Source organism: Cuculus canorus, chromosome 2 (assembly GCF_017976375.1).
Source record: "Cuculus canorus isolate bCucCan1 chromosome 2, bCucCan1.pri, whole genome shotgun sequence".
Taxonomy (NCBI): Eukaryota; Metazoa; Chordata; class Aves; order Cuculiformes; family Cuculidae; genus Cuculus; species Cuculus canorus.
The window spans coordinates 119119985-119191268 of NC_071402.1; the positions used below are offsets into that span (position 1 = coordinate 119119985).

Genomic DNA, 71284 nt, shown 5'->3' on the forward strand with positions numbered 1-71284 from the left:
CACGTCGCCTTCCTGCTCAGTGATGAATACCTGCCAAGGATGCAGTTTTACACTTATTGAAAGAAAACACTACTTAAGATGACCTAAGTTGCATCTTTATGATGAAAACAGTAATTGTCTTGCTCTGAAGCTCACTTGACCTGCATTTGCTTTGCTGTTTGTTGCATTTTACAAGCATAAATATAGTGAAATGTTTTGTTATGAAAAGAACCCTGCCTTAGTGAGTAGGTTCTTTCCATATAACCAGAGTAATCTCTTAACTAGTTTGACAATAAAAATACGATCTTTCCAGTCTTGCCTACTCTCAGAGGCACATACCACAAATCTCATGATACATTATGCCATCTTAGACTCATGGGCCTTGTAATTCTATAAATATACAACCAAATCTCAGCTTCTGCTTACAAAAAAAATTAAATAAATGTCCACACTTGGTGATTTCTATGGCCTAAAAAGGCAGAAGGTACATGAAGTGAACTCAAATGAACTTGCTTTAAAATATCAAATAAACACTTTCAAATCCCAACATTTTAAGAACGAGATTTTGTAGGTCTGGCCCACAATTGCTTAATACTTGGGGTTAGCAATAACAATTTGATTACTTCTAACCTTTGCGTCAAACTTAAAAGGTGGATGATGCAGCCTGGCAATTCATGGCTCCTGCCAAACCTGTTGTAATTGTTTATATGTATAAAACAGTTAGGACTACCCTCCCAATTCTTGTTTAAATTGTTTAAATTGAGCTATAAACAGGAGTTTCCACATAAATGAAAATTAGGCCCTGCCCTTTTATAAATAATAGCTAGTTCACTCCCCAAGAGAAGTTAACCCCATGTTGTCCTATCATGTTTTTAGTCTCTTTCTAAGCTGCACCATGTTTTAGACTCCACGGTGAATTTGTCAGCAGTAGCACAGAATAAGGTAATGTAGCATGAGGGGAAAACCTAAGTGAGTAACTCTGAAGAGACTTTTTTGCACAACATTGTAAGGCAATAAGCAAGTAAGGCTTCCAACAATTTCCATGTCTGAAGATTTAAAATTTTGGCTATGGCAACAAACACTATGAAAGGTCTCAGGCCCCATTAGTGCATGAGTCTAGTTCCAAAACAGCTTGATTTTATCTTATACCCAAGAAAAATCCTTAACTATAATAAAGACCAGGGTTATAACACCTATGTATTCAGCTGCATCTGCAGTTGTCTGTGGACGTTCAGCTCTGCACCAAGGCAGCGCAGGAACTGAGTCTCACCACTGACTCATGCGTCTCCAGAGGAACTAGCAAAAGGAATTTTGGCCCCTCAAAATAAAAACAAATGTAATTTGAGGATTCAGTTCTTCCTTAGAAAGTTAGAACAGCCAGTGAGGCAGCACATATGGAGATTCTTTTCCTGGAAAAACCCTGACACCTGAGAACCTCTTTACAGTGGGAGAAGCGGGCTGCTGGCAAACCGGTGAACCACAGTGCTCAGCCTTGCCTGAGCAATTAAAAAAATATCAACCTCATCATCTAAGTATGCGTTTTCCAAGCTTGCCCAGTTTTGCTCACGGTTGCTTTGTGTCACTACGAAAGCACACAGCCACTAATTTCCACCTCAGCCGTCCTAGGATTACGGCTGAATTATTCATTTCAACATCTACACACAGCATGCAGCTGAGGCAATTCATAGGTTTGCATCTGGAGGGGTTTGCTTTTCCTCACGCCTTCCGATGATGCAGTGTTGCTGGACGACAGAGGCACTTGCTGGGCCACCTTTTCCTAAACAGCCCACTTGTCAATCATGGCAGCAAAACTTATCTTTGTGTGAATAATTCGACTTGCAGAAAATGTTCAGACTCGCTGAATGATCCAAAAGATTTTACAGGAAATCAAGATGGCATATTATTTTTATTTGCTTTATCGGTTACTTTGAACACCAGCGACAGCAGAGCGAAAAAACAAATGACAGACCATAAGGAACAGCATTGCAACCCTCATCCTTATTGGTTATGGATATACAGGTCCACTTAATATTTTGAGAGCATCAGGAGCCTCAGAAGCCGAATTATACGTATTTCAGCTATCTAAAATGCTGATTCAGAGTTTTAGTGTCCAGGTGGTACTGAAAATTCTAATATACATCTAGATGGATCTTCTGCATCCGTAGCATGTTAAAAACCTAGTCCAAAGATACCTTCACAGGAAATTAAAATTATATCATTGTTGTGATCTGGAATCTCAGATTTTATACAAAATTCAGAGTTATTCTCCCCCAAAGTAAATCTTATGAACCCTTCCATGTTTTTCTTCTCCTCCCTTTTAAGTTCATCATGCTAATAATTTCCTCCTTACAAGTGAGTTATCATGGACTTTTCTGAGACCTCTTAGGTAGCTTTTAAAGTTTGATTATTGTGAGATGAAGATGTAAAGAAAGAAAAATAACAGGCATTAGATGCTTACCAAATGTGAGGCTCCTTTATGAGAGTCACAGGATGCAAAAAGTCTGTGAAGTGTGCCACTGTGAATTCTGTTTATATTTACTCACTTTCACACTCCATTGTGTTACTGGAGCCGTGCAACATGACTCAAGTGCAAACGAAAATCACTCCCATGGCTTGTATTAAGCCTCCTTAAAATAAACTTTAGCCTGTAATTGCCCATAGAAAGGAAAATTCTGGAACATCAAAAAAGAAAATGACTGAAAAAAAAAACCCAAGATAGCCAAGCTGAGAGCAGAAATGAAGCCCCATGGTGCACTAGGAGCAGAAAACACGATGCTGGTGAATCAGCTCATTAGTGATTCTTAATAGCATTAAAGAGCACCATCCACAGTTGAAGAATTAAGAATGACACCTATCTGCCTGTCTTGAAAGTATTATAACCACAAAAAGTGCCTCAAGTAATTATGCAAAAAAGAGAGAAAAAAACACTGCCTCTGGTTTTCCACTGTTTACATCCCACATTTGACAGCAGTTGGCCTTTTTGCTCAGTTTTAAGTCCTGGCAGCTTTGGGCGGAGAACCCTTCCCAGAGCAACCCTGGAATGAAGTATTTGCCAGGAAAAAAAAAAAAAAAATGAAAAAGTGGCTGCAAATCCACAAAAGTTGGCCAGTGCTGGAAGCATGGGAATAGGGTCTGAAACTGCTTAAGCTCTTTTCGTTTTTCAAGTCGACAAGATTTTGTTTTGAAAGAGTTTGCTCAATTACTGAGCAGCATATAAAGAAATAACACACATCTACAAAAAATAATGAACTTTCTTTGTAATTTCCGTTACCATTACCATCCAATCGCAGCTTTAGCCTAGTCCTGCAATGGATTCTTACGTATCCCTGCCTAAGATTCCAGCAGGCATGGCCCTCTCCAGGCGCAGGCACGTCTAGAAGGGAATGAGCCCCAGGGTTTGACAGGCTCATAGGTGCTGGGAGATGGGTGCAGAGAATCTGCATGGATTAGGATGGATCCAGACAATCCACACCTAAAGATGCTCCACTGCCACGGCTGGGACTGCAGCCGGAGGTCTCGTATATCCATGGACGGATGCATAACTAAACTCCAGAAAACTTCTTTCATAATTCAGCAGGACCATCTGCCTGAGACAATGAACAAACGTCCTGCTCACTGGGATTTGTGGTCCTGGAGAAGTCGCTTAACTGCTCTTTGTTTCCATGAACCCATCTGCCAAAGGGCTTCACACTGCACTCACCTATCGGAAAGGGAACGAATTAACATTTGCCAAGCAGGTCAAGGGATGAAAGTTGCTCTGGGAAGGGAGGACCTTCAACATTCCTACAATAACAGTTGGCGCTGGGAGCTATTTTTCTCTTTCAAATAATATAAACCCCTTTCCTGGCGGTCAACCGGAGCTTCGCGGGTTACAAACCTCACGGTGAGGTGTTGCGTTTTTGGCAACTCTTCTTGCACTTCTCTGCTCGGGACCGTGAGGGATGGAGGGGGAAGAACCCACCCCCATCCCCGAGCCAGGGGATGCTCTGCGGTACCCAAACTTGCGGTGAACTCCGCGGGGGACGGGGAGGGGACACCTGCCCGGGGGACCCCAGCCCCGGGGAGGGGACACCTCCCGTCATCCCGACTCCATTTTATTCCTGCCCATTCTCCATTTGCTGTGACAGCCCTGCCCGTCCCCCCCCCGCCCCCGGCACCCTGGGAGGATGGAGGAGACGGCGGGGGGAGCGGCAGCCGCGGGGACACGGGGGAGCGGGCGGGAGCCTCGCACTCCGCATCCCCCCCCGCAGCATCCCCGGGGCGATGGGAGGATGGGGAGTGGGGGGGGAGGACGGGGTCCCTGCCCGCAGCCCTGCTCCGCACCAGCAGCAGACTCCATCTTGCAGAGGGGAGGATCCATCCCCGCATGCCCCCATCCCCGCATCCCTCCATCCCCGTATCCCCGCATCCCTCTATCCCCGCACCGCCCCGTCCACCGCTTCCCACCCTCCCCCGCTCTCTCCCTCGGGTTCTCCCGGGGACCCACACGGGCGGGGAGGATGCGGGGTCGTCCCCAAGCGATGCGGGGCTGCACACGCACCGTTTTCCCACGCCTCCCTCCCCCCTCCACCCCTCGGCACTCACGAAATTGTCTCCGCAGGCGGCCTCCGGGCACAGCACGTAGAAAGAAACGCCGGGCTCGGCGTAAAAGTCCATTCGCCGCTCCGTCTCTTCGGCGGCGATGAGCTGGAAGGGCGTGCGGGCGCACCACCGCTCCGCCGCCTCCGCCAGCGCCTCGAAAGCCATCGCCGCCGCCGCCGCCGCCAGCCCCGCACCCCGCCCCGCACCGCCCCCCCCGCGCCCCGCCTCCCCCCGCACCCCCCGACCCGCCCCGCAACACCCCCCGCCTCCTCCCGCACCGCACCGCCTCCCCCCGGTTAATTGGCTTGACGCCTTCTAGCAGCCTGGGTGGGGGATAGGGGGGGAAAACCCACCTAGGGACCCGCTGTCGGCTTGGCTTTGCTGCTTCTTTTCTCTCTTCCCAGAAATGAGATGGAATTTTGTCTTTTTTTTGTGTGTGTGTGTGCACAATAAACTGGTACTGCCGGCGCTGAGTTTGGCAGCAGCCATCCCAAACGCACATCGGTCTGTCCAAATGCAGATGGATTTGCCCCTTGAGGTTGGGCAAACGAGAATCTGTCTGCGTTTGGACCAACCCTCTGCGTTTGGACACTTCTACGGTTCAGGTCAAAGATGCTGAGGGCCTTAAAGGCTGGTGGTGACAGGACAAGGGGAAACATATAAACTGCAGAGGAGCAGATTTAGACTGGACATTAGGGAGAATTTCTTCACCATGAGAGTGGTGAGGCACTGGCACAGGTTGCCCGGGGAAGTTGTGGCTGCCCCATCCCTGGAGGTGTTCAAGGCCAGGTTGGATGGGGCCTTGGGCAGCCTGATCCAGTGGGAGGTGTCCCTGCCCATGGCAGGGGGGTTGGAACTAGATGATCTTTAAGGTCCCTTCCAACCCAAACTGTTCTATGATTCTATGATTCTACGATGGGTTTGCTATCAGTTTTTTGTTACCTCTTCCTAGCATCTCCCAAGTGATCGTCTGTTTGTCTAGCAAGGAGGACGGGATATGAGAACTGATCTGCATTGATGAAGGGCCTGAGATTTATATTGGTGTCTACCACACCATGCAGGAAAACAAGTCTTAGAATCATAGAATCATAGAATAGTGTGGGTTGGAAGGAACCTTAAAGATCATATAGTTCCAGCCCCCCTGCCATGGGCAGGGACACCTCCCACTAGATCAAGCTGCCCAAGGCCCCATCCAACCTGGCCTTGAACACCTCCAGGGATGAGGCATCCACAACTTCCCTGGGCAACCTATATCAGTGTCTCACCACCCTTATCATGAAGAATTTCCTCCTTATGTCTAGTCTAAATCTGCCCCCTCCAGTTTATATCCATTGCCCCTCACCCCATCATTACAAGCCTTTGCAAACAGTCCCTCCCAAGCTTCCTTGTAGACCCCTTCAGGTAGTGGAAGGTTGCTGTAAGAATCTCTTTGGAACCTCCTCTTCTCCAGGCTGAACAACCCCAACTCTCTCAGCCTGTCCTCATCTAGGAGGTGCTCCAGCTCTCTGATCATCCTCATCGCCCTCCTCTGGACCCGTTCCAACAGCTCCATATCCTTCTCATGCTGAGGATTCCAGGACTGGACACAATACTCCAGATGAGGTCTTACAAGAGACCTCACAGGCCTGAGTGGGTTTTTGGCTAGGAGTCTGGGATCTCATGAAGGTGACCAGGTAGCACAAAGCCCATACATGGCATCGGGTAGAAGATTTTGCATGGATAACACTGGCTTCCAATGATGCTCAGCAGCTGTTCCTTGTCTGAGGAGTGATGTTGAGCTGCATTTCCACCATGGGTACCGAATGCCCAGCTGATGGGGTCTGTGTTGCATGTCATACACTCCCATCATGTGTATTAGTTGGTGCACACATCATTCAACCGTTGCCAAAGTAACTGTGGAGGGGATGAGGCCAAGCAGGGCAGCTCCAGCAGGGCTGTAGCAAGAAGACACCCACTCCCACCTCTGGCGGGCCTGGGGCATGCTCAGAGCACTCACACTGCTGCGCTCAGCTCCACGGTCATCATCTCCTGCCCTCCAGCTTCATCCAGCTGTGGGCATGGGTGCAGCAGAGCGCGGTACTAATGACAGCACAGAGAAAAACCTCCACTGGCATTGTAGCCGAGCACTGAAGCATCAGGAAATACCAGTGACATGAGTGCTCTTGCAGCTGTAACTCAGCCCCTTTGTACATGTGGGATGCGATTGCTGTTTTTTCCACCAAAGGATATTTTGTTTATTGCATGCAGATAGTCTGGATATTGCCCTTGTTTCTGGGGTGCTTTTAGAGGGACAAATGCTGAGCACGCCCTCAGTATACTTGGAGCTGTGCTCTGACTGTGCAAAGCACGTTAAAAAAAGACAAATGTACCAAACCTCCTGGCCCCAGCTTCCTCAAATCCCAGAACCTGAGGGTGCTCTTGTAGGTTCTTAGACTGGTCCCACCACACCTCCCTTTGCCGGGGGAAAATGAGGCTGGTAGCATCTATCTCTTCCCTTCTGCGCAGGCCCAAGGGAGGTGGATGCAGTGATACATGCAAAGCAGTTGGTGGTGGTAGGGAAGCTTCACTGGGGCATCTGGGAAAGATCTGTGGTTCTGCAGGCAGCCCAGGATGGGAGTGGTGAGTTCTAAACAGCTAGAGAGGAAATCCTAAACCACTTGCAATTTCCCGAAAGAGGCAGGGGTCCTGCAGAGACCAAATGTGGCCACAGGCTATCAGGGCTCCAGGGGCTGGCAGTGATGTGACTCCTGTGCAGGGGTTTGCAACTGGAACACTCTGTCAGTGTCTGGTTTTTGGTGGGTTTTTCTTTTTTTTTTTCCCCAAATGTATTTACATAATTAGCAAGAAAATAGGACGTGGAAAAATACAGCTCTTTCTAGTAAAATGTGACATTATTGGCTTGCCTGACACTGGTGGGCAGGGTGCCACCTGGGCAGACCAAACCGGCTGTTTCTTTGCGCTTCCGTGGGGTCCAACCTTGGTTTCTGTCCTCCTCAAAGCCAGTGCTGGTGTTGGGTGAGGATGCAGCGGTGGGAGCGAAGCCTTGGCCTTTCCTCTCCCTGGGAGCGAAGCCTTGGCCTTTCCTCTCCCTGATGGAGTCAGAGGCACGGTTTGGGGCTGCCTGAGACAGGCAGCTGTGCCCTCCTGGCTGGCAGCGCCCTGGCCCAGAACAGCAAGGGGAGGTCAAGGCTGCCTCGCAGGCAGCTGCAGTTTCAAATAAATGAGGTCTTGGTGTTAACACTCATGATTTATATGTATTTCCAAAGCCCCATGTGAACATCTTTTTAGTCCTGAAAACGTTGCTTTGAAGTATGTGCTGTTCCTTATCTCCCTTCCATGGGGTAGGGAAGCGAACAGGTTTAGAATGAGATTCTAAATATGTTCTTGCAGCATGCACTGCAAAATCCATTGTCACGTCTGACAGCGTAGCCTTCAAACCAGACAGCCGTGCTTATTTGTTTATTTACATGTGATGAGTCTCCTTGCCGTTACACCTGTACCCCAAAAGCAGATTATAAAAACAACTCGGTAAAGGATAGTGATTTTGGCAACGCTAGAAAACAACCTGCAGAAGAGCTACTTGCTGAGTAGGCCAGGCTTGGTGGCCCTGGCCAATACCAGTGGCCAAGGGATGTCAATGTGGATGCAAGGTGGATGCAGTGCCTGTGACACCCTTTTGCCTCTCTACAAGTCAAAAGCAGAAGCAGTGGCTGCTCCGTTGAGCAGACAGGTAGGTGGCTAGCTGTTCTGTACTGTGCCTCAGCTTTTCTATTCTACTGTATCAATCACATGCATGGGTTTGCTTCTGACTTGCTCCAAAGACCCATGAGCGTCCATGCCCCAAAGGATGGCCACATAAGGGGAAGAGCTGTCCTCTTGGGAAAGGAGAAGGAGGAGGTTAGGAAACTATCTGCTGTGGCAAGGATGGCTTGCAGAAGGGAAGCTGCACCAGAGGGAAGGTATTTCCCCCTACCATTTGGGGCATGTGCTTCCATCTCCCTCTGAGACACAGCCGATCTAGTGCTTTTCCCTGATCCAGGCCATCACGGGGTCAGAGAACTGTTGCTAGATTATTTCAGAGGGATGCCACTATCCAGTAAGTATTGCCTGCTGGAAATGGCATTTCACTCTGAAGAGCACATGAAGAGTGTTAGGAAGGCAAAGCACGTGCACTGCCATAGCCATGCTAGTTGAATCAGAAATACAAATATTGGCATTTTACAGGTGACTTCAGTTTTTATGAGGATTCTTCACCTTCCCAGAAATGAAATCATTGGGTCAAAGGTGAATGACAGCATGAGGGTTGAGTGCATAAAACAATTTTCTGCCATTTGCATGGATTGGAGGAGGTATGGAGGGGAAGGTTTTTAAAGTCCCAGGTACCTGGCTCCTAGGAGTTACCTTTACAAAAGCCCTTGCCTCTGAGATGCTTGGTGAGGAGAATGATCTGGAAGGCTGGAAAATCAGCAGCCTTGTGCCCAAGTGAGGAAGGGAACAAGCACCTCACTTAGGTGTTTACTATTCCCCTGCTCCCTCAGGACACAGTGACATGAAATGACGAGGGGAAAAGGGACACAGGGGAGGGGGAGTGAGAAGCTGCTGAAGGTGGAGGAGCAGAAGGGTTTCTGAAATGTGTCAGACAAAGGCAACTTGCCCGCAGCTGTACTGTCTCTGATACACTGAACCACTCTTCTATTCTACAGCGGGTTAGAAAGCTGACAAATCCAGCCCATTGACTGGCTACCTTCAAAATTTTTTTTCTCTCTCTTTTTTTTTTTTTTTCTTATGAAGAGCCCTCATTGGTTTGGTTTTGGTGAACTGCCAAGCAATTTGCATTAATTCGCCTGACCAGCTGTAAGAACCCAGTTGCCCTCCCACGGCCCTCATTACGCACCCTTCCTGCTGATCTAAATACAGAAAGGTCAGGAGGGTGAGCTCCAGTAAATTATTAGAAATACACCCTTAATTGCTGTGCTGCGTCAGCTTATTCTATTGCATCTCTACCCTGTCTCTGCAGTTTGGTCTCCTAAGGGAAAACTGATTCCCTTGCTTAAGAAGAGAAAAGGACTGACAAATCCTAGGGATGGGGGGGAAATAGGGAAAAGGGGCTGATCTCCTCATGGTCAATCCCTCACAGACCTTCTTTACACCATGGGCCTTGAGAAAGAAATTATTTCTTACTGTTATCAGTACCGGTTCATTCGCAACATGCATTTCACTTGTCCAGAGCCTTGACTATCATGCTTGCTTTACAGGGATGCTGAAACAGCTGTCCCTGCAAAAAGCTGGTCTGTGCAAGACTTTCAATGGTCCTTGCACCATCGCAGCCTGTAACAGCATTAAAAGTCCTACTGCAGCACAGAAATGGTGGGTTCTTCCAGGAAATCAAGCTGAGTGACTGTTGTCCAGCAGATCAGTTTTTAACTGCTAAGCATTGGCTTTGAAGTTACTAAAAATGGAAAAGTTCCTGGCTGCTACAGTATTTTCAACCATTGGGTGCTGCATTGTCCCTGAACACACAACTCCAGCCTCATCGTCCCCTGAGGCTTGAGTCTAGGAGTCAGCACACTGCAAATTGTTCCCCACCTGATTTCCCCACTCCTGAGGTTACTCAGCTTTCCAGTGTCTAGACAGTGACTTGTATTTTTCTTGTCTTTAATGAGGAATGCGGCTCTGGCTGTAGTCTTTGCTTTGGGTTGCCTCTTTTTCTGACTGATTGCCATGGTAAATGGAGTTGAGGAAAGGGCAAGAAAGCTGTGAAGAATGATCCAAGCCAAGATGATGTTGTAGGGGATAGGTGAATTAGAAATGCACTGTTTCTCAATTAATTTTTAAACTACAAAAAACCCACACACGACTAAATATCAGGGAGAATATCCTTATTGCCCTGTCATCTTTCTGGCCCTGCAGGCAGGCAGTTGTGAAACCTCTGTTGCTCTCGATTCCCAGACTGGCACTGCCACACCACATTGCGGGTGCTGTAGAGTGTCTCCAAGCTCGACAACTACATGTTTATTAAAGCGGTGGCACATGACATCTGTGAGAAGTGTACTGAAATATGGTGGAAATATTTGATGACTCAGTAAACTGAGGGTGACAAAAGGGGCTCGATTTGCCATGGATTGCTTCACCTGAAGCTGTGTAGAAATTTTCATCCATCTTCCCATTATTCTGACCCTCAAAACGTACCACCAAGCCTCCACCCTACTGCACGCAGGTAAGAAAGCCACCAGACGATTTTGAAAGAATTCGATTTTCCTTGAACCTTTCTGAAGTTGCATATGCCTTTAGCATTCAGTGCCCTTGAAAACAGTATTGCTCATCTCAAATACGGATGGGTTGGTAGGACTGAACAGCTGTGAACTTTGTTTAGGGCTGGCCAGCTGAGCATCAGCAAGCAGCCGCCAGGCAGATGTAGCCGGAGATGAGGCTTAGCAAACCCAGGTTGAATACAGCAATGGGAGAAAATGGGAGGAGAGCACTGGACAGCTTCTGCCCTTGCATCTATTTTGGACATAGAAGCTGGTACACTACAGTTCCTGCCTTTTTCATCAGGAAATATGTGCCAACACTTTTGTTTACTGTTGGATCTGTGTAGCCATGAGCAGAACATGTGGGCAGGCAAACCAAGCAGGGCGTATATTATGAATTGGCTTATTAAGAGCTGAAAGGTGATTCTGCAAAGAACTGAATGTCATAAGACACCATAATCTCTTCAGGCAAACAAACAGGAATTTTTTGTTAATTTGTGATCCTTTTTCATACTAAAAGGGCACAGAGCTGCAGACTAGCCCTGATTTTCAGATTAATTTCTCCACTAGTATAAAAGATATTCTCATAATAGTCCCAAATTAGTTGATTGCTTGAAGTGCCAGAATCCTTAATGCTCTGCTATTTTAAACATATGGAAATTGATTCAACACTTATCATCTATTTAGAGATGTAAATTTATTGAAAAAGATGCCACTTCTTCCTAAGCTTCAGGCAAGCTCTGATACTTAGCTTTCTGGGCACAAGCAGGTCTTTACAAGGACTTGTGATTTTAACTACCGTGATTTATTTTCCTTCTAAAGGCCGGGAGAAGCAGAGGAAAATTGACTGTGTAGTCTACAAAGAGTAACAAGATACTAGTACAAGAACTGGTAGGAACTAACATAGTATCTGGCACAAAGTACCCTGAAGGACTTTTGCCAAGCATGGACACTGGGCCAGGCCTTGCCCCGACTTGTGTTGCAATTGCCCTGTCAATAGGTCCACTCTCATGTTTGAAGCATAAAATATTTCTGTTACAGTCTCTTGCTTTAGGGTAAGAGCAATGAAAAACCAAACACGGGCAGTGACAACAATGACATTGGCCAGGTCACCACCCTATAGCAAAGGAAACTCCTTCCCTTCCCAAATCTAGCCTAACCTTCTAAAAGCAAAAAACATTGATCATTCACCTACAAATAAAAGCTCTTCTCTGAAAGTCAGACTGTTTTCCAACTCCAGTCTGTTGGATACCTTCCTGCACAGGCAAGCTCTGTGGATGTCGTGGGCATGAGGCTGCTATTAGGATTAGATGAGAAAATCTATAGCATGGTCCTAGCTCTGCTGCTGACCGGCTTGTTTTTGATTTGGCATAGTCACTTAGCACCTTATAAGACGGAGATGTGTGTATATTACATAGGAATGTCATTTGTGCCTTAAAGCTTGTGAAAATACAGGTTTCTTCTGTGGAAAAAGATATTTTTTGAAAAAGAATGGTTGTCTCAGCTCTTTGATTGTGTGTTATTTTTCAGCATGATTCATATGTTAATACTATACTGAGAATGTCTCTATAAAGCCTAATATTATGCTGCTGGGACTAAGAAATATTTCTTAATGTGTTTCTTATCCCAGTATTTTTGTAGAGAAGCTGGAATGGGGCCAGCTCACGCAAGGTGCCTACACGTTAGTGGTTACCTCGGGTCAGGAGAGCACTTACAAAGTGAATGCCTCAATCATCTCTACTTACCCTGCTGTGGTTTGCATCACAGAGAGGGCACTTGAGGTGGATTCCTCTCAGATGAAAGGTGGATGGTGCACACATTGCAATTTCAGCATTCTTCGGCATTATGGATCTGCTCCCGGGCTGTACTACTTCTAGCAGAGACATAGCTACAGCATATTTAGTGCATCTTAAAATCTCTTGATGGCATTTGGGAGGCAAGTTCACTGGTTGGATTAACTAACCACCAAACTTGCTGTCTTGACTCACTAATGTTTAATCAGGAGCTTTATTTTCTTATTTATACCATTTTGTCGGTAATGCTGAGTCCAGCCTCAGTATCATGGAAGAAAAACCTGACTCTGTTGCTGAGATAAAGCACCTTAGTCTTTTGTATAAACCCAGGAGAACTAATCTGGAGTGAGACAGGGTTACTACAGAGCTGATTTTTTGAAGTGCCCATTCACTTCTGGGGGTCAGCTTCAATCAGTACCTTTCCTCCCAGTGGAAATTGGCAATCTCCCTCATCTAGGATCCACTAGCTCCCTTTTGAAGAGAGCAGAGAACCACAAGAGCCTGCTGCTGCTCAGTGATTCCCACCCCTTCCCTTCCCTTTTGCTTTCTCTCTCTACCATCCAGACTCAAGCAACCAGATCTCCTCCCTAATTAGGCAATGACTGCATATCTGTATTTACTTCCTAGCTTATGAAGGAGAGGATGACAACCCCCAGCATCTCTCAGGGCATTCAAAGCCAGTCCCCCCATGTTGGTGACCTCTCACAGTGGTTGCGCTGGGGGCTACTGTGTGACCTGGCTGACAGGACCCTGTGGCTGGCATCACTGACTGGACATTCACCTTTGTGTCCCATCCACCTCGGTGCCATTGGCAGCCTTTCTGTCATCTCTTCTGTGCTAACCACTCCCAAATTTCTCCTCCCATTCAGCTTCCCAACACAGATGGAGCACAGCCTGTAGCTCTGGCATAACTGAAAAATTCATATGTCCCCTGTATGCTTACAAAGTTTTGGCCACCTTTGTTATATGTGATGAACATCCAGGTCTCATATTGCAGGCTCTGTGTTCCTAGCAAATTATCACAATCCCTAGACTTATTGGAAGCACTGGAGTAAAACCCATGCTGCTCACTGATAGCTGTTTTCCTGAGCAGATGTTTGTTTATTTTTGTCAGTGGTTATAATGTCCAGCAGCAGGAAAACGTTAGGGAGGTATCAGAGTTATGGAGGAAAAAGCCAACTCCAAGTTACAAAGGAGTGATGGCAGAATTTATGGACTGGTTGGGGTTGCAAAGCAGCAGACAATTATATCTTACTTGCAAAACACAGGGAATGTTTTCCTTCAGACCAGGCCTTGTACAAGAGTGCCTCAAAGGTTTTCACACAGGATCCTACAACAGGTGATAGGACAAGAGGAAATGGCCCCAGGTTGTGCCACGGGAGGTTTAGACCAGATATTAGGAAGAATTTCTTTACTGAAAGAGTGATATTGGTCCAGGGAAGTGGTGGAGTCTCCATCCCTGGAGGTGTTCAAAAAACATGTGGATGTGGTACTTTGCGACATGGTTTAGAAGGCATTGTGGTATTGGACTGACAGATGGACTGGATGATCTTGGAAGGCTTTTCCAACCTTAATGATTTGGTGATTCTAGCTGATCCGGGAAGAAACCCACACAAAACCTTCAACTTGATGTTTAGTGCATCTTTACACTCTGCCCTTCAGAAACCCTTGTTTTTACAAAATTTTGGGAGAACTAAAATCACTGGCAGATGTACCGGAATGTACAGATTCTATGGGATTTCAAGTCAAATTCATGTGATTGCTTCCAAGACATCCCACCAGTTGTCTCATTTAGCTTGCCAGAGTCATTTTTAAAACTTAGGGTTCAACTAAATCCAAAAGCATGTACTTAAAAAAACCCAACACGATAGCCTCGTTCCAGTCCCTGCATCCACCAGCATCTGACCAAAAAGTCAGGGAGATGTGGGTCACCCCAGTATGCACAGCACACAAACACTCACTGGTAGTGCTAAATGAAACTTAGCAGGGCCAAACATCTCACCAAAACTCTTGCGCAAATCCATTTGGCAAGATATTTGTAACCCACTTTTTCTCCAAACTCCACTTCTCTCTTCCCAGCCACAGGGCAATGGTAGCAATGAAATTTGTATTTCATTTACAATGATTCTGCGAGATCAAGTCAGGCTATCTCAGGCCATGTCTTTGCAAGAAGAACATCCTCAACGTACATGGCAGCAGCTTGAGGTATTTCACCCTTTCACATCTCACCACTTGTTTGCTGTCCAAAGGAAGAGTGTTTAGTCCCAGTAAAGCCAAGGAGGAAGGAGACAGGAAGGAAGGAAGAAGACAGGTCCATTCATGAGGTTTTTGTCATTTACAAGAAACTTAAAGTAAATGCCTTTGTAACATTTCAACATCCATCCCCTTTCCTGTACATTCCTGTAAGACTTGGGCAGCAGAAAGTATTCATGTACTAGAAATAATGGAATTACGAAGGAAACGAGCGTAAGCAGTGGGAATAGGAAGAAATATTTAAACATACCTTTCAATTTATACAGACCCTTCTCACATAAACCAGTAGTTATCAGCTACTAATCAATTAGTTTGTTATCCTTAAATCATATTTAATCCTATAAACTAATAGCTTATCTTTTGACGTCAGGGTTTGGGTATATGATATGTACAACAATCGACTATAAATTCATGTCTGTCCCAAGGATCACCCAACATTGCAGCTTTTGTTCTTAAGGCAAGCATCAGCAATGCCTTTTTTCCTTTGATATTACATGTATCTTTGTGTATAAAAAACCTGAACAACCAGGCAGATTCAACATTCATCATGGTTGGGCTCAATGGTCTTGAAGGTCTTTTCCAACCGAAACCATTCTGTGATTAGAAGCCAAACCCAAGACCCTCAGATTTATCAGCAGAAGCCTCCATCCCATCAAGATGCCCATTGCTTGACAGCTGTGTTTTCCATGGGATCTCTCTGACTCAGTGGCTAGTAGGAAATGCGCATCACGCTGAACAATGAAGCACAGGCAATTACTGAAAGAAAGCGTTCTCCGTTACAAGTAATTCCAGGCTACACTTTTTAGTTTCCTTTTTTTTTTTTTAAAGAAATAGACGCACTCAGGTTGTTTAACTTCCTTTTTTATTATTATTCAAATAAATGGACTTTGAAGGAGGAGAAAAAAAGACTCTAAAGCTTTGCACAGCAATCTGTTTCTATACATAGCTATAAGCAGGCATATAGCTAGTCTATAATAAAGCAAACTGTAGATCAGCATAGGCATAGATTCTTCAAAATAGATGTACTACCCACAGTTAAGCTCTGAGCTATTCCAAGCAATGCTGAGGAAAACAATTGTTTTCCTGTAGTCTTCCTTCTCGACAAAATCGGTTTAGCCAAGACTTGTGACAGGAGAGGGATGCTTTGGTGGAACAGTAGAGGGTCATGTTGTGCACTCTTACAAATACGTGACTCATCACGGGACTGGGACACTTTCTGCCTGGAGGTGGCCATCCGTGTAGTTTAGCTGGAGTGACTCAAACCATGCCTACTGGGAGGGCTGGTCAGCCCTCGGGGGAGGAACAAAGGCAGTGGTGCGTGGAAGCTTTTCTGCACGGCTGACCAGCTTGGGCATTGCTGCAATCATATTTTAAGGTGTCCAAGATAGACAAGCAGATGACTGAATCTGTCCTTTTTGAAACAAAATATTTTTTAATTAAAAAATAATTAGTAACTGCAGTTGAAATTACAACAATCTAATTGAATGAATTTAAATCATTATTGACTATTACTCCTAGAGCAATTCTAGTTATGGGAAAAGTCATAAGCAGGCCATGCTTGCTGCTGAAATTTTAAGCAAAATCAAACCACAGAAATTAAGTCACGGAACAGAAGAAACCTTGTCTTGAACCGCTAAACTCACCATAGCCAGCAGGCAGCTTGCCCACAAATGCAAAGAAATATTTACTTAGTTTCAGTTCATTCCAATAATTGCATTCTATATGCACTGTTAATTCACATTTACACTAATAGGGATATAAAAGATTTTCCTATTTTATGTGGAAAAAGGAGCGTGAAGTGTTACAATCTGTTAGTGCTAAAATCCTGCAGTGTAGAACGTAACAGGAATAAGCAGGAATAATTTGTTTCATTACCGGGTTCAATCAAAACATATTTCAGTCTGACTTATTTCTCCAGCATGTTAAAGATATTGTCAACTAATTAAAAGAATTCTAAATAATTGCTTTTCTGCAAGTAATTTGAATTCCAATTTCCATCTGAGTATAACTTGCCACAAATCATGAACAAATGAAGAACCGTCTAACAGGAACAGATAGACAACTTTTACTATTTCTTAATACATAAAACATAAAACTTTAAGAACCTTAATCAAAATGTCAGGCTGGCAATGACTTCAAAGCACACTCGTGTATTTAGAAAAAGGTAAAAAAGTGTCAGCCATGCTTTCTGATCTTAGGTGTTGCCTAGTGAAGTCTCCACACGGTTGGTTCACCTTCATGAAACACCTGTCACATACGTGTGGGAAAGGTGGAGATCCCAAAGAGCTTCTCTGGCAGAAGATGCCAGGAGCTGCTCGGGACACAGTGGTAGGGAGGAGACGGGTTGGTCACACACGCCCATGAGTGGGCTGCAGGCCACATTACTCACTGTGGACACCCAAATGCTCTAGTCGGGGTGTGGGATGTGCAGCTCAACAGCTTCCAAACAACAGGTTGGCCACCCTTGATACAACACATCTTCCGAGGGCACAAAGGAAGGCCAAATGTAGTTTAAAAGCTGCATGCAATTGTGTAAAAAAATGTTGATTTTGTTACCAAGAGACGGGAAGGGAGGGATAGTAGTGAAACGTGACCTAGAGTACAAACACAGAAGAAAGAAATTGATTATCTGAAGGAAGTGTTCCCACTTGATGATCTAAATAATTAAAGTGGCGATTCAAATCAACGTAGTGGGGTGTTGTCTTATTCTCTTAAGTTTAATATGTTTTATTTACACATAATTACTACCTACCTATGCCGTGTCCTTGATTTTAGAATGCATAAGCAGCCAGTGAATGATAAGCAATGAAAATGCTGCACTGCTGTTTTTCCATTTAAGTGCAAATAATGTCAACAGAACTCAGGAATAAGCTCCAGTAATGGGGAAACGGCATCAGAGAAATGTCTCCCTGCTTATTCAAATCTTAAGCTGGGGAAAAGTCAAGAGGAGTATTAGCATTAATTAGACTGCCAACTGCCATGCAGATCTCCTGCACCAAAGTGTAAAACCCCAAACTGGTACAAGTCTGTAAGAACAGAGCATTTTTACTGAAGGAGGAGGAACAAGGGGAGGGAAAAAAAGAAGATAAAAAAAAAAAGGAGAGCAATTTTGTCTTTACATCAAGTATATTTCATAATTGTCTGTTAAAATATGTAACCACATCATAAAACACTTATAAAAAAACCAAGTATTTGTAAATGTATGTACAATAATGCAAAAATATGCCTAAATATGTATCTAATGCAAAAAAATAAACCATTTAATAAAATCTCCCTTCAAATGTCCCCTTGCTCTTCAACACCTTAAAAAAAAAAAGAACTCAGTAAACAAACAGGAGTTAAAACACAAACTGACAGACAAAAGCAGTGCAAAGCAGACACTTAAGAATGGAGAGGCATCAGCTTCCCATTCTCCTGGATTACACCACAATTACAGCCCCACTTGTCCTATGCCAGTTGAAGTCTGGTTTTTAAAAACAGCCTAATGTTTAAGCTGCCAGAGGCTGCCTGTGGCGCTCATTTTCCATGCGAGCAAAAGAAGTTAATCATAATCCAACCAAGCACCTTTTAAACCCCCTTAAATAGGGTGAATTTCACTCTGGGCAAGTATTTTGTGTCCTGTGCACTCCTGTGAAGCACAGATCCTGCCCAACAAACAACATAAACTAAAGTCTACCTGGACAGCTGTGGTGGGACAGAGACTTTTGCTGTTCCACAGTTAATTGTTCAGTCACCTCTTCTTTCTGCTTTCTCTAGGAAACTGCAAACAGGGCTGTGGTCCTACAATTTCATTAAGTACAATATCTTGTATTTGTGACACTGCAACTTCACTTGAAATTGGGCTCCCAAATACTTCTGAAGACTAAGTCTGAATGTCTGATTAAATGGGACACTTCAATTGCTCAAGAAAATCCTGATGTGGTTATCTGGATGTGTTCTGGTGACTGATGTACATCCTTTATCTTGCTTGAGTAACCACCCTCAGAGTGCAGATGGCTGTACGTGAAATACAGCTCTTGTCTGCAAAAGCAATCTGAAGAGGCTTCAGTATTGCTCCCTATAGGAAAGGTGGCAGAAATTGAAGCTCTGCTTAAAAAACCTGCTTATAAGGCACTGGTGCAGCAAGGTTTGTGACGAACATGGTTTTATGATTTCTCTTTTCCAACTTTTTAAAGGAAGTCCATTAAGTCGACTATAAATAGCAATAAAAAGACATTAGAGAAGTTCCAAACCAAAGAAACCAACTTGGCATTGAAACTTAATTTATGACAGTCCCACTTCAGTGCACGCACTAGCTCCTGCATGTCTTTTTTAAACTCATTGTTGGCTCATGCACACCCTACATACAAAGTCCCCCCCAAAGTTGTCTTCTACAAACAAGAAATTTTTAGATGACATCCTAAAGTTACACATTAAACTTACAGATGATGGACAAGAACAGAGGAACACATATTGGCTTACCCACTGTACAGATCTATTTAAAGGTTTAAAAGAATACGAATATACACAAAATATACACTTAATTCACAAAGTAAAACAGCCCTCAACATCTGCTATTTCGTAGGGCTATGAATTTTTCCTATTAAAATTCCACACATGGAACTATCTCTGTGCCAGCTCCTCTTCGTAAGCAATAGGATCACTTCAAGGTAAATTAGTTCTCTGTGTATATGTAACAAAACCAGCAGAAGCTCAGCCTCTAGTCATCGCTGTCGCTCCCAGACTCACTCAACTGCAAGTCATTTCCTATGGAAAACAAAACCCAAGAAAACACAACAAGTGCATAGGCATTAATCCACATTTCATGGTAATCAAATCAAAGAACAGTCACATTTACACTGGAAGATTTAAATAACAATAACAAAAGAAATGAATGCAAACATCATCTGTCATTCAATGGGACTACTCTCCAAGAACATTAAGAGCTGCATTTGGCTAATATCCGGTCAGATCCAGGCCACACTGAGCATCTTTGGCTCCACAGCCATCAAAGCTGCTCCCTAGTGGAAGAACAGCACTCCCCATGAGAGCAGCTGCAGAAGGCATCCCTGTACATGGCACTGGGAAAAGGCACTGGGGAACTCCCTGTTTTAAATAGATTTTTTTGGTTTAAGGCCACTTGCGTAGACAAAGCAAGGCTTCCACATGTCAACAAACCAAAAGGGATGTTAAAACCATTGCAACTCAAGGCTCTCAGCTGAACTAAGCCAACACATGCTGTGACAGTGATGGCCTCCCTTCAAAGTGAAATTAAAAAGAAGGCAGACGGGATATGGATCAAACCTACAGTCTCAGACCCTGTTTTGCAGAGCACTCGTGATTTGGTGATGTGGAGAGGGTGAGAATCATGCTTAAGTTCTGGCAACTGAACCTAGCTCTTCCAGAATTCTTCTGTGGCCCTGCTCCAGACATCGGCCCCTTGCAGAGCAGCTGCACAATAGTTATGCCCTGGATTTCTTCATCTCCTCTCCTCTTTTATGAAACAAGAACTTGGGTTAGGGGTCATTCTGCCCATGTTGATGGTCACTAGTGACTTGAATGCTCAAGGACATATTAATCCTTGGCAAAAGAATTTTAAATACAAAGTAAAAAATCACTGCCCAAAAGAAGGAACTACCTTACCAGTTCCCTGATTCTCCTGGAGTCAAGAAATTTCTTGACATTCAATGTCCTAAGCAGTATTGTTGTCATGGCCCAGGAGAAACAGGAAAAAGACAGCTCACAATCAGAAACAGAGAAATGAAAAGAGCCCTACCGACTTTGCTGAACTTTGTATTTCACTTAGGCATTCATTACCAACAGGAAGACTGACAGGCCCCTCCAGTTTTCCAGCTGGCTTTTCAGTATTGTCTGTACAATACATTTCATCTCCTCCAAGCTGGAAACACTACATTTATCTGTATTTAAGCCCTACAAGTTCCCTATGTATGGGTGCCAAGAGATGTACACAAACATGCCTTGGGAGGAATTAAGAACAATTTATGGTAACTAAATTCTAGTTTCTTGTAAACGCAATATTTTAACTCCACTGAGTTAGAATACACCTGACTTGGCATAAGGAAAGAGCAACACAGCTGTGCACCATCTCCTCTGAGACCTCATAGGTCAAAATTATGATTTAAAAACATTTTTTTAGAGTTTTTAAAGAGTGGAGTGAGTTTGTACTGATTCAACACTTGCAAACACCATAGCAGTAATATTTCAACCACATACATGGCACTTCAAAATGCGGTATTTGTGAAAATGCAGCTGAGACCAACACAGTTTAGAATAAATACTCTGACAAAGCAATACAGCTAATAATAAAGACCACAGAAAACTGTGCGTTTATGACCACAGGACAGCTTTCTGTCATTCACAATTATTTAAAGACCTTTAACTGACACAGAGGAGAACCCCACTATTCGTGTCTAATCTGTGTTTTCACATTAAAATAATTCCCATCCTCCCATGCACCAGATCCTCGTGCACTGACGCTTTGCTACCCACTCATTCTGCCTGGAGGCCTGAGTCAAGGCTCAGTGTGGTCAATGGAGGCCACCGCACTGATAGCCACAGGCTCTAAACCAAACTAAAGCAATCTCTGCATCTTCAAACAGATCTCAATCCTCTGTTCAAAAAACCTGCCCACATATTTCAGCCAGTGCAACTCCCTGGGATTACTATTTGGCAAACTGCACTTGATGGAGTTAGCCTAACCTGCTAAGAAAATGAGTGGTCTTGAGCAGCTTCCCACAGCAGTAAGACATGAGCCTTTACTTACGGAGCGTGTTCATGAGCTGATTGCTTCCTTGCGGCCTGCTGGTGCCATTAGCAACAGCATTCCTGTTGTTATATTGCTGGTGCGGTGGCTGGGAAGGGGAAACATGTGCTGGCTCTTCCCCCTCACTGCTGGAGCTTTCATCTTCACTCCCAGATGAGCTTTCTGAATCCGATGAGCTGCTTCCACTGCTACTGCTCATCTGCTCAATAATTTCAACCTCTGCTCTCAGCTCTGAAATAAAAGCACATTCAACTGGTTGAAATCATAAACAGGGCCCCATGGAATTTAGGAAAAGAATGTGAAAGTGTCAAGTGTAATTTATCACATCAAAATATCTCACATAAAAGAGAGACAGGAAGGAAAACCAAAAAATTCTGAAAAAATTGTACTTAGTTGCTGTAGCTAAATTTAAAGAAGCAGCAATATAGGTTAATACCATAAAACCTTCCCTTCCACTATTATTATTATTTATATACCTTACACTCCTGAAAGCATTTCCTGCTTCATTATTTCCAACAGGCTATATGCTCTACATACAAAGGAAGTATATTTCCTGATTGAGTTTTACAGGCCAACAGCCAGCCCACTTTTTAAAAGCATCTTAATGTGGAGGAATCTAAACTGTTTGATGTCAGTGCCATTAAGGCTTTTGGAAAACACAAAAAAGGAGGGGTACAGGCACATGGTCATGACAGAAACTGCCTTGACTTCAGATCATGTATGAAACTGCTCCAGTATAAAGTCATGCAACACACTGCAAACAAACTTCAGAAGCAGATGGATGACATCAGATAATTTTGCAGTGGGGCAGATGAGAATATTCACATTGGGTAGCAGTAATAATACCTTAACTTCCTATAGAGCTTACAAGTAGCGGGAAAATATAGAGACTACTCTGGAACTAGTAAGTTATTCAACTCAGACACATCCCACTTCAGGGTTTCCAGGTAAAGAAACACTGGAATGCCAAGACAGACACATCCCCAACAGCTAGTGTTGGCTGAATGACTTGTTACTAAACAGCTATTAAGGTAAATCACTCCAAGTCATATTGTATTGTTAAATTTGTCAAAATTTTAAGTGGCCTAAGCGCTATCAGAGGACAATTCTTTTCTATCCACCGACAAACTCGAGCATCTAATGACTCAGCTCACCCAGGCAGGTTTCTATGAGAGAACAATATTCACATATATGTTGAGCATAGCATGTGAAGCCCTCAAAACTTAGGCTTTTGTTATGCTAGCAGTTCTATACCCACAGGGTAAGAACTCAGGGCTTGCCCTGGAGAAGTCACAGGCTAAAGGGACAAGATTGAAAGAAGGGAGAGATGAGGTATTATCTACCTGACAAATGGAGGACAGATACCAGGAGTAATTCACCTTAGGTCAGATGTGTGTCAGAGTGAGATGAACTCCACCTCCTCAGCTGGGACATCCTTCCGTATGGTATAGCCAGCTCTTGTAAAATCAGTCTTTCATTTATATAAAAATGGCACAGTTTTAATACTTCTTATCCTCAATCCCTGCAGGAGTAAGTCAAAGCAACTAGAACTCCTCCCCTTTTCAATAAGACTCATTTTACTTGGGCTGCTTAATACCATAGTATCATAGAATGGTATGAGTTGGAAGGACCTTAAAGATCATCTAGTTCCAACTCCTCTGCCATGGGCAGGGACACATCCCACTAGATCAGGATACTCAAGTCCCCATCCAACCTGGCCTTGAACACCTCCAGGGATGGGGCATCCACAACTTTCCTGGGCAACCTGTTCCAGTGCCTCACCACCCTCATAGTGAAGAATTTCCTCATGTCTAGTCTAAATCTGCCCCTCGCCAATTTTAAGCCATTTCCTCTAGTCCTATCACTACAAGTCTCTGTAAACAGCCCCTCCCCAGCTTTCTTGTATGTCCCATTCAGGTACTGGAAGGTTGCCGTAAGGTTTCCTCAGAGCCTTCTCTTCTCCAGGCTGAACAACTCCAAGTAACAGGTAACAGGTAAGTTTTCAGCCTTCACATTATTTGCTGGAGAGAGTTTCTCTAGCTCAGTACGCATCACTTTGAGAAATTAAGTTTACTTTTGCTGAGTTTAAAACTGCTGTTTTTCAATTTAAAAGTTCAAGGCTCAATTTCAAATGCTATAGTTATATTGAATCAGAGGCAAGGAAGGTGCATTGAAAGGGAGCAACCATATGACTAAGTCCGGCTGGGTATTTAAGGATAGTGGGCTTGTTCCTTCAACTTACTTTCTAAATCTAGATGCTTGACTAGACCACCTGTGTTCTCTGTACTTCATTGGTACGCCACATAAAATTTAATTCATATTGAAGACACAGAATAAGACCATCGCAAGAGGGAGGAAGAATATACCATTAGGCCAACAGAAGACATTACTTTGTCCTGCAACATCCTTCTCCCTTATTCCCTCCCAATGAAGTCTTGCAGGCTTTAAAAATCCACTTAATGCCTGGAGTCTGATATACAGACAAATGAGCACTTGTAAGTTACCGTTTTCAGTCTACGCATCTAGAGGATTTCAAATTGCAGATGTTGCCTGTGTTCAAAGCTAAGAAATTAATGGGAGAAAGCTAAAGGAAAGGTAAAAAGGAATAAGGGTTCTTTCCTTTTAAAATACCCAGACTTAAAATCTTTTTTCCTAGCTAAATGATGTGATGTTTCCACATACTTCTAGTGATGGAGCTGTTGGTTTTAACTTACAGCGATGATTATAATACATGGTTAGCATATCCTGGATTGTAGCAAGCACAATTATCTGTAGACCACAGTCCATAACGCAAAAAGATTCAATAAACAGGTCTAATATTGTCTAATAAAGGACAAGTGTCTGATAATTATACACATATGCTTATGGAGTCAGAGAATCAATGGCTGAAATGGAGGAGTTTTGGCACACAGGCTGAGCGGAACACAGCAGTCCGGAAACAGCGAATAAAACAGTGTGAAGAAGGTGAATCAATCTATGAGTCATTAGTGGTGAAAGGTTAAAGATGCAATAAGAAATGCACCCCAGAGACATAAGAAGAAAAAAATTAAACCAGAAGTTTGAACTCAATACAGTAGGCGAGGCGGTAACTGCAGGGAGGAAGTGATGCATTCTGATGAATGGGAAAGGATTTAGCCCAGCTAACTTTAAACAGAAGCAGAGATTAGTGTCAGATTGAAAAGTGAGGGTTTTCTACTGCCAAAGCAGAAAAGGAAGAACCCCATAAAAGAGGTTCAGTTATGAGGAAGGAAAGGGAGAATGCCTTGGAAGAAGCGGTAAGGCCCACTGTGCTGAACACAGGTAGGAAAAGCGTGTTATCAGTGACCGTGGTTTCTTGGTCTGGGCCCATCTTCTAGTCAAATTTGCTAAACAGGCTGTCAGCTTCCCCTCAGGTCCCTCTTAAATCCCTGAGCCCAGAATTCTAAACATCTTGTCTGTGCAGATGAGAATATAAGTAATTCTGGGTGAAAAACTGGTTGTTGGGTGAAAAACTGGTTGGATGGCCGGGCCCAAAGAGTGGTGGTAAATGGAGTTAACTCCAGCTGGAGGCCGGTCACAAGTGGTGACCCCCAGGGCTCAGTGCTGGGTCCAGCCCTGTTCCATGTCTTTATCAATGACTTGGATGAAGGGATCAAATGCACCCTAAGTAAGTTTGCGGACGACACCAAGCTGGGTGGAAGTGTTGATCTGCTTGAGGGTAGGGAGGCTCTTCAAAGGGATCTGAACAGGCTGGACCAATGGGTTGAGACCAATGGCATGAGGATTAACAAGGCCAAATGCCAGGTCCTGCACTTGGGGCACAAGATTAGGGAAAAGTGGCTAGAAAGCTGCACAGAGGAGAAGGACCTGGAGGTGTTGGTTGACAGCCGACTGAAGATGAGCCAGCAGTGTGCCCAGGGGGCCAAGAAGGCCAATGGCATCTTGGCTTGTATCAGAAACAGCGTGACCAGCAGGTCCAGGGAGGTTATTCTCCCTCTGTACTCGGCACTGGTGAGACCGCACCTTGAATACCGTGTTCAGTTCTGGGTCCCTCACCACAAGAAGGACGTTGAGGCTCTGGAGTGTCTTCTTCCAGAGAAGAGCAACAAAGCTGGTGAAGGGGCTGGAGAACAAGTCTTATGAGGAGCGGCTGAGGGAACTGGAGTTGTTTAGCCTTGAGAAGAGGAGGCTGAGGGGAGACCTGATTGCTCTCTACAACTACCTGAAAGGAGGTTGCAGAGAGGAGGGAGCTGGCCTCTAGCCCCAAGTGTCAGGGGACAGGAGAAGGGGGAATGGCCTTAAGCTCCACCAAGGGAGGTTCAGACTGGATATCACGAAAAAAATTTTCACAGTAAGGGTCATTGGGCACTGGCAGAGGCTGCCCCGGGGAGGTGGTTGAGTCCCGATCCCTGGAGGTATTTAAAAGACGGGTGGATGAGATGCTCAGGGACATCGTGTAGTGGTTGATAGGAATGGTTGGACTCGACGATCTTGGAGGTCTTTTCCAACCTAGTGATTCTGTGTGATTCTGTAATTGTTTTCACCAATGTTATGGTGGCTGCTGCATCGCTGGAGTCTGTCAGGCAGAACTCCAGCAGGACCACTAAGGAAGTCTGTTCAAAACTCTCTTGCGTCACACTGTCAAAGATGGCAGTTAAGCCAGTGATGATACCAAAGCCTTGTAGGAAAGAAACACCTGCTTTAAAATAGTCCAATTTTGCATTTTCCTATTTGCTTGTTATGCTTAGTGCAGTTATAGGTACCAAAGACTTGGCTAAACATTTCCTTGCAGTGCCTCCAAGTAAAACAGTTGTGTGTATATACCTGTACATATACCTCAACAACACAAATGTTGGATCTTTCCTGGGTCCTGTTGTGCCATAAGATCAAACGCCTCATGTCGGTGCACCTTTAAAGGTTTAAAACCTGACAGGAGTCAGGATGTGCATCGGTTACTTTTAAAAACGCGTTCCATAAGGCAAGTTTTGAACACTTGCCTTAAATGAGCCTACATAATCTGAAAAGGCTTAGGGTGCTAGATGAACCTTATATTTTGCAACTTTCATGTTACAACTGTAGGCTTTCTTTCAAGAAAACAAACCACCTTAGTGCTTTATATTGGCACTCAATACAATTTTTAGAGTGAAAAAAAAACAATTCAAGGTCAGAAATCATTATACAAACAGAAGAGCCCTTCTTAAAAGAGCTGTCTCTTGTGTATGTTCAACATCAAATTGCCCTAATTTCTTTCCACAATCATATCTAAGAGTTCTTACTTATTCTCTCAATTCCAATAGGCTATGCAGAAATTTTAACTAAAGCCTTAACCCTGGTCTGTAAGAATACCACAGACTTTTGAAAACAAAGTATTTCAGCTTTAGGTTGTAAGCCCACAGTGGAACGCTCACTGTTAATAATGGTATGCAAGGAGGAGAAGAAACAACTTGATATTGGCACTTTAAGTATGCAGAGATTGCAGCTAACAAGGCAGTATTTTACACTGAAGTGCGAAAAATTTGACTGAGATATTCTTGAGAGACCAACAGCTCTATGGTGTAACCCTTACAGGGTACAGCTGCATTTTAGGTAAACAAGATCTGCTTAGATTTTTAAGCGCTGAATTTACAGTCTCTAAACCAGAAATACGTTTCTGCGGTTTTTTTACAAGTGCAGCATGCTGTAATTATGTCAATGTTATTAAAAACATTTCTGTTGTGGTCAAACATGGCTGATAAATGCTGATTATTTCATGCACATTAATGGCTGTTTTGTGGTATATGTGTGCAAATGTTCTGCTTAATGAAATGTTATCAGATATAGCCAAATAATCAAAAGAACGAGCTCTTACTCTCTCTTTTGCTCCCTTCAGGCAGGAGGACAATATAAAACTTGAAAAGATTCCTTCAGTGCAGAACCCTAGACACAGCTTTCAAAAGGCATCTCTGCATGAAGAAAAGGACTGGCTGAACTCCCACATGCTCTGACTCTCTCCTCAGGCACTGTTGTTTGGGCAGCTGTGTAATGGGCCAGAAAACTGACCTACCTGGAAGTTCATTTCCCAGCTCATCTGTAAGGGGGGTGATGGGAATGCAGAGCTGAGGGCACCAGAGGAAAGCCGAAACCTGTACTGAGTACCTTAGAACTATTCCCAAACATCACAAGAGCTGTCTCTCTTACCACACCCTTAAGTGGGGCATACTGTGAGCAAGAGTGTGTTATAGTGCCAGAGATGTTTTCAACCATCTCCTTTGGGGACTCTAAGTTCTGTGCTGTGTTTGTTAAAGAAAAAACACAGAATTTCAGCTTTACGTTTATCTTTCTTTCTACAAAGTGGGTATATCACCCAAAAGCAAAGCTACTGCCTGAACGGAAAGAACATAGTCTCTTCAGAACTTAGAAGTCTTTGTTCATAAAAAGACACATTAAGGCAAGATAACAGGACTGTAGAGTCTCACAGCTTTACCAGTTAAGCTTTATTCATTATTTTCATTGTACGATGGTGCCATTTTAGTTCTACCTTTCCCAAGCAGGTTCTAACAATACAAATGGATTACAAATGCTGACATTCTAGATTATCAATACTGGAAAAAAGTTATAAAGAACATATCCTATAAGCAATAAAACCTCTCCCCAGTTATTTGTGCTCTCTCTTTTTAGGCCTTGAATGATTCTCTATAAAACATGAACTTGAAGGCTTACTTTAATAACAGTCTGGTGTTCTTTTCCTTGATTTTGGAAATAAAACTCTACAGGTTACGTATTTTGAGGTACTTTCTGTTAAAAAACAATTACTAAGACAGTTGTAAACAACGTGATTTGTATTTTAGACCCCTAGAAAACGGTCTTTGTAAAATAGATGTCACACTGGACAAATATAATTATGTAACTGCTGAACATTATATAAAACAGTGTCCCAATGGTTAAGTAACTTATTATGCACCACAAGAAAAGACATTTAAAATTCACAACTGTGTAAGTTTTTAAATTAACGTATCACCTGTTATCTTTCTCCTTACCTATTACACAGAAAATCAAAAATGGCAATGCAGCTAAGGGAATTGTAGCTAACAGACTCTCAGATGTTGATTCTGTCTGCTGACCAGTATCCAGGGATTGAAAATACTACTGCTGCGAAAGAGTGAGACCAGTCAGCACCTGTGCAAACACACAGATAGCTTAGCAGTAAAAAAGACACCTAGTGATTACTATGAACTGAAAAAAATACCCTGCTAAGTAATTAACACAGTCTGGGCAATTAACATAGGCTAAGTCTAGAGGCAAAAATAGCAATATGGGACAGATTAAAAAAGAGAAAAGAACAGGAAGACCCAGAAAAAAGAAGGCCTAGACAGAAAGAATAATCTTAGATTAAAACTGCATCTGGTGCTAGACAAGAAGCATAAGAGAACCAAATAAAAATTCAAATTTCAAGTCTTCCTCATCCTGATCGTGCTACCCACATCAAAACCAGATATTGCACCAATATGAAAAGAAGGACATGGGCAAGCAAAGCGTGCCCTACCCACAGCAAAACACTGAACCAAAGCGTTGCTTGAGCAGGAGACTGAGTTAAGCCAGTCATTCCTTCAAGGCCGTTTAAGAGCAAGTACAACAACTACATGACAGATGTGATCAAAGCTGCAGAGGACCATCTGTGGTAAAGGGGAAGCTGCAGGGCTGTTCACTCTCATCCCTCCCCTACTAGCACCACCTGGCATGGCAAAAACTCCATGTCTTGTGATGGGGACACACCCACTCAGCCCTTCCACCCCACCGGCAAATGGCTCCACCCTTACTCAGTGCAGGAACAACCTATGTCCAAGCTACCTGATTGTATTACTAGACCTTGGACCATTAGGTTTTTCTTGCTGTTCTTGTTGCCCAAGACACTCATTCAACTCATCTAGCACTCAGCTGGGGGTTTCTGGATTCATCCTTATTTTGTCTTCTTTTCAGAACAGAGAAATAGTTTGGAAGAGAGAAAATTACCCACAAAGAGGAAGTTCTCTCATGCCAGAGAAATATCTGTGCTGGCAGAAAAGAATAAATAATTCACTAAGATGCCTTAAAATGAGATATAAAGATGACAAACCAGCTGTCAAGTACCATTTTTTAATCCCTGAACATTCTAACATGTTTTTATAAATTGCGCAGTCACGGTCTTTATTATAAAGAAGAAAGACAAACCCAACAAAAACGCAGGAAACAACAAACCCTTCTTTACCTCTCTTAATGTCATCCAGCTGAGGCTCAGGGGAAGGATTATCTTTCAAAGGAGAAGTTTTAGGTCCAACTGCTGGCTTGGTTGGGGCTCTGAACTGTGAAGGAGGAGGCTGAGATGCTCGGGCAGACTGTTGTTCTATCCGGGCTTGGATCTTACTGCTGCCCTCTGCTCTGAAAAAACAACCAAAGATATTCAGCAGTACTGTGCAACTGTACCCCGCTTTTTCAATATCCTCATACCAATGCATCATCTGTGATGTCATTCAGTACAGATCTTGACTTTTTTGTAAAGATAAATGGTGAATTACAGCTTTCTGTAGGCAACACTTGCCATCAAGAGCAAACGTGCATACACAACTACACTGCAACACCCTTACAAAATGTATTTTCAAATCCAGATGTAGTTCAGTGGTGCCAAATTCTGTACTTGAAGAACAAGGAAAGCTTTAATTTAGCAATTAGTAGCTGTGTTTTTAAAGAAAGAATATGCAATCATAATAATTTGAAGTAATTGTATGATAAAACAAATCCACTCAAAACAAAATCCTGCTTAAAACAATCACAGTAAAAGAAACAACTTTCCCACTTGTAATTAAATCATGTCACACTGAACTCTCTTAGATGTCAACCTGACTAGAATGAGCATTCTTACTGCGAAATACAGCACGCAAGCACTTCATTCCTGGTTTTCATTCATTTCCCTATAATTCCTTAAAAATAGTTCAAGCTGTTTCCTTAGTGGGAAAGTCTCCAGAATAATGCTGTACCTGGCTGTTCAATTTAAATCAGGTATTTCTTCTTTTCACTGAATCAATGATGCAATTCAGATTGCACAGTCAACATCCTTGGCAGAAAAGAACCCCAAAACAAAATACTTATTCAGGTCCCTCTACGGTACACCATAAATGAGGTTAAAATGTGTGGTGTATTTATCACATAACCAAAGCTTTTGGGGGTATGGCTTCACGTAACATAGCACAGAAGCAGCCTATGTGGATATTGGAGTTCAGTTTCAGTTCTAGGAGGGTCTCAGCTCATCAATGTGACACTTTGGGCCTGTGAGCTAAGCCCACTGAGAAACAAGTTAAACAAGCCCACGTGGAACTTCCCAAGGCTTCACCTAAACTGCTTCTGACATCTGAGCTAGTAGACTAACCTGTAACTCAGGTTTCTCTGTGCCCCACTGAACTGCAGATGCAACTTCTAAAATTATGCACAGAACCATCTCCTCATTCATCACTGAAACGCAGCTATTGGATGCCACATTAATAGAGTTTACACAGTCATGTACAACAGAAGTGAGGATTTGGGAATATACTCACTTTATCACAGGAAAGGTAAAAGCAAAAGATTGTTCCCAGTATTAATTATTCTCTTGGAACTACAGAAAGTTTTATGCAGAATAAGTGCAATTACTCCCCCGTGAATGTCATCAAGATGATAACACTAAAAACTCTGCTCCCACAAAGTGTCAACAGGTCATTAAAGATCAAAGTGCCCATGGGGAAAAACAAAGACTTCTGATCTAGAAAACAGAATGACTTTGCAAAGCACTGTTCCTCAAAACAGAGACGCCTAATTTTTATCTGCCTTGCCTCTGCTTGAAAGAAGTTGAAACGTCTTTCAACTCACCAGAACTAAAACTCAGTCACTCCAAACACCTCGCTGAACCTAAGCCTTCCCGCACTTCTTTGCTCCTTTCTTACGTAAGCTTCACCTGGACAAAGTCCAGCAGAACAGGGAATTCAAATCTCATCTATGACACATTCATATCGACCGGGCGGGATGAATGTCACATGGATGAGTTTTCACATCACTGATTCAGAGAAGTTTACAGTCCATTTACCTTGAACTGAAGGTGTTCTTTGCAAGCTTCCAGCCAACTGCTGATGAGCAGTAACTCACATTTCTAGTAATTCCAGAAATTAGAAGTTCTACACTGCAATATTTATCTCTTATTTTTTGAAATGTAAAACTTGTAAAATCATTTAAGAGCTGCTTCTTCACCAGACACTTGAATAACTGCTTTCTCTTCAGATCTCCATAACCAGTGTTGCAGTGATGCTGAAAGAACATGTTCCAGTGACTTCAGGTACTTGCAGAGCAGCAAGACTACTAAAAATGTTCCAACGGCACACTTTGTAGCTTTTGTGAAGTGAAATAAGCATACTGAAGCTGAGAGGATTTCTGACCTCAGCAATTCTTCCAGGCAAAACCTCGCAGCCATTATTTCTAGTTTTCTTTTCCTGCTGCCCCAACTGCACCCTTTGGACTTGTGCGCCACTTTATCTATCACTGACCCAATACAGGGATGAGTGCTTCTTGTTCCTTAAGAGCATATTATTAAAGCATCATAACTCCCACAAGCAGAACAAACCTAGAAAGTTCAACAATCCTCTTGACAGTTTAATATTTATATGGTCTTTTCAGCTAAGCAGAGATTCCTGAAACACATCTGATCTTTCAGCCAGCTTCCAAAGCTTCAAAGCATCAGAGGTGAAGAACCACAATCATGTCCTTTCAGCAGTGGCAAATTTACAAATTCTTAACTTTTGGATTCACACTCTTATTTGCATTTTTAGGCAAGAAAATTGGTCATGCAAAGTCATAAGGCTCAGTAATTAAACATCAGTACAAATGAAATAAAACTGAGTTCTGGTTCAAAAGACAGCCTAAAAAAAAAAATTCAGCAAGAATTAATTCTATCAACAGCTCTATCCTCAGCTTTACCTTGTTTTCTTGACTTGAATGCTGCTGCTAAGCTTTTCCAGCATGTATTCCCCAGTGTCATGATTGATAATAAGCACACAGTCCTTCTGATATGGCCTTTTATTTCCTTTAAACACAGTCATTGGTGGAGTTGAACCCTGGTATCAAAGAAGAGCACATTTTTTTGTTATATTCCCCTAAAAAATAAATAAAACACTAAGAGAAACAAATACGTGTATTGGTCTGACCAAGAGGCTAAGCAGTTAATGTTTAGTTCCTACAGAATATGTTCATTCATGAAAAGGGAAAAATACAGTTATATGCAGTAGATCAGATGTTTCCTCATAGCTATATTACGCCTTTCATCATTTTAAGCGTCTCTGCAGTGACAAGACATCTTCTCCATGGCTGCAATTATTTACAATTCTCATTCCCAAAATGGTAACATAACTGGATTTCCATAGTAGGTTCTGACAAGTGTCAGAAATCTTCTTGACATTTCTGCACTTGGAATCCTGGGTTTGGATAAGAAATAAAGTTCTAATTATTTGTGCAGCAGAACTATTGCCTAAAGAAATAAGTGATCAATTGAAAAATAATTTAAACTGATTTGTTTCTAAAAAAAGATAGCATTTTCACAGTGGATTACAAGCAACTGTCACAAACTATGTAAGAACAGCTGCCTTCTTCAAAGTCAGACTAGCATATAGATGCCATGCAATTATACCAAAACATCTTCTCAAAAGCAAATGAGGTACTTTGACACCTTCCACAAAGTCCCCAAATCCACACAATGCTGCACAGAGCCATAAAAGCCTAATGGCCGAGACTGAGAAGCAATAAAGACAAACCCATGTGGTGGTGCATCTGGCTAACTGATACTGCTGAGATTATGCTCAGTGTTACCACATCCAGGTGTCTTGTACACCTGTGTTTAGGGTTACTGGAAGCAGAATCTAGGTTTATCTGCCCATAGCAGCATGGAAACACACCTGACCATGTCAAAAAAGGACAAGTTACTCAAGAGGGAGTTACAAAGAATTATGAAGAATTATGTTCTCAGCTATGAAACCTTCTCAGACTTCTCTGTAATGCATAGGTACTGCACAAAAGAAATTGAAAAAAATTTTATACATGTGCACCTTTGCACATGCTGTAGGAAAGCAACCACAATCAGGCAGAAAAGGAAAAAAACCACTCTTCTGCATTTTATTCCGAGTAGCAAAAAGGAACAATTATATTGTAACCACTCCAAATGCAATTCTATTCTCTATATTGCTAATAAATAGGATATGTTTGAATTTAAAAGGGCTTTGGAACAATAAGGGTGAAAAATTGGAATTCCCAACAAGGATACAGTAAGAGATATGGATAGGATTCAGAAAAGATGACACATGGAAGTCTAATCTTCAAACGCATGTCACATTTTTATCATTCCTACATTCAGGAGAGGCAAGCAACATTTAGGACAACAAAAAGCAAACTGAAAGTCAAATCCTGCTTGCTGTTGACAGCTAAGCCAGGAAATGTGTAAAGCACAAATTTAACGAAAATTGATCAAAGTTTGTTGGCTATCATTTTGCTACCCAGAAGCCTCCTAACTGAAAGACTGATTTCTGGCTAAAAAAAAGTAAGCAGAAATGGAACCCAGCTTAAGAAAATTAACAGTTCCGCCCTTGTACCTAAAATTAAATGTTTAGGTTTGATGTCAGTGCCTAAATAACACTGGCCTACAGATTCTGCTGATTATAGCATAGAAGTAGTAAAAGATGAAATGGGTGACATTTAATCAATTTGTTTTCATGCATGAGAGTTTTGTAACAAATTGGTCAATTCCCCAACCAAGCCTGTTTATCAAATATTAAAGCCACTAAATCCACACATAAAAATATTACTTCAATTTATCCAAGCAGCAAGGGAAACCAAAATACCTCCACTGAGCAAATTATATCCTGAGATATCCTCAGGGCCCAGGCAATTTCAAAAGAACAACTTAGAACCTGTATCTTATCCCATTGTTGAGCAACTGAGAACCACAGCAGGATCCAAGAACTGCAGTAAATCTTGTCAGGATGAAATGATTCTCAAGACTTCTCACTCTTTTCCAGTATGCTCAGTGTTCTCCAGCTCTCTGTTCAGAACACAGGCAGCACCGCCTTGATACAACATACGCACGGTGGCTGCAGTTAGTGCAGCCTAAGCCTCCGAAGTGTACCATAAGCTTAAAGCTGCTCATAGTCATGGGAGGATCATCAAAATTAAAATTAGTGCATAGATTTGGAACGGGGTATTATAAGTGATGTTGTTCAACACAGAAAATGAATCAAAAGCCCAATCAATCCAAGATGAATGCCACTGAATGCTTTTAATCATAGCTGTTACCCGCTCTCAAATAGCACTACCGTGATCACTATTTTTATGAACAAAAACCACTGTGTGACCTCATGCTTCACTAAAGGTGACAAACGCCATAGAAAAACACAGTCCGGGGAAGCAGGCTAAACCTCATTCAGTGAGAATTACCATAGTATCATCACCTACCAATTAAAAACATGAACGTGCTAAGATAAACACTGCCAAAAGAATCTGACACGGCTTCTAAACTGACTGATGCCCCCCTGCAACCACCAAACTCACTGATGTCTGTGAATTCTGGTTTATTGTCTCAACACACAGCATTAGCTTCAGCTAATAAAACACACCCAGTTCCAGCATGCAAGCACTTTCTTTTGGTAAGGAAACCACTGAACTTTCAACTACAAAACAGCTGCACCAATAAACAGTTTGATGTCTTGTTTTATTGCTGTTTGGCCATCATCCTCAAACAGTAGATCTTTATGGCATAATTTGAGGAGGAAGTAGATGGGAAATCACTTAATTGCCACTCACCAGAACCAACCCCCTGCTTTCACAGCTTAAGCTGAAGGCAGTGAATCCTCTGTGCTATCTGTCCGTGTTTTAGAAAGGGGAAGAATACGCTTACAGGCCTACCTGTGCCTTCTGAACATCAAACTTTGATCAAAGCCTAAATTACTCTGCCTTTCTTCATTAAGCCACAGCACTATAAATGGATGGAAAACAGCTAAAAGCCTTGTCAGCTAAGGAAGTGTAGGAAGGAAGGATGCACAAATAAAAAAACAGACTGGAACCTTACAAAAACAACCTTAAGAACACATTACAAGTCTGGCTGCTCAAATATTGCACCCATTTGTATTAGCAAATATGAAAGTGAAAATAACATTTACACTAGACAGTAACCACATTGCAAATTTGATCGAGAGTAAACAAGGACACGTATATAACAAAATTACCGGAATATGTGGCAAAGTGATTGTTACGTCATCTCCTTTACCGACTTGAAGCTCCCCCTCACAAGACGTATCAATTGATGCTGGCTTGAAATCATCTAAGGAGGAAAACAATTGCAATTACATTTCTAAGAGTCTTCAGAAGTGCCACCCAGCCCTGCAAAGAGTCACTGAACATTTACTGTGATTCCAGGAAATGCTAAAATACACACTAGGGTTTACAGCAGGGGTGGAATAATGCACCAGTACAATGTGTCTATGCTTACTGCCCGAGCCATTTGATGGTACAAGATTTTAAGCTTCCTTTTCAAAACGGAAATAAGGTTCTAGACCTTGTGTTTGGAGACCAAAAGCAGACTCCTCCAAACTCCAGACTCTGAGTGACACCTAATTATGCAGACAAATGTAAAACTGTACTATGAATCTCAAAAGAGCATGAACTTCAAGACCCAGAGCTCTGTGTGGCTCCCACCAATTCCAAATCCAAGGACTGATTCAGTGACACCAAGTCATTTTAATCTCACTGATATTTCTGCCTATTTAGCTGTCACCTTGCCTCCACAATACCTCCTCAAGGGTAGAGGCCTCAGATCTCATCTATGAGGAAAAAGGAGGCGCTGAGCTCAGTTCAGTAGGCTTAATGCTAGTTGAACACGACTGTGGATGGAAAGCCAGGCTAAGGTGAGACACTAATAGCTTAAAACTAACCCTAGTTTTAAGTACCTTTTTTGCACTGTATGGAGTGCTTTGTCCCCCAAACAAGTCTGTTTAGTGCATTTATTTGAACTAAGAACATTTTAACTCAAAAGTATTTTCCTCTCATTACTCTGTCATACTGATGAGCCATAAAAAACAGAAAAAAACCTATAAGAACCTGTAATATTTTTTGACAGAGGATTTAGACAAAGTGAAAAGAACAGAGAGATATTAGTTGTTTTGTTTTGCTTTGTTTTTTAAAACAAGCCTCCATTCAATTCAAGCATCTCTGGAGATGAAGAGGTACAATCGTATGCATGATCAAGGTTTTTAATTACTGCATTAATTAAGAAATTAATATCTCAGAACAAATTTCAAATATTATTCCACCATGAAAAGCACATTTGCAGGAAAAAATAAAGCAAAACCCTAGCCATAATAAATTCTCATTAAGAGAACGTTAATGTTTAACTGAGTTTTATTTTGACAGCACAACAAGCAGAATCAGACACACTTGACTTAATCCTCATGCCTGAACTGCCAGACCAACTCATACCCTTCATTCTCATCTGAGCAATCTATTTCTAGCTATTGTTTCTCACCTACTTTATGTGCAAGCTTGCTAAATACAACAAACCAGTTGTACAAGACTGAGTGTCATTGCCAAAAAGGGATCAAGAGTTTCAACAGTGCAGTCACTAAATTAAAAGGAATATCACTGTCACACTTCTTTCCTAGGTATCAGCAAAATAAAGTTGCTATAAACAAACACTGAACAAATTGTTTGCATTTGGTTAGCTCACTAGGAGCGTGTGCTTGGCTAATCTTGCTGTAGATCGAGTGCACTTATGATACTCCAAATGTACCCATGGTCCTTTTCCCAGAAGTCAAATGTTTCTAAGACGTGTTTTATAGGGATAATCCTGTTTTTCAGTACGGTATTTCATAAATGTTACGGAAAGGAATGAAGTATTTTAAGAAGGCTGAAACAAATTTAGCCTATAAAATCCTCTTATTGTAGTTTGTGTGAAGAGGATTATGGGAACAATATGATGCTCGGATCCCAGATACATCATTCCAGATCAACAGTTAGGAAAAAAAAATGTATAACCAGGAAATGAAAAGATCTCACTTAAAAAGTCACGGATGGAAAAATACAGTACACAGAAAGCTCTTTTGAAATAAAGCTGCATTCTTTCAGCCGTAGTCTTAAGAGCTTTGGCTTTGCAGTTCATTAGGAAATGGATTACTGAAGCAATTCCAGAAATCCAGTGTATTTGTCTCTGGGTGTGGCTTGCGTTTAATTCATACACTGTCAGACAACAACCTCATTCGATAGTTGGGCTATTTTAAAATTTTGATTTACAAATGGAGATTTGCTAGCATGTTAGGGTTGGATAAAACCATTCAGTGTTACGTATGAACAGTTAAATATACCAAACACGGTATTATATTTTTCAGCATCGCAGAATAATTTGTAACCAGAAAGGTAAAACCCACAAAACTCAAGTGTTAGTCCACTAGACAATGGATTTTACGACTGAGCAAAATAGCTTTATCTCAATCACTGACCATCTGAGTAACAGTTCAATCTAGAAAGCTGTTCATTCAAGTCACATTTGTGTGATTAATAGCACTGAACTTACTTACTTGTAGGGTATGAATATGGGCCATGAGACTGGGCCTTGGATTATGCATCATAAAATAACCTCCCCACTATTACCTGTATAATTTTCCCACAAAGCCACTGAAATATAAGTTTAGTTTTACTTTAATTTACTGTTCATGATTTACTACTCATTCTAAATCCTGGACTCATTCAGGGGCAGAAAAAGCAATTTCTTGCCCACAGAATTCAAGTACAGGTATATTGTGAGCTCCTCTTCAAAAAGAGTTTTCTAAAATGAAATTAAACGTACCCAATGCTAAACAGAGCAGTTGGAATAATATCTGGCACCTTTTAAAAAAACAAGCATTCTTCCTATTATCCCTAAACATCATCACTGCTCAAAACCCTATCTCAGGATTTATCTCACTTATTAGGCAGTACTTCATATGTGCAAGTAATTTCTGCTGGCTCTCCTAGGAAGTGACTGATTGCAGCTAGCTGGACTCGGGACAGCCAGGGACGGGGCTGCTGGGTTATGAGTTGCCTCATCACAAAAAAATCCAATTAAAAATTGAACTGCGGGTGCTCCAGCTGCCAACCAGCTGCCCTCGTCTCCAGACACTCCACGAAGCTAGGGCCAGCAGTGACCTATCCTGCAACTGCCATAAAATAACAAAAAATAGGGAACCACGGAGGGACTTGCTTTATGCTCCTAAGGGATTCAAGCACATTTCGTGAAAAACTTCATAAGGGGTCTGTTTGCCCTGGCTTGCCCTTCAAACCTTCCTCTCTAACAGTGGTCTCTGCCAACATTCACCTTCCCCTTCTCCACTCGGGCTGCCCACCAGGGTGGGATATCTCTGTGGGGAAAACACTCATGGGGTGGCAAGGAGTGAAGGAAGGTGCTGAGGGAGCAAGGAAGGTGGGAGATGGGCTCTAAGGGAGTGGGAAGGAAAGCAGGGAGATGGGCACTGAGGGAGAGGGATGGAAAGCAGGGAGATGGGCACTGAGGGAGAGGGATGGAAAGCAGGGAGATGGGCGCTGAGGGAGAGGGATGGAAAGCAGGGAGATGGGTGCTGAGGGAGTGAGGAAAGGGGGAGACAGGCGCTGAGGGGAGCGGGAAGGAAAGCAGGGAGACAAGTGGGAGGGAAAGTGGGAAAGAAAGTGGGGAGACGGGTGCTGAAGGGAGTGGGAAAGAGGAGAGATGGGTGCTTAGTGGAGCAGGAAGGCAGGGAGATGAGTGCTGAGAAAATGGGAGGGAAAGAGGGGAGACGGGAGCTGAGGGAAAGTGGAGAAACAGGTGCTGAGGGAGTGGGAAAGGACGGAGATGGGTGCTGAAAGAAGTGGGACTGAAAGGGGAGATAGGTGCTGAGGGAAAGCAGGGAGGAAAGTGGGGAGACAGGTGCTGAGGGAGCAGGAAAGGAGGGACATGGGTGCCGAGGGAGTGGGAGGAAAAGCAAGGAGATGGGTGCAGAGGGGAGTGGGAGGGAAAAAGGAGAGACAGGCACTGAAGGGAAGTGGGGAACCGGGTGGCAGGGAAATGAGGGAGATGGGTGCTGAGGGGGGCAGGAGGGAAAGCGGAGAGACAGGCACTGAGGGAGTGGGAAGGAAAGCAGGGAGACAGGCAGGAAAGAAAGCGGGGAGATGGGCACTGAGGGGAATAGGAGGGAAGGTGGGGAGGAAAGGGAGGAGACAGACACAGAGGGATCAGGAAAGTGGGGAGCCAGGCGCTGGGGGAGCAGGAGGGAAAGATGGGAAGATGCACGGTGAAGGGGACAAAGGTGCAGCCAGAACAAGAGGGAGGGTGCATTGTGTGGGCTGGGACCCCCGCAGCAGGTGGGGAGGGGATGGCCCTGAAGAAGCAAGCAGACCCTGGAGGGAACTTCGGTGAGGACGGCGGGGCCCCTGCCCTTGGCTGCCTCTGTCCCTCGCACATCACAGATTCAGGCACCTTCACCAGGGCTCCAGCTTAGAATCATAAAATGGTTGGAGTTGAAAGAGACCTTAAAGATCATCTAGTTCCAATCCCCTCTCCAGTCACAGGCAGAGACACCTCCCACCAGACCAGGCTGCTCAAAGCCCCACACAACCAGGCCTTAAACACCTCTGGCGATGGGGCATCCACAACCTCCGTGGGCAACCTATGCTAGTGCCTCACCAGCTCTCATCGTGAGAGAATTTCTTACTTATGTCTAGTCTAAATCTGCCCCCTCCAGTTTATACCCACTGCCCCTAGTCCTATCACCAAAAGGCTTTGTAAACAGGCCCCCCTCAGCTTTCTTGTAGCCCCTTCAGAAGGGCTACAAGGGTATTGGAAGGTTGCTATGTGGTCTCCTCGGAGCCTTCTCTTGTGGCTGAACAACCCCAAGACCACCCAGTTCCAACTCCCCTGTCACGGGCAGGCACACCTCCCACTAGATCAGGCTCCTCAACCCCCATCCAACCTGGCCTTGAACACCTCCAGGGATGGGGCAGCCACAACTTTCCTGGACAATCTGTCTCGGTGTCTCACCACCCTCATCGTGAAGAAAAGAAGAAAAGCTTCGTTCACAGGAGCTGAGGACTGACTTCCTCAAAGCTAAAACCCAGGGAAAAAAAAACCCAAACCACCTTGTAAAATACATGTTTTCTAGAGCCTGGAACAGACACTGACCAGGAAAACCCTTATGGGAGCTTCCTTTTTTTGATAAAGCAAACTGCACCGCCTCGTCACGCGAACCCACATCCCTGCAGCGCGGCTCCGCGTGTTTATTCCCGGCTGATGTCACTTGTGATCGCTGCTGGGTGAAAACGGGACCCTGGATGCTGCGGGGCTGCTGCTCGGGCGGTGCCCGGCGGGAAGGAGCGGGAGAAGGGCACGGGGAGCGGGAGGAGAGGCGAGGGAGAAGGGAAGGAAGGGAAGGGGGGTGTCGCTCACAGCGGATGGTGTGGAAGGAGGCCCTGGGCCGCCGCTCGAAGCTCTCGCCCAGCTGCAGCGGGTGCTCCTCCTTGTCCAGCAGCGAGTTCGCCGAGCCGTTCATGGCCCCGCTCCTGCCTCTCCTCTCCCGGTCCCTTCCTCTCCGCCGTGCGCCCTTCCGGGGGCCGCGTGCAGCCGGGAAAGCGCTCCGGGGCCGGCGGCGGGCGGTGAGGCGGGCGGAGGGGCCACCCCGGGGGAGCCGGGGGGGCGATGGGCTGAGCCGGGGTGCGGGCAGTGGATCGGGGGCGCTGGGCTGAGCCGGGTTGGGGTCCCCCCGCCGAGCAGAGCGGGGCGGGAGCGCGGGGCTGAGCGGAGCCTGCGGTCCCTGCCGGGGAGGGGGTGGGTTTGGGAGCGCCGGGCTGAGGTCCCCGTCGGGAGTAGCGGGTTGGGAGCGCCGGGCTGAGCGGAGCCTGCGGTCCCTGCCGGGGGGAAGGGGTTGCGAGCGATGGGCTGAGCTTGGGCTGCGGACCCTGGCGAGTGGGAGCGGGTTGGGAGCGCCGGGGCCAACAAGGGCTGCGATCCCAGCCTAGGGAGAGCGGGAGGGTTGGGAGCCCTGGAGTGAGCAGGGGCTGTGACCCCAGTTCGAGGGGAACGGGAGGGTTGGGAACGCTGGGCTGAGTTTGGGATGCGATCCTCACCAGAGGGGAGTGGGTTGGGAGCTCTGATTGAGGTCCCTGCCGAGGAGGAATGGGTTGGGAGCTCTGTGTTGAGGTCCCTGTCGAGGGGCAATGGGTTGGGAGTACGGGGTTGAGGTCCCTGCCAAGGAGGAATGGGTTAGGACCACTGTGTTGAGGTCCCTGCCAAGGAGGAATGGATTGGGAGCGCTGTGTTGAGGTCGCTGCCAAGGAGAAATGGAATGGGAGCACTGGGTTGAGGTCACTGCCAAGGAGGGAATGGGTTGGGGGCACTGGTTGAGGTCCCTGCCAAGGAGGAATGGGTTGGGGGTGCTGGGCTGGGCAGGGGCTGTGTTCCCCGTCGAGGACGCAGGGTCCCATGGGGGTGTCCCTCAGAGGAGACGCAGATGCCTGGCATTCCCCACCCTCGGGAGGGCAGGAGGGGCTTTTCCCTGCCTGGATATTCGAGGTGACCCCACCGAGGGAGCTGCTTCCCCCGTGGGGGGACTGGCATAGAGGGGCCTGTTTGTGGTCTTAGGGCTGGGTTTGAACTTTTAAATGCTTAGAGCTGGTGTTTAACTGTTTAAAAGGCTCTTTCACCCCAGCACAGGCTGTTTAAACCGTATTTGTCATGGTAGATTCCCAGTGCAGCATTTTCTGAGGGCAAACGGTTCAGTGAAAGGACTGGCTTGGGTGTTTCTTTCTAGCTTGACCTATGAAGAAATATGAACATTAATCTTTTTGTGCCAGGCATATGGTAGAAATTTTGCCGATTATAGAGCTATATTGTATAGCTCTTTTAATGCTATACTCTTCTTGTGGAGCCTTTCTTTCAAGGGGACCTCTTTTCTGTAACTTTTTCCATTGTTTTTGAAAGGGAAGAAAAGGGTGTTTCTGTCTCCAGTGAAGCTGGACAAAAATTTGAGTTCTTTATATTGATTGCACACGTTTCTTTTTTGTATCACATAAGATAAAATACATCAGTGAAATATTGCTCTTATCTTGCTTTAGGGTGGGTATTGAAGTGTGAAATAGTTTGGGTTGGGAGGGACCTTAAAGATCATATAGTTCCAATCCCCCTCCCAGTGGATCAGGTTTCTCAAAGCCTCATCCAGACTGGTCTTGAAAGCCTCCAGGGATGGGGCATTTCCATTCATTTCCATTTTGGTAAAATGACACCAAAGCCTGGTTCTGGGCACTGACATACGCGAGTGACACGTTTTGGCTGCCTGAGCTTCCCTGGGAGTTACAGGGACATACATGATTTAATTCATATGTGCCATCATCTAGGATCTGGCTGTTTGTGGCAAGGCAGGGGTCAGAACTAGTTGAACATCAGAGAAAAGGTTTGGGTCCCTTCCTAGCCTAAGCAGAACTCTTTTCATGGCTCCATTTTTTTATCTTCTGAAAATAAACTCACATGTGGTTGTTAAAACCAGTGTGGATCCTCAGGAGGAGGCAGCGGAAGCAATGCTGATGCAGGCTGGCTATGGGCATTTTGGCAACAGAACTGGTTTTGCTCTCTTGTTTGAGTGATGTGGTGTTATATAAATGCTGATATTTTTGCCAGTGTTTTCTCACAGGTGTGAGCAGGAAGGAGAAAAGCTAATATTGGATATATTTTCTTTCATTGACTTTAGCAGGGCTTTGAAATGTCACCTGTTTTACAGTTATTCTGTAATATGCTGAGGTATTCTAACTGGAGTTAACAAGAAACAAAGCCCTTGCTTTGTTTTTAAAGTCAGTTTTAGTGAAAATAAACTTAGAGCTGCACCATCTTTCTCTTGTTAGGTAGCTTTCTGTTATGCAGGGGGAAGACTAGCAGGCTGGGTTAAGTATCTTCTTTGACATCAGTGTGATGTCATACAGAGTTGTTAGTTTAGGTGGAGGATTTCTGAAATTAAGAGAAATCTGGTGGCTTTACAGTCTAACAGGTAGGACAGATCACCATAAAACTGTAATAAGGGCATGCTGTAACTATTTCTCTTTATTTTTCTGCTTTTAGATCCTCTCTTTTCTTAAGTTAAGTGATGGAAATGTATACTGAAGAAAAAAAAATCACCCTTTAGTCTTTGCCATTCAAATTTGTGTGAAAGAGTCTAGGATGTTCCAAGAAAATGCGTCAGCCAATTGCTTTAGTGTAGTAACAACATCTGCTGAAGATGGTGCTTTCCAAAAAAAAGGCCATAGTGCAAGAATCCTTAGTCCAGAAGAGGCTGAGAAACTGGAAAAAGATCAGGTTTTGGTGTCTGACTTCAAACAACAAAGACTGGAGAAAGAAGCACAGAAGAACTGGGATCTGTTTTACAAAAGAAACAGCACCAACTTCTTCAAAGACAGACATTGGACAACCAGAGAGTTTCAAGAGTTAAAAGCATGTCGGGAGGTGAGATCTATATACTTCCTCTGTAAAAGATGGGATTGATTGTTTCCAAAAGATTTAATAATACTTCTAACAAAGCCATTAGGGCAAGAGCTCCCACATGTTAAGTTTGCAGTGCCCTGTATAGTCTCTCTTAATATCAAGGATGTCTCCTCAGAATCACATGCACGAGTTTGATTTCAATTTATAATTGACCTGTACTGGGTACTCTGTGCTCCGCTTTCAGATGCAAGCTGGTGCACTTCAGAACACTACTTTAAAGAAACACATCCAGAATTACAGGCTAATTGCAGGACATCATTAAGGGGAATGCCCAGATGCATCTGTTGTTCGTTATAGCTAAATGAAAGACAGAAATGGTACAACAATCTGTGGATTAGTTAAGAGGTAGATGACTAAAGGAATATTAATATAGTCTAACAAGATTTGTAATTTTGCAGAGATCAGGATTCCTGTTTTGTAGATCTGATGGATTCCTACTTTGTTTTTTTAATCAATTGTAATTACAATTGCTTATAGCTTTTGAAATGCTGATTGAACAGTGTCTGTGCTCATATCATGAGGACAACGAAAATTATGTGTCCTATCTTTGATTTCTTCCTCCCCAGTTTGCAGATCAGAAGCTGACCTATCTTTGATTTCTTCCTCCCCAGTTTGCAGATCAGAAGCTGACCATTCTGGAAGCAGGCTGTGGGGTTGGGAACTGCTTGTTTCCACTCTTAGAAGAAGATCTGAACATTTTTGTGTATGCCTGTGATTTCTCTCCTAGAGCTGTTGAGTATGTGAAGGTTGGTTTGATATTTGGAACTTCTCTTCAGGATGTCTTTAGAAGCTTCTTAAATGACAAGTGACTGGAATGACAGACTTCACTTGCTTTCCTTTCTGCAAGAAGGGTGGAATAGCTTTTGCCAAAAATTGGACACTGATCCATTTCAGTGGAGCTCCTATGCAAGGAGCTGAATCATTGCTCAAGACAGTTTTTCAGCATCAAATTGTAGCATTATGGTAATATATGTGTACTACTAGTGTTTTTGGGGAGTGCTACTATGTCCTTGCTTACTGTGCAGTAGAGGCAAAATTTGTTTGGGATGGAAGCTTGCCCTTGAAATTTGTGGAGCGCAGAGAGTCTCAGGGAGAATCTTGAAAACATGGCTATGAAAGTTATTGTTAAGGAAGTTTGTAGCCTGATTAGAAATAGCTATAGGTAGGTGGTACCACAGACCGAATTTAAGCCTTCCAGCAAGGCTGGTCGTGCTTTTGGGCTTTAAAAGTCTCCCGGTTTATTAAATTTGTAATCATTGGTAAATTTCCATGTGTTTGTTATTTTAAATCATTCTCTTGTGGGACATTTGTGACTGAGAACTGTGAGGCACATACTGCATATGTCATGGGCAAGATGGGAAGAAAGACACGTGACCAACAGGGGAGTACAGCAGCTCCTTGGGATGCCACAGCTGTGCTGTAAGATGAGGTTGGGCTGAGTGTGTGCCCTAGATTTTGGATGACTTAGTGGTATCTGCCTCCACTGCCCTTGCAGAACTTCTTTCTTGCCAAGACCAGGCTTCCTTTTACCCAGCAGAACTGTGGGCTGGAACAGCCCAGCTGCAGGTTATGTGACATGAACTAGAACCATATACAGTCTACTTTTAGCTCAAGAGCTGTAATCACCTTGTAATAGAGAATTTCTTTTAATATTTCTGCATTTTTAAAGAGTAGAAGCATCGCTAAAACAGAAATGGTTTGTTTTCTGAACTGTCTTAACACACATTCCTTCTTAAATTCCTGTTTTAAAATACTGTTCTGTTTAGTAGTCGTAGTTTTGCTGTTGTACTATGCAGCAAAGAATTTCTGATAGCTTTCATCACCTCTTGGGAGGTAATGTTCTTCTGCCTGTGTGTTTTGTGTCACTCTACAGATTAGTTTCACAAGATTTATTTGCAAGAACAAATGCCGATTGTTTTTGGTGAAAGCGTGCTCTTTCCATTTCCCTAGAAAAATGCCTTATACAGTGCTGAAAGATGTAAAGTGTTCCAGTGTGATCTTACCAAAGATGATCTTCTAGAAAATATGCTAGCAGATTCTGTGGATGTTGTCACACTTATATTTGTGCTTTCTGCCATTCATCCTGACAAAATGCATCTTGTCTTGAAGAACATTTACAAGGTAAAGCCAGCTGATTTCACAGCCTTTAAAGCACTTTTCTTCTTTCTAGCTTGAAAGTATGGGTTTTTTCCCTCGAGAAAATAACCGCTCTTGTAATGGTTATCTTTTACACTGTATTCCATGCATGTATTTAGTTAGTTCACCTAGTATACGGAACTAAAATGTTTTACAACGCTTTTTTTTCCTCTCTTGGAATTGCGCGGTTGCATGATGTCGGCATAAGAAAAAGGTATTTTGAACCTGTGACTTGGGCTCCTAGGTTGTAGCTATAAGTAATATTTATGAATTGCAGAAATGTCTGTGTTGAAAAGGTGTGAATGACAGTGAACCAAAATTGACTTCCAAAAGATACAGTGACTTGCGGTTAGGACATTATAGTTATTATTAAGCACGCTGGATCTGTGGTGATTTAGAAGTGGGATGTTCAGAGATAAATGTTAATCTTGAGAGACTCATCTCCCTGGGCTGCCTTTGTTAGTTGATAGATTACGACAGGCCCATCTAAAGGTTGGATTAAGCACTCTGAACTGTGCTTGTTCTGAAATCTCCTGAGACATCATATATGACCTGCAGAGGGAAATAGTCAATATATTTTTTATTTATTCATATGTGTACATTTGGGGTTTTAAACTCTCAGATACTCTGCTTTATCTTCAGTAGTTTGAAAAGGCAATGTTAGATTTTTTGGTATAACCCCAGTTTTCCAAAGTCAGGATTGGTTTGTAGCTTGTGCACATGAAAGGCTCATCACTGTTTAATCTGTGGAGATGCCTGGTTCTTTTAACTTGCTTGTTGGTTTCTGCACAAATTTGCAAGTGGCAAATACTCCTTTTCTGCTCTAACAAATACAGCTGGTATTTGATGAGGTAGGAAGGGTGCACACATCCAATGTCTAAAGTAAGCTTGGCCAGTGACCGTGTACTTCTAACTTTTGAACTCATTGTGGCTTGATTTCTTTGCCAAAGAATAATTACCATCACCACCCCACTCAGCCCTCCCCCCCTAGCCTGCAACCCATTTTCCTGAAACTCTTCCTTTTTTATTTCTTATTATATTGCAGCATTTTTCTCTCTCACGTGAAAAAAGAAATGTCACGTTATTCTAAATTTTGGTTTTAATCATTAAGTAAATTCAGGTGCTGGACTGTATACTGCACTACAAAGAAAAGACTCTGTTGGGACATAATTTTGGTTGTTAAACTGTATATTTTCTCCTTTCCTCTGTATTTGAAGAATGTTGCAAAAAGCTTATTTAACTGATCAGCACCCAAACAAGAATCTTAAAACTTTTTGTAGTCTACTGTTCGTAGGGAAGCATTTTTAAGAGCAGACAACCCAGTGCATATACAACTTTTTTCATAGAATCATAGAATGTCCTGAGTTGGAAGGGACACACAAGGATCATCGAGTCCAACTCCAATCCATGCATAGAATAACCCTAAAATTTCACACCATATATCTGAAGGCGTCATCCAAATGCTTCTTGAATATTATCAGGCTTGACACCGTGACTGCTTCCCTGGAGAGCCTGTTCCAGAGCTCCACCACCCCCTAGGTGAAGAACCTTTTCCTAATATCTAACCTGAAACTCCCCTGGCACATCTTCCTGCCATTCCCTGAGATCCCATCATTGGTTGCCAGAGAGAAGAGATCAGGGCCTGCTCCTCCTCCTTGCCTTGTGAGAAAGCTGTAGACCACAATGAGATCTCCCCTCAGTCTCTTCTTCTCCAGGCTGAACAGACCAAGTGACTTCAGCCACTCCTCGTATGACTTCCCTTCTAGGCCCTTCACCAACTTTGTGACCCTCCTCTGGACACTCTCCAGTTTTGTTGCACAGGGGAATGAATTCTGTATAGGTTGCTTGTGTGTTGTAAATGTGTTAGGATACCTTGTCTTAGCGTGTATACACTAAGTGTGTTTATTTGTATTTGTATTCCAATAAATATATATATGTTGGGCTAGATCAGTTTACCTTATTAAAACATATGTTATCTGACATTTGTATTATCTGACAGGTATTAAAACCAGGCAAGTGTGTCTTGTTCAGAGACTATGGACTGTATGATCATGCAATGCTCAGGTTTAAATCTGGCAGCAAACTTGGAGAAAATTTTTATGTTAGACAAGACGGGACAAGATCGTATTTTTTTACTAAAGGTAAGACACGCTGCTTTCTTTTCTATGAATCTTCTGTTTAAGCTTGCTTCAGGGAATTGCCAAGATATCCATGGAAGTTTTGTTTTACGTAGATGAACTGCTAAATTGTAGTGTACTTGATTTGCCATCCTTTTGGGGAGGAAGAAGGTATTTTGACTGGTAGGGCTTTTTGGAGCACTTTGTTCTTTACAAGCATTGTTGTATGTGCCCAGAGCAGCAGTTTCAAAATTTGCTTTTCAAAATTTCATTCAGATTCATTATCTCAAGGAAAAAGACCAAAGTTCAGTAACAGAATTGATCATTTTCATGAAGCAACACCTCTGGAGGTGTTCAAGGCCAGCCTGGATGAGGCTTTGAGCAACCTGACCTAGTGGAAGATGTCCCTGCCCCCACGGCAGGGGATTTGGAACTGGATGATTTTTAAGGTCTGTTCCAACCCAAACCATTCCTTGATTCTATGGACTAAGTGGCTGTCTTGGCGTCATTCTTTGTGCAAGGCTCTTCCAGGTGTGGAAGATGAGGTCTACTGAAGAAGTCAATGACTTCTAAAGCAGAGCCATGACTACAGCACTGGGAAGCCTGTGCACAAATCCATCTGAGATAGCACTGACCAGCTGTGGTCACCCTGTCTTCTGTTTTTTTAGTAAAGATGATTCAAAAAACATTTCCACGTGGTACAATATTTAAACACTTCTTTGTTTAGTGCTCATAATGCTTTAGGAAGGGAGATAATTACTGCAGTTTACTGGTGGAGAATTTGAAGCACAAATACACAAAGAAAATTGCTTAGACTGTCACAGTCAGTTGGGATTAATAGCTCGTCTTCTAACTCCCAATTCCTCGTGCTAAAGTTCAGTGAACCATTACTTCCCCCTATCAATTATAGGGCATTGTGTAATAAGTGCTGTGTGTTTATTTCCGTGGGGCTCTTTGTTCTTATGCTAAAGCAAAACACAGCCACTGAAGAGACTAATTTGGAGCCAAGTAAATGTTATTCATATTTTATGGCATAACGTATTATCTAATTGCATCTGATATATAAAAACCATTAATCTTGTCTGAGCTCTCCCTATTCTTTACAGGACAATGATGAAATCTAAGATAACATTGGCTGAGCTACAGCTTCATTGAAGCATGTTTAGAACTGTTATTTGTTGAGTGATTTTTAGTTCTGTTTTAACAAAGAATAGATGCTAAAGGGAACAAATAAGAGAGTAACCTAGGTGTGGAATTTTAAATTCCTTATTTATTGTGTGTTTGAATTGTTTCTGAATGAGAAATTCCTTGCTAGTATGCATGTTTGCTTTGGGGGAATAATTGAGGTAGGGAGGAGGAAGAGGAAGGAAGGAGAAAAGAGAGAATTTCTCTTATATTTCTCTTGTTAGCAATTGTTTTGCCTGGGCTGGTCTATGGGTGTCTCATGGCCCACCTCTGCTCCCATTTTTAATCATGATGTTCTCATTCATCTCACTGATTTACACATAAATATTGCTCAGTGCTTGAATTCTTTTGTTACTAGAAATATAACTCCCATCATTTCCTCACAGTTTGCAACCTGTGCTATTTTTTATTTGCTTAGCACTACACTGGTACATCAAGTAATTGCTGCGTGGGATGGTTTGAATGATGCTTTTTTATAATTTATCTGGTCTCAGATAACAACACTGAGCTTCTTCCATGGCAAAAAAGACCCCAACATTCTTCCAGTGCTTGAAATAATGCTAAATTTGTGGAGGAATACATGGTTGTAGTTTTGTGTTAAGAAAAATGTGTAAGTTCCCGACAACGAGATTTCAAGAGGTCCACACTTAACTGTTTATTTACATTTCATTGATGTGGGTTCTCTGTTTTACATGAATGTACTGTGTTTACAATCAGTGCCTGTGGCTTCCTGATGGGCCTAGGTTGATACAAGCCTGTGCTACCACCGAAGTGAGTGTTATCTTCCTTCCTCTGTCCACCACCTCTTCTGCTGCTGGGATTCTTGCACCCACATGATCAACCATTTCATCAAGTTGATCTCCCGCTGAGCAGTGAAAAAATGGCATGTTCTTTGTTTTCTATTCTATTCAAGTAGCACGAGTTTAGAATGGCTGGATTTTTTTTTTGTGAAATTGTGATGATTTTTAATTAACATGACAAGTCAGTAGCATGAGCAGCCCTTTCTGCTGCAAAGGTCATCCTGTTGATGAGGTACTTCTGCCTTCCCTGAGGGAGACATGCCTTCCCTTAAGGGGAGAGGAAGATTCTTCTGTTTATGGAAAATACTTTAAGTTTGACTTAGTGGAGGGTTGGTACCACTCTATCCGTTTTGCAGTTTTGTCCATTTTTGTCTTGGGCCATGGCCTGTCGGTGTCTGATAACAGAGGATGGCATTCTTCCTCAAGCAGGGATGGATTACCTTTGGAATATTTGGAATAAATTACATATTCGGCTAGTGAAGGTCAGCTGTGCACAGTGAAAACGCACTGCTGTCAGTCATGAGGAAGATGGCGAGGCTCAATAAAAATAAGAGATGTGGCAAGTTTTGGCAACTAAACTGAGTAATTGGCTTAAGCCCCAGTTTTGCTTAGGTTGTTAAGCTGTTTTGCTCAGGTGGATGTTTTAAAAGAGATCTGCTTTGATTTGTGTTCAGCAGCCTGCCCACATACAACAGCTTGAAATCTGAAGGCCTGTGTGATTTTCATGCTGTAGCACACAAGAACATGTACTTATATAATGCTGACTAGTGCTTTAAAAATAGCTTAAGCATGGTATTTCATCTAATTTTTTTAAAATTCTCTTGCAGAGTTCTTGTCTCAGCTTTTTGAGGCTGAAGGATATGAGCAAGTGGTCAATGAATATGTGCAGCGAGAAACGGTGAACAGGAAAGAAGACTTGCGTGTTCCAAGAGTTTTTCTTCAAAGCAAATTTCAAAAGCCTTTCAGTAAGACATAAGTTCTTGCTGGTTTAGCAGCAGCGTTGCTTGTTTGGAATGGAAGCTAGCATGTGTTTTTTCCTTGTGTGTGGTTATTTTTCTGGAAAACCAGAAATGACCGCATCCAGTACCTCTTGTTGGTTTTCACCCTCGGATGTGAAATATGAATTCTATTTCTAATTCAAATTTAAGATGGTTTAGTGATGCAGGCAACCTGTTGAGTGTCTGTATTCCTGCTTCTGAAGTAAATGCTGTGCAGCATTGTTGGAGGATCAGGTGAAGCACACAAAACATAGTTAATTTTAAGCACTAGTTTTCATTGGTTTTCATCATAATTATTTCCATTTTTATTAAATTTTTTTTTAAAAAAATAAGTATCCTGTGTTTCCTATCACGTATGCTTTTTGTGACGTGTTAAAATTACAGTATTTCATCTACTTCCAGTACTTGTAGGATTTCTGAGTATAATTTCTCAGACACAGGGATGAAAAGGACTTGGTGAGTGGCATAATGTAAGCTGCTATGGTATTTTAGTAATGGTGTCTTTTTAATGTGCTCAGTATTTGGATATGTAAACAAATATTTATATTCTAAATAAGATCTTGATTTATCTGATTTCGTGCTTGAAGGAAGTTGTTAGAGGATCAGGTTGTCTTTATCCTTAATTAATTTCAGATAGTCTTCATTTGGTGAGCAGAAATAGTTGAGGTTTTGCAAGTCAGTTTCCTGTTTGGAAGCAAAACCAGTGAGTCAGAAGTACTTTCTTTTATATCAAGTGTAGCCAACTGCTTCTTTCCCGAACTGAGCAGAGGTCTTAATTCTTTTCTATCACTCTCGGGAAAGGTGTTGGTCTTTGCTGTTCCTACACCAGAAGCCACTGTATTACTACTATGGCTCATAGCCAGCCACAGACTTGGTGGCCTTAAAAAACTTCATTCTTTTCCTTCAACAGCCCTGACACTTTGCACTGCAGGACCTCTTCTTTGTTCTTGGATGATATAATCTCAAAATATGTTTGAATCTTTTAACCTACCTTTTGAACAGCTGCTCTGCATCACAGGAAGCTCAGAAGTATCTGGTGACTTGTGCAATGGGCTCTGCTGATCTTGTGTAATATAGGCAAGTTGCAACAAGGGATATTCCAATTAAATACTCACATTTTTTTTTTACTTCTTATGTATAAGGGGAGGTCAGACACTGGCACAGGGTCCAGAGAAGTTGTGGAACCTCTGCCCTTGGAAATACTCGGAAATGGATTGGCCAACGCCTTGAGCAACCTATGACTTTATTTGAGGGTGGCCCTGTTCTGAGTAGGAATTTCATCTCTTGCGGTATATATTAGTTGGTGATTGATTGATTTGATTCAGGTTGCCATTCCACTGGGCTTGTGTATTGCTAGATGACCCGATCATACACACCTGATGCGGACCAGAGGTGAGTATTTGCCTCTGTTTATGGCAAACTAGTCATAAGATATGATAATGATTTTTTTTCCCCACAGCTCTCTTAACACTGGCTGTGGATGCATGAAGGGAAAGAAGTAATAGCTTTTCCAGCATAAAGCCTAATGTTACGAAGTTAACCAGTCAGAATTTTTCAAGCAAATTTGAGCTGCCAGAGGCCTTATTCAGTTGATAGGTTTATAAATCAATTTGCAGCAGGTCATTGCTTTGTGTCAGGGGACCACAGCTTTTCTTTTCGTCTGATACCATGAGCCACAAAGCTGTATTTATTGTGTCATCAAACTTTGGCCTCGGAGGAAAAAGAGATTAACCACACAATTCTCATAATGACTCTTTGAGGAGTGTTATTACATGACATCTCCTTCCTTTATGGAGAGTATCATCCTGGGGATTTATACATTGCTGACCCTTGCTGTGTAACCCATTAACACTTTCTGCCACACCAGTAATAAATATCTAGTAACACTTACAGTAAATGAAAAAATATGTTCTTTATGGGTATAACGATGAGAACGTTATTATAATCTGAGCAATCACCATCTTGTGGCTTCCCTCAGCAAATGTTCCTCTTTAGCATAGCCATTCCACTACTGAGCTCTGATGATTTTTCGTGCTGTTTGAACTCTGTCACAGCAAGTGCCTTACAAGACTGAATGTTTGGTTCTTTCAGAGTGTATAGTGCATAAATGAGACTGAAGGATTGCCTTATGTGGCTCTATGTCAGTTTGGCATATGATCGTCAACACATGCAAAGGCAAATGCACTGAAGTGAGCATACCAAAAAGGGAAACGAAATATAGACGTGTATTAAAAATTGGAAGGTTTCAGTCAACCCAATAGACTTGGCTGCAGGCAGTCATTAACTTCCATTTTACACTGAATTAACTATTGTCTGAAAAATAATCAGAATATCCTGACTTGGAAAGGACCCACAAGGATCATTGAATGCAACTCCTACACCTGCATAGGACAACCACAAAATTCACACCATGTGACTGAGGACATTGTCCAAATGTTTCTTGAATATTGCCAGGCTTGGCTCCATGTCTGCTTCCCTGGGGAGCCTGTTCCAATGCTCCACCACCCTCTGGGTGAAGATCCTTTCCTAATATCCAACCTAAACCTTCCCTAGCACATCTTCCTGCCATTTCCGTAGGTCCTGTCATTGGTCACCAGAGATAAGAGATCAGTGCCTGTTTCTCCTCCTCCTTCCCTTGTGAGGAAGCAGTAAACTGCGATGAGATCTCCTCTCAGTCTCCTCCAGGCTGAACAGACCAAGTGACTTCAGCTCTTCCTCATACGACTTCCCCTCCAAACCCTTCACTAACTTTGTGGCCCTCCTCTGGAAGCTTTCCAGTAGCTTTATATCCTTTTTATACTGTGGTGCCCAAACCTGCACACAATACTCAAGGTAGGGCAATAGTATACCTCTTTGTGGCTGTAGCTTCAGTGTTCCTGTGTATTTCTGCTTGAGGAATTATCACTTACTGTGTAGCAACATATTAAATGGAGAGGAGTAGTTCAAATTTTTTTGTTTCTCGTTCAGTCTTATTTATGGTCAGACCTGGAGAATAAAGTAGCATGCATTAGTGTCCGTGCCAGAAAGTCCTTCAGCTACAGTTGTCATATAACAGAGGTTATTTTAAGATGAATAGTTAGAAAGCTTTGTTTGGTCTCTATGGTTCTGCTTCTGTCAACTGTAAATCATTGCAAGTTTTTGTAACTGTGGTAAAGTTTGAGGAAGTTAAGTCAGTTTTAAGAAATCCTTGCCTCTTAATGTGAGTCCAGTAACTGATGGGGTGCATGTGGATGTTGTAGTGCAGAATAAAGTGGATGTACTCCTCCCACCCCAGCCCTTCTGCCTTTCCAAGCTCATGTCAGCTTCCCAGAGGTAGCACATGCCAAGGATACCTGTACCTTGGATCCTTACTTGAAGAACTGTCCTTAGGGAGATGTGGTATTGAAGGTAAATAGTATCAAAAGGACTTGGAAAATATAAACATGCCCTAAATTGTGCTCACCTTGCACAAACAAGCTACTATGCTGTGATTGTAATAATTGTCTTGGTTTTTCTTTGATTTAAGTTGTCTTCAATCAGCGAGGGCTGCTGAGACTGACTCAGTTGTCTGCAGACCTTCCTTTTGTTTTCCTTAAGCTGACCTAGCTGCTCTATCTGGCAAGCATAGTGAGTTAGTTACATTCATGCCATTACCTTGTTTTGAGCAATATTTAGAATACAAGCAAATTCCTATTGAAGTAGTAGGACTAAGAAAACCATCTATCTATCTATCTATCTATCTATCTATCTATCTATCTATCATGGTTTGATGTTCTGTGATTACATTCTCTGATGTTTAATAAGTTACAAGCTCCCCTTAAAGCTTTTCCTACTGTTAGGTAATCCTAAATGTCACTTTCTAGTCTGGAATTCTGTGATGTGTCCTACTGGCATTAGGCAGTATATATTAAGGGATCATGTTAATGCAACAGTACATCAGTGAGGTCATTAGTAAGGCCTATTTGTTGGCTATTTTAATAAAATTTACAGAAATATGTCTTTGAGCCTTCTGACATTTCACATCCTTTACTGTTCTGTCAGATTTCGTTGATACTGTGCAAAGTGTTTGACCATAAGCTAAGACTAGACAGAAATGCAGACATGTATTGTACATGTAGGGTTTGCATGGATAAGCTTTCTTTCCTTAGGAATATTGGCTACTCAGGAAAATCCATTTCAGTGTTAAAGTAGTAGTATCACAGCAGGTTTTGTGTGGTTCTTTTGATAGCTAAAAAGCTATTTCTGTGCATCTTTCAGGTACCTGAAGGTTCACTGGGTTCCAAAGATGTAATATTTAAGCAGTTAATACAACACTATCCCCATGGTTGATTGTGCATAATTTCTATGAAACAAAGTGCTATAAAAGTTGGACCTGAAACTCTAGCATGGGTAAGCATCAACAGCCAAATGTAGAACATACAGCCTTGGTCTCATGGGAGGAAACTGGTATATGAAGTCTGAAAGCTCATTTGTCTGTTCAGCCTGGAGAAGAGGCGACTGAGGGGAGAATTCATCTCAGTTTACAGCTTCCTCACAAGGGGAGAAGGAACAGGCACTGATCTCTTGCCTCTGGCAACCAATGATAGGACCTAAGGGAATGGCTGGAAGATGTGCCAGGGGAGGTTTAGGTTGGATATTAGGAAAAGGTTCTTCACCCAGAGGGTCATGGAACACTGGAATAGGGTCCCCAGGGAAGCAGACATGGTGTCAAACCTGACAATATTCAAGAAGCATTTAGGCATCACCCTCAGACACATGGTGTGAATTTTGGGGTCATTCTGTGCAGGGACAGGAGCTGGGCTTGATCTTTGCGAGTCGCTTCCAAATCAGGATATGATTCTATGATTCTACGATTCTATGATGAATTTTTCACTGGTTATGCTTGTTATTATTAGGAAAGATTGTGAGCCATTCCAAACATTTGGGAGCAAACATTTACTAGTTATACGTTCTGCAAAAACATCTGACCCTTGGGTGCAGTAGGTTCAGGATATGAGCGTGTTTGCACTCTGCGTTTGTAATGTGAGTTCATTTATTAGAACAAAGGCAGATGGTGAGCCTGTATTGTGAGGAGTTGCACAGAGGCATTGCTTGCAAAGATAAAGGCCATTAGCCAGATAAGATGTTCCATTAGAGAACATCTTTCACTCCCGCTTCCAAGGCTGATGTGCACTGTTTGTTGTGTTTGCAGCATGGAGAAAATACTGTTGCTGTGAAATCAGGGAAGACGAAGATACAAGGAAAAGTGGGTGACCTTTTTATCAAATGACTAGTGATTTTGTGTACCTCTACTTAACATATTGGGGGTTGGGAACATTTATCACCTTTTCCCGCAAGTCTTAGATTTCATCCTTGGAAAACAGAGTTCCTTTTGAAGATCTTTGTCAAAGGCGCAGGTGTAACCAATACGTGTTTGTTGAATATGTGAAGTGGAAGATTTGGAGAGGCAGCAGTGTGACTGAAAATATAAAACCAGGTTTGTTTTTCTCCCTTGTACAAAGTTTTATGTTTCACCATCACTTTGGTGCTTTTTCAGAGTTCTCACTCTAGGGTGTCAGTGCTGTCTTATCCTTGTCTAAGCTAGATGTGCCCTGTCAACTCCATCTCAGGTTTCCAGTGCCTGAAGTATCCAGTGAACCTAGAATGGGAATAACTGAGGGAAGTTGTAGGGAAAGAGATAAGACAAGTCACAGCCTGCCTACTGTCTAGGCTCCACCCAGTATTTTCCTACAATCAACTTCTCTGGACCCTTGGATTTCTGTAGTTGATTTTGCATGGTAGAGAGGTGCTCTTCAATGAGGTGTTAATGTCTTCACGCACATAGAATTGTTGTACATCTGAATCTAAGGATTTTGATGTGCTTTTTATTGATGGCTTTTTTCCAATTTTGACTTGAAGCTTTTGTGTGAAAGATGACATTTAATTAGAGTTTTCATCATCTAATAGATGCCTTTTAAATGTACCAGACCTCTTGCTGTGGCTCTAAAACCAGAGTATTCAAAGGCTGGGATGGGCGTAGGGAAAGGAGAGTTGTTTTCTACACAAATACAAAAAATGTTCTGTTCTGCTCATTTTATTAGTAAAGCAGATTTCATAGGAACATAAAAATGCCTTGAAGAAGGCACAAAACCAATACCACCATGTTTTTCTGAATTGCCTCCAGAAAGTTCTGAAATCTGGAATCCTGTACAACTTCTTAGACTTAGCAGTGAGCAGGTGGCTGAAATATTTGAACACACATGTCGCATTCAGCATTCAAAGATGTTCTGTAGTGTCCCTCAGGACCTGGCCCCAGGAAACATCATGTTTGTCACCTCTTGTCTGTATGAATGTTGGAACTAGATGATTTTTAAGGTCTCTTCCAACCCAAACTATTCTATGATTCTGTAACTCTCCACCTGATATAATAGCATACTCTCTACCCCACAGTGTATGCCACCACTGTAAGTCTTTTGTTGGCTTTGGATGAGCTTCCAGTACCAGTTTCAGGCTTTGATTTTGATTTTAAAAGCAGCTAATAAATTAAGGATCAGCAATCATCTCTGTGTTCTTGATCTGTACTTGGCTGGGATGTGGTGGCCAAGAGAAAGCTTGTTAGGAATAAGAATTAATCTCAGATGAGTGAAGAACCCACTTTGAAGTAAACTGAAACAATTAAGTTGATACAGAGCTGGAATGTATTTTAGAAATATTGAAAAATCTTCATAATTTCTTCTACATAAAATACTCATCTACCCTTTTACTCAAGGGACCCTTTCCAAGTCATTAAATAAAGGATTTAAAAAAGCCCATCACCGAACCTAAGAGGAAAATACCACGGGTGGGCTTTACACCATGAGCCACATTTCCCTCTCAAAGAAGGGTGGTGGTGTCCTCAAAAGCCCACTGAAGACAGGGTAAGCTTATGAACCGGTGCTGGTACTGAGAGCTTTTACTTTGATTCCATAATGCACACTTCATACATCATAGAATTGCTAGGTTGGAAAAGACCTGTGAGATCAAGTCTAACAGTACCTGTCCGCTACTCAATCATATCCCTAAAGCACCTCATCTACCCCATCTTTTAAATACCTTCAGGGAAGTTGACTCAACCACCTCCCTGGGCAGCCTCTGCTGGTGCTTGATAACCCTTTTGGTGAAGAAACTGTGGCCGCGTACAGGGTCACAATCACTTCCACGGCCATTCCTACAAGTTTCTTTTTATGGGAGCTTTTTGTCTGATTTGGTCCCCAATAGTTGATCAGTGAGACAGAATGATCTTGTAGTTGTAAGATCTTAAAATGTGTTAGTACTTCTGTAAAAGAAAGTCTTCTTGTGAATGACTGATGGATTAAAGGAGAAAGACTGCTTTGCCATTGCAGGCAGCAACATGGTTTGTTCACATGGCAGCCAAGCCCGTTGTTTGGCATGAAATGCAATGTTGAGCAGCATTTTATAGCACTGCAAGTAAAACCGTAGCTGCAGCAGTGGCATTATTTCTTTTTATTACAAGTACCAAACAAAATAAGTTGAAGATGTGCAGTGCCAGATGTTGCTCTTGGGACACTCAAATGGTTTTGCAGCACAGGTAGCACCAGTATAATTCTATACTACTGTGATGATACTGTTTTTTTCCATGTAGTCTTATAGAGAGTTGGAAATACGTTACTGTTGACTATGGTCATAAATATGAGAAAGTGTGAGTCATAAATATGAGTAAAGTATGTGAAAATTGCTTTTGTGGCTTGATTTGATATTTCCTAGAACCTTTATCATCGTATATCCTTACCTTCTTTAAAGTTTTTATTACAATTAAATTTTATGGTAAAAGTGTTGAATATTACAGGAGGTGAAAAGAAAGATAAAATGCTGAAATGGTCCTGATTGTACAGGACTATAGGCGAGTCTCTGAAACCAAGGTGAATGGAGCCAAAATGTCAAGTTTAAGATATGACATCTTCCAAAGAGGATACTTTTCATCAAATCCCTTTAAAAATGTTTACTGAATGCTTGTTGTGGCATTATCTGGGGACCTATGAAGAGGACAACATTGTACTGGCTGCTGTAGACACAGAGAGTAAGAGATAATCCCTGTCCTAAAAATTGTAAACATGCAAGCTGGGTAAGGAGAGGAAGAAAAGACATTATCCTGTTTGTGACAAGACATAGATATCAATATTTTCCCTACTTCAAATTTAAATTACTGTGAAAATGGGGCTGAAGAAATTGTTTCCCATGTCTTGGTTCAGTATCTGAGTAATAAGCCATCTTGCTGCAGAGCAGATCCTCTGTTAATGAGAGAAACTAGCTCTGATGAAGAAAAACGTGGTACCTGAATGTCTTGTCACTGCAATATAAGAGACAGGCGTACCATTCGCAACCCTGGTATCAGTTTCCTGGGTGATTTCAAGCCTTGTCTCCCACTTTCTGCCCGTTAGGGTAGAGAGAATGAACTTGAAGTGCAAAAAAGGTATACAGGAAACCAATAGCTGCTTTCAGTATGACTTCTAGATCTTCCTGTTTTTTTTTTTTTTTCTCCTGCTACAACCATCAAGTTTTTCAAAGTCTTGGAGACGAAGAGGTAACCACAATGCATCCTTGAAAAGGAAAGTATTGGGTAAAAGGACAACACTGGAAAGTGTACTTTTACAGATTGGAAATAGGCACGGTAAAAGGCTGCTGTTTCTTCTATTGAATTCAATGGGAAAATTTCATGACTTCCTTGACAGCTGTTGCAACTCCTGGATGGCAAAAGGAATCGCATTTTAGAATGGGAGATCTAATGCATCCCTCCCCTTGCTGATTGTTGATGTTGGGAAAAGGGGTTCCACTGAAATAGTAATTCCTGATCATGAAACTGGATGAAGTAGGTGCTCTAAATCCATGAGATGGGAGGTGGGGAGAGAAAAAGATACACAAGTGCCTTGATGAGGGATACAAAGTAAATATTTTTGTTTTAAGCAGCAGTGTTTCAGTTACAATTGCATGGTGGTAGGAGCAGACATTGTAATAAAAATGTTAATGTCTTATGAGAAGTGGCAGTGCTGCTCTTCCCTTGATCTCTCCTGTCTTTCCAGTTTGTTTCTGGTCAGAACACAGCAAATCCAAGCCTTGTGGAGTCTGTAGGGATCACCAACTCTCGAGCCTTCCTGTGTCTGGCAGACTGCTTGATTTGTAACATAAATCCCTTTATACTCACTAATTTTAGTGCAGCCTTTTCTTCCACTGTTTGAAGCCCAAGCGCAAAAGAAACGTAGATTTTAAAAAAGAAACTGTCCTAAAAATAGGAAGGACAGTTTGTCAGTGTTGGTGGGCAAAGTGTGTGGCTGACGTGATGTACATCTCTTGAGTAAGGGTAACATTAGGTATTATTTGCAATCTGGTGAAAAAGGAGCAGCTTCAGTTATCATCAGCTGTATTGAAAAACAAGTTTTCTTCTCTCTTGACTGTCTCTACTTTATCAAGCTCTTATCTGGCTTGACTGAAGGTTAGTCTTATGTTTTATGCTCAATGTGGAGCTATTCTAATGAAGTTAACTTAATCATGCTAACATTGGGGTTTTGTCCTCTACCCTGCTGCGTTACGTACAGCTTGACTAAAAAGGGTGAAGGAAAGAAGGGCGTTTGGGATTTTGTTCACAAGATGGCACTAGCCACAAACCAGTGCTACCTTCCTTTTAAGCCCAGCACTGAATAGCCTAAATCTTTAACACAGGGATGGAAAGAGCTGGTAATGATTAACTATAGACAAGACAACTAGAGTCTTTGCTTACATGCAGGTAAGTCACCTGTTTGTCCACTTAAAGAGCTATTGGATCTTGAAGGAAGAGAATGATTTTTTAAAAGAAAATATAGTTGCATCTCGAAGATACTTGCTATTTAAAGGGAACACAGCACAGTGTGAGAGAGAGTTACTGTTAATGGCAGCAAGGATCCTAATTGCCTGTACCCATAAGGCAATAATTTTTCTCAATGACAACTTGCAGTTTGTTTCTATTTAATTTCAGCCCCATTAAACTGTTACCTAACAAACTGCGGTGACTTAAGATACAGATTTCAGAAGGCAGAACCTGAATACAATATTTTTTTAACTCCTTAAAAATACAAGACAAATTTCTGTTTGTATGACCTGTTCCTGTTTTCTTCCCACTTCTTTTGTTTTATAGATAAGCTTCTCTCCAGCTGAGCAGCCGTTCAAGCAGAGCTGCGTAAGATGCACATGACCAGAGGGGCTGTCTCTCATTAGTTACTGTGTGAACTCGATTGTTGTTTAGTTTGCCATTTTAGTTTACCCTATTCTAGTAATCCCCATTTTGTCTCTGGCAAGCCCTCTTCATTTCAAGGGAAAGAGGAAGAATAGAATAAAATTAAATTTACATCTTGCTGCCTTTATATCTTGCTTTAAACATTGTGTGTTAGTATAATCCTCTACCAGGCAGCACTAATAAGCTACATGTAAAACTGCCTCAACTGCATTTTATGCAACAATAATTCTTTTGGATATTAAATATTTGAATTAGTGTAATTGCCAATTACCTGCCAATGCAGAAACCAATTTGTAAAAATGCAGCTCCTCTCCTTGCCTTTTTTACACTTTCTCTTTATTTAGGACTAGCTTATCCTTGATTTTTGCGCAAGTGGGTGGGATTCGCCAACCACAAAATAAGGAGCTCCATGGAAAGGCTTCTTGGAAAGCCAAGCTCAGAGGCTGTGTCCTAGACGCTTCCTTCCCAGCAACTGGGTGACAGGCAGAAATGCAGCAGAACAAGAGCTGCTTTTTCATACTTCCCAGGACAGTGGTGAGTGGGACTAACTGGTGTGTTCAGCCCAGGAGACGTGTCTCTTCCCACAGGCAGCCCCTTCAGGCACAGTTCTTTCCTGGCCTCTCTCCGAGCCTGTTTATTAAGTCTCCCTGTGGGCTTTCTTGTTCAGAACCTTCTTGTATATTACCAAGGGCTTGATCCTACAAAACGCTGACTGATTTCCATGGAGGGACCACATCATCCCACGGGTTCAGGCCTTGAAAAGGTTACTTTGGGCAATGAGTGGGAATTGCAGGAGGAGTTTACAAGGGACTATTAACAGCACGGTACTAGAATCTTAGACATTGTTTTATACTTGCTTGTCAGTCCACCGAACTTGTCTTGATTTTCACCGTGTAGAAGTAGTATCTGGCCTACCATTTCCTCTCTAAATAGCCACTGATCTAAGAGAAAACATGTAATTGTCGTGTCAACATTCATGTGTATGTACAGGCTGAGAGAGCAGCAGACCCAGAGACAGTCAGCTGTGTATTGGGGTAGTTGGGCAGGACAAAGAGATCTCCCTTTCTGGTGAACACAGGTTTCTGAGATGTCACAGAGCCATGGGACTGTGAAATTTTCCCATTTATGATGGGATTAAATTCAGCCTTGGCATCCATTTTCAGCAGATACGGAAACAGCAGTGGAGTAGAGATGTTGAATGGTACCCAGGACTGTGGTGTTTTGGTTGGCAGGTTGGTCCGTGTCACTGCCTGTGGCCCAGAGCAGCCAGAGCCAATGCACAAGGTAGAAGAGAGAAATTGGATGCTTGCTTTCTACAGTGCTTGCACTGAGCCAGGTGCTGCAATCCAACAGTGGTACAGGCTGCAAGAGGGGTACTAAACCTGGTGTCTGCCCTTTGTTAAACAGGTTGGACCATCTGGGCACATACTGAACCTGTATCCAATACACAGCTGGAGACAAGACCATAACCCCAGCCTTCCTGCTCCCCAATGATCTGAAACCCTAAAGCACCAGGCAGGAGAGCAGAATGACTCGGATGATTTGTATCCTGGATGTGCAGTGCTTTGCTCAGATCCCAGCCTCACAGCATCTTCCTTTCTGCCCCATTCCCAGCATGAAACTGGGAACAAAAGGCATCCGGAGGCCTACAGAGTGGTGGCTCCCTCTTCTCTTCACAGAAGTTGAATGAAAGCATGCCTGTTCTGTGTTGGAACGAATTGGTGGTTACAGCTGCCTCTGAGATTATGCTGGAGTGTCGTACTCTTGAGAAACTGTGGCGCAGGCAGTTGGAATTGGGTGCTGTGCTATGCGGTGGCTCACATTGTGCCAGGCTAAGCATTTAGGGCTCATCCACTGAATAGAACAGGCTGTGGCCAGGCTTCTTGGCAGTGTATGACTATTGTATAGCACATGGTACATGGAGTATAATGGGCTAAGAAAATATTCTGAGTGGGGAAAATGTCACAGCTAAAAATGCCACCACAGCTGACGTTGTCTGGAAAATCAGAGGCCAACTGAAAAAGCCTTTTATGCAGACAGTGGGTACCAGCAAAAATGAATTATCTCAGTCATGAGATAATTTTTTCCTCTCATTCTGAATCAGTCGATGCTTCTCAGAATTTTGAGACATGCTTCACCCTCCAGGACGTTAACCAAATAAAGATAAGAGAGGAGGCGGGCGGGTTTAGTTTTGTTTTTAACGTGGGTATGCAGAATGAAAATGGAAACTGAGGAACAAGCTTTTTCCATCAGGAGACTCAGCTTGAATTACCATGTGCTCGTTGGGATCTGAGGCAAAAAAAAATAAAGATTAGTAGAGAACACAAAACTGACCAGTTGTATTGATCAACTGTAATTTAAAAAGCAGAGGAAAACACCCTGACCTATTTGTGAAATTTGTGAAGGCTGAACAACCGTCCAATACTGTGGAGGTGCTAGAAAATGAGAACTACAGACTACAAGTAAGGAAACCTAACACAGAAAGGCTCAAAACTGGGTTCCTAAGAAACAAAATGTGATGATGCAGAGACTGGTGAATATTGCGAGCCAAGACAATGCAGTGTTTAAAAGAAGGATACAAGAACACCTGTGGGTTGTATTATTTTCTAGTGGCAGCAGTGAGTATAGGTTAGAATAGTGAGCTTCAAGAAGGAAGGAAAGGTGGATAATGCTGCAGCTGAAGCTATACAGACTAATTTCCCCTAAGGCAAATAGGATGCATTAACGATGAGTTAGTGGGGCACAAACTGATATAACATCAGAAATAAGAATGTCAACACTGAAATGGTGCTGATAAGGCTGAAGAAAACCAGGCAAAGCCTAAGTGATGATAGTAAGGGGTGTGAATTGACTATGTTGATAAGTTGTGAGTGGGCGCTATTACACTTTGCTGTGGGGCAGGAGCGGGGAGGGTAGTAATTGTTATAGGAATCTGGAATTTACCTAGTTGTTGGCCTCCTCAGGTGGACATACACATTAGAGAGGCAGGAGGAAAACAAGAAATTATAAAAGAATTTGAGAGTTTGTTCACAGATCAGCAATATTTGTAACACAGTACTGAATAGAGATAGTTCAGCTGTCCCATAATTCACACCCTTAGTAAAGATCTCCTTGCCCTGAGGCTGGAGTCTAAGGGGAGACAGACAGACTGATTACACTAGGAATCATGAGGTCAGTAGGGGAGCTAGCAGAATGGATACGCATTTGGCTGTTTACTCATTACTGTGGGAGAGAGCAAAAATCATACACTTCACATATGAATCTGAAGAAATTTAACGAGCGTTTAGAAAGGCAGCTTTTTCCGATGACCTAGAAGAAAAATGCTTGTAGATGTCAAATATTTTTATTAAGCTCAGTGCACCAGCAAAGTTCTGAAAGATGCTCCTAGCCTAAAGAAAGCTCATGCATGTATTCAAACCTCCAGTGACACTGCTTTCTCAGGCTGTAGCTAAACTTTTGGAGCTGGACCTGCGTGCTGACCCCCGGATGACTGAATGACTGAATGTTGGGATAAGCTAATTTGTGCACCACTTTCCCTCCTCTTCCTTGAAGTCATAGCCTTCATTTAAAAGAAGCATAGCTGGTCAGGCAGGGGGGAAGTCAGAAACAAACATCTCCTTGGGTACTTTCATGTGCCTGTATTAGGGAGTACACTCATCCTGGTAGCCTTAAGTTGCCTTTTAGGATTTTTTGGCACTTGAGGGATTTCACCGGAAAATGCAAAGGACGATAAATGCTCAGAGAAGCAAAGGTTTATTCAGAGAGCTGCTTTGGCAGCCTGGGCTACTGCAAGGGTCTCCTTCTCTCAGACAGATGCAAGATAGATATTTTATTATCTGAGAGAAGTGCTAAGTGAGCAGGCCCATGCAGTGTGTGGATGCTGATGAGCACTGGATGTGCACGGTTGGGAAGGGAAGTGGTGCCGCACCTTTTGGGAGGGTCCTTTGCAGAGCCCCATGTTGCGCAGGGGTGTGTGGTTGTAGCCTGCAGACTGCACAAGTCAGACCTCTGTGCCTGCTTGGCTCAGGGTGATTTCTGAAGCAGGAAATTGAGCCCATAAGCAAGTCACCTTTCTCCCCTTTTCTATAACATCATTCTTTCTAATTCTCCTTCCTTCCAGCAGCTTGACTTCCCTGGCTTCTTTCTCCCTTCAGAGATACAAGCTACCACGCAAACAGCACTTGCCATTTGTATGTGATAAACGTTTCCTTCCTCCTCTTGTGTTATTGTCTTTAGACTGCAAATGTTTGGGGTCAGGTTTGACTTCCTGTATGTTTATGTGGTACTTAGAACAGTGGAAGCCAAATTTGGGCTGAAACTATTGGGATATAGTCACGCCTGTTCTTATTTATAGAAGACAAGCTCTACTGGTAAATGCTTTGGCAGAAGCATTGCTGCCTCCATTGGTCCCAGATCCTGCTGTGCTTCAAAGAGGATGTACTGAAGGAAATTGCTCTACGCCCATCATGGGGTTAATTACTCCTTATTATAACATTATTCAACATCTCTTTGTTTCTTTTTTTCTTTTAATTTCTTCTTTTTCTGTTACATGCTAACAAAAATGATGACAATTGAGATTATTTTTCCTTTTATGAGCAGTTACAGCCTTCTCTGGCTCCTTGTTACACTGGCTGGAGAGTTCAAACAGTTTCATGCCACTCTTCTCATAAAGCTATGCAGAGTATGTCAGCCAGCCTCTTCCCTTCAGCTGTTCAGGACTACTAATGATTGCATTAATTGGTCTGTGAGCCTACATGTGATGCAGCCTGATTTGTGAGGCTGCATGGGAAAAGAGGAAACCTTTGCTGTAAGCTTACACTCTGGTTTCTTTCAACAAAGCGGTGCTTACAGACTTTTGTGCAAAGAAAGCACCTGTTCTCTGCAGGGCTAGGACCAGTGCCTATTTCCCAATTTTTGGTCATGTTCCCTTCAGAAAGCAGGGATGTGAGGAAGAGCAGCCCAGCTGAAGAGAAGTGAGAGACTTGAGGATGAGCTTCAGCTGTTTTGCAATACAGAAGAAAAGCCTGTTTGAATTATTGGCTCCAGCACGTATTACAAAAAGCACACAAGCTGGCAGGCTTCCGCTTTGGTTCCAAGAAAACAAAAGGTGAGAGATCTTGTAACCATCAGAGAAGCATGGGTATAGCTAATTATTACCTAGATTATTGCTTCAGCTAATTATTACCTAGATTATTGCTTCAGCTGAGGATTCTTACTATAACATGAACATAGGCAAAAGTAATTTGCTGGCTAGCAAATGGGTGGTAGTGCCTTACACACACAAAATCTGTTTGGAGAAAATTAAATAACAGCTTCTGTTTCTTAAGGCAGGAGAGCATTAAGCAGTAGAGGGTCATGGTTTAGGCTTGCTAGTAGATGTGTATCTCTGAGCTTGTATACTAAGCCTAGTTAGGGCAAGATGGATGCCAGCTGTGGTGGCCTGCAAGGATATGGGCAAGGGAGAAAATGCTGTGTTAAGCAGCTCTAAAGGTATTTTGGCCACTCTTGCTGTCTGTTAAGGACATGAGAAAAGGACCAGGGGGAGGTAGGCTCTGGTTTTCCTTGAGGCTGGGGTTTCTTTGCTGTATTTGCTTGTTTTCAGCTCTGTGGTTCTCTGTGCTCTCAGGCAGGAGCGTAGCTTGGGCTGAGAGCTGCAGGCAGTCAGAGATGAGTCCCCTCTTTTTGTATTCTGAAGTATTTCTAGCTGGCTCATAGCTTTTGGTATAACATACTATGCGGTAGTGTAAGTCTCAGGCTCTTAGTGTAAACAGTGAGGGTTGCTCATTTGGTAAGGCTTGGCTTTAGCTCTCAAGAAACCTTTTGTTGTCTTGCCCTGAGTTCCTCAGGTCCCTAAAAGAAAAAAGCTGTTTGGTTTGCCTTAAAGTAGGGAACAAATGCAGTACGAGAAAGACAAACTCCACTTTGGACACCATTAGAAAAGAAAAGAAGCAGTGTGGAAATCAGATTTTGTGTGCAACCTCAGCCCTCTACTGTATGCTGTCTTCCCAATACGCAGCCCACCTTCATCACTTTCCATTTTCTTTTCATTTTTTTCTTGGAGTCCTGGTTCAGGCTGTTGTATCCCAAACTCAGTTCTTGCTACCAGGCATGCAATCTCAGTTCCAAGTCCTCCGAGTTACAGAGCTTGAAATGATGCCATAAATAAGACATTAGGACCCCTCAGACAGAGCTGTGCTGTATATCTATTTTAAGCCTTTAGATGAAGAGGTGGGAAATGCCTGGAGTCAGTGGGGGAAACCTGTTTAGGATCTTGATTTTAAAAAATGCTGCACTTTTTGTACTATAACAGAAGCATTTTGTGAAACTCTACTGTGTTTCATGCATGCCCCTCTTCAGTTCTTGTAGTTTTTAAAGGTGTGCCAGGTACAATGCCCATAAAAGATACTCTGGAAACCACAGACAGGAGTGCCTGCATGTAATGACTGTTAGTATTTGCAGGATAGGAATCCAAGTCAGTAGGTGTGTTAGATACACCTAGAAGAGAGATCTGCTTATCTGAGAAACTACACAGTGCTGCAGACTCGAAAACAAACTGTGCGGCAGATAAATGCAATCAGTGTCTTCTGAACTTCTTGCTGACTTCTTATTGCTTGTCAGTCTGTGCGTAAAACAGCAATGGGACTCTTTTAATACAACTTTTGGAAGGAAGAGTAGTTTTAAAACTAAAATTTTATTTCTTTCTCTGCATTTATTTTTCCTCTCCAGGGCATACAGGTGTTTTTTTTCCTGTCTCTGTGCATGCTCATATTGCACTCTATTTCAGTGCTTGAGGCAGGGTGGCAGCAGAAGCCTGGCTATTAGCCAGGCTGTGGCAGGCAGAGCAGGAGTTATCTTGGCAGATCATACTCTTGTCCTCCACCTCTGCTTGGAAACAGGCAGTGGGATGGCTCTAGCCAACAGCCCTCCAGTTAGACAGTATGGATTTGTGAAAATATCGATTTAAAGTACCTGGCTGAAAACCATGATTTAGTAGAAAAGTATTTCAGTGAGCTTACTAAGTTATTCCAATGTAAAGAATTATTGCAGTTCTAAGAATAACCTTTCTTTACATAGCTTACCATCCCTACTGTTGATTTTCTACATTTTTTTTTCATAGAATCATTTGGTTTGAAAAGATCTGTGAGATCATTGAGTCCAACCGTACCTGTCTACTACTAAACCATATCCCTGAGCACCTCATCTACCCCTCTTTAAAATACCTCCAGGGATGGTGACTCAACAGCCTCCTTGGGCAGCCTGTTCTGATTCTTGATAACACTTCCAGTGAAGTAATATTTCCTAATATCTAATCTGAACCTCCTCTAGTGCAAATTGAGGCTATTTCCTCTTGTCCTGTCACTTGGGAGAGGAAACCAGCACATCTTTTCAAGCAGTTTCTTGTTGTCAACTATAGGATATAGCTTTCTAGAGAAAGCGTTTCCATTTTTCTACTGAACAAAATAGTCAATATTTTTGTTGTGAAATCAGACTGTAAATATGTAACTCCTGAAAGCTTAAAGTTTATCTCTTGCACGAGAAAGCAAGTTCAGGTCAGGAGTCCAAATTTCAAATGTTTCTTTATGTACATTTATCTTAAGTTTTAAAGATTAGGATTGTGGAGAAATAGGAGGATATGGACTGATAGCATTCCAGAGGAGAACTCTGAGTTCTAAATTTGGTGTTCATCACCAATGTCCAAGTTCCTAAAGTTTCTAAGCCATTAATTTACTTTCTAGTTGAGTTATAATAAAATTAGGGAACACATTAGCCACACATATGTTATCAGAGTGGTTTCATCAAGGCCTGATTGCAGTAATTTTTAAAATCGGATCTTGTAAGTGAATCCTGTAGTATCTGTTTTCATCAGGATAAAAAGAAGCACTCTTCTTTGAAGAGAAATTGATATGACTCTGCACAGTTGGATACCAATTAAGAACAAATTTTCACTGTAAAAGCACAAGGAAGGAGTGGGTGGGACATTATACATCTCTAAAAAGGAACTGAAACAATACCCTTTTAACAGTCATGTTAATCTTATCACATTAATCACAGAAAGGACAATAACTTGAAGTCAGGCTTTTGGGTGTGGAGAAGGTGCACCTGAAAACCAGGCATAATTGATGAAAGCCTGCTGTGCTGCTCTGCACCAGCAATGAGATACTGTCATTAATGCATTGGATTTCTTATAGGTGAAGGTGTGATATGCAGGAATTTTGTACCCATTTATGTATTTTTGATAGAGAGCCTTCTTCCTCCGAAAACAGCTGCAGTTGCTGTAACCCTGTGTAAAGCTTGCCATTAGCTTAAAAAGAGCTTAGAAGGATGTTGCAGTTTCCCATGCAGGTGTACATCCTGCATGAGATTTGGGTATTTGAGTTTCAGGTGTGCTCTGCTCTGTTCCCTTCATCTCCAGCCTTGTGTGTGACTGGGATGGAGGAGAAGCTGCAGTGTTATGATGCAGCTGGGTTAGGTTATGGAGACAAGGGACTTCTTACCAGAAGCTCATTTTCTGTCAGTAGATTCATACCATGACCCCTACTCTATCCTGCAATTAGCAGCCACCCTTGTGCCCTGCCCTGCGATGCAACCAGTAAATCCTTTCATGCTGGGCTGAAAGAAGATGGTAAAGGTCTTTACCTTTGTGCCCATGGGCTCAGACAGGAAAGCAAGCTACATCATGGAGGTGGCTCTGCAGCAGTTGTCTGTGGGCGTACCACTGTCCTTGGGGAAATACAGAAGATTTTGAGCTAATTTTGCCCTTCTTCTGGGTGTCTTTGTCTGCACAAAGAAAGTTGTACTTCGTTGTATCCTGATTTTTGCATGTAGCCAAGTTACGACTAAACCCCTTGCTTCTGTATCATAACATTCTCACTGCTGGCAAGGCTTTGGGCAATCCTTCTTCTCCATAAATGATCTGAAGGAGGTTACTCTGCACCGTTACCCTTTGGGGCTCTTCTAGCCTCTGCCCCACCCCAGCTGTGGCATGTTAGAATGGCTTTTCAGCTAGGGAAGGAGCATAGATCCCTTGAACTGAGTGGGGTTCTTCTAGTGTGCGTGTGAGTGGTGGATATGATCCATTATTGTTAGTGCTCCCAGGGCATGATAATGTGTCCAGATGCTCTTACTGTAGGCAGGGGATAAGAAGCTACAGTTTTGTCCTTAATCTGCCTCTCCGTAATGTTGTGGTGCGGGGAAAAGGTGAAGAAGCATCTTGCCTCCTCTCACTTCTGCTAGTGTTTACTCACGGATGTGACAAGCTGTCATTTTCTAGTTTGTGTGAAACATGACACTTAATTTCCCTTCTCTCCCTTGCAACCTTGCCAATGTATTTGCTGTATTCAGATATAGATTTGTGTTCATTTCCCTAGCAGATGTCACAGTGATTCACTGCAAAATCTGCTTGGGGACATGATTATAATTGAACTGTTCTCCAGGAAGTAGGGATGAATGCGTTGGTATTTTCTGCTTCTGCTACAATATTAGAGCTTTCTAATTCAGCTCCTTGATTCAGAATTTTAACTTTCTGTTTTGCACGAGAAGGAGGCCATGAGTGCAACTGTTTTAAACACTTCAGAAGTGCTTCAGGACCAAATATAAATCATGAAAATATCTGATGCTAAAAAACTTAGATTTATGATGATTCCTATAATGAGACTCTGAATATCCAGGCAGTGTCATATAGTGAAA

The 71284-nt window shown here is 42.7% G+C and overlaps 3 protein-coding genes across 9 annotated transcripts in view; 1 reads left to right on the top strand and 2 right to left on the bottom strand.

Moving 5' to 3' along the window:
* Positions 1-4755, bottom strand: part of MTURN (maturin, neural progenitor differentiation regulator homolog) — an 18486-nt gene extending 13731 nt beyond the window's left edge. For both annotated transcript variants that reach the window (XM_054059699.1, XM_054059698.1), the window contains exon 1: positions 4564-4755. In XM_054059699.1, coding sequence (XP_053915674.1) covers positions 4564-4725 — 162 coding nt within the window. In that variant the 5' untranslated portion in view covers positions 4726-4755. The remainder of the gene's footprint in view (positions 1-4563) is intronic.
* A 10967-nt stretch (positions 4756-15722) lies between these two features.
* On the bottom strand, positions 15723-41262 carry EAF1 (ELL associated factor 1). The gene is made up of 6 exons (XM_054058328.1): positions 41062-41262; positions 35843-35937; positions 32553-32689; positions 29824-29993; positions 21621-21851; positions 15723-19603 (listed from the first exon to the last, which is right to left on the bottom strand). Exons 1-6 carry the CDS (start codon positions 41162-41164, stop codon positions 19557-19559), a joined length of 783 nt encoding a protein of 260 aa, XP_053914303.1. The 5' UTR covers positions 41165-41262; the 3' UTR covers positions 15723-19556.
* On the top strand, positions 40840-53940 carry METTL6 (methyltransferase 6, methylcytidine). Of its 6 annotated transcripts, none has more exons than XM_054058325.1 (6): positions 40840-40928; positions 43720-44100; positions 44751-44885; positions 46090-46260; positions 48275-48416; positions 51205-53925. In XM_054058325.1, exons 2-6 carry the CDS (start codon positions 43819-43821, stop codon positions 51351-51353), a joined length of 879 nt encoding a protein of 292 aa, XP_053914300.1. In that variant the 5' UTR covers positions 40840-40928; positions 43720-43818; the 3' UTR covers positions 51354-53925. The 6 variants fall into 6 exon arrangements, with proteins under 6 accessions (XP_053914300.1, XP_053914297.1, XP_053914301.1 ...); XM_054058322.1 differs by lacking the exon at positions 40840-40928 and adding an exon at positions 41143-41267; XM_054058326.1 differs by lacking the exons at positions 40840-40928; positions 51205-53925 and adding exons at positions 41143-41267; positions 50295-50453.
* Positions 53941-71284: the final 17344 nt, after the last annotated feature.

Coding starts and splice junctions, on each gene's coding strand:
- EAF1 (XM_054058328.1), bottom strand. CDS start 41,164: ATGAACGGCTCGGCGAACTCGCTGCTGGACAAGGAGGAGCACCCGCTG. Junction 32,690..35,842: donor TCACTTTGCCACATATTCCG/GTAATTTTGTTA, acceptor CTTTGATACCAG/GGTTCAACTCCACCAATGAC. Junction 19,604..21,620: donor TCAGCTCATGAACACGCTCC/GTAAGTAAAGGC, acceptor TGTTTTCCATAG/GAAATGACTTGCAGTTGAGT.
- METTL6 (XM_054058325.1), top strand. CDS start 43,819: ATGTTCCAAGAAAATGCGTCAGCCAATTGCTTTAGTGTAGTAACAACA. Junction 46,261..48,274: donor TCTTGAAGAACATTTACAAG/GTAAAGCCAGCT, acceptor ATTATCTGACAG/GTATTAAAACCAGGCAAGTG. Junction 48,417..51,204: donor ATCGTATTTTTTTACTAAAG/GTAAGACACGCT, acceptor ATTCTCTTGCAG/AGTTCTTGTCTCAGCTTTTT.